The sequence below is a fragment of the Schistocerca americana genome, chromosome 6, assembly GCF_021461395.2.
Source record: "Schistocerca americana isolate TAMUIC-IGC-003095 chromosome 6, iqSchAmer2.1, whole genome shotgun sequence".
Lineage (NCBI taxonomy): Eukaryota > Metazoa > Arthropoda > Insecta > Orthoptera > Acrididae > Schistocerca > Schistocerca americana.
Genome location: NC_060124.1, coordinates 204,593,138 through 204,665,226, shown reverse-complemented (window position 1 = coordinate 204,665,226; position 72,089 = coordinate 204,593,138). Strand labels below are relative to the sequence as shown.

At 40.9% G+C, this 72,089-nt stretch overlaps 1 protein-coding gene across 1 annotated transcript; it reads left to right on the top strand.

Moving 5' to 3' along the window:
* The first annotated feature begins 22,051 nt into the window (after positions 1–22,051).
* LOC124619307 (sphingosine-1-phosphate phosphatase 2-like) lies at positions 22,052–47,638 on the top strand. The gene is made up of 5 exons (XM_047145607.1): positions 22,052–22,814; positions 22,889–23,049; positions 23,127–23,216; positions 23,330–23,502; positions 44,961–47,638. Exons 1-5 carry the CDS (start codon positions 22,343–22,345, stop codon positions 45,376–45,378), a joined length of 1,314 nt encoding a protein of 437 aa, XP_047001563.1. The 5' UTR covers positions 22,052–22,342; the 3' UTR covers positions 45,379–47,638.
* Positions 47,639–72,089: the final 24,451 nt, after the last annotated feature.

The following is a 72,089-nucleotide window of genomic DNA, read 5'->3' as shown; positions in this document are numbered from 1 at the left end:
CATAATGCAAAATTATTTGTTGTATGGTATTTGATACTAATATGGTGCACCATCACCTAACTTATCTGCTCACAAACAGTGATTTGGAGCCTGACAACTACACAGTATGTAACCACATTAATTATAATGGACCATTCATGGAATAACTTGTAATGCTTCGATATTACTCGATCCAGTTATGATTTCCTTATTTAATTTCTGTGGTGGTCACAGTGATTTATCCTGATTTCTGAACAATTAAGGTATGGAAGAATGCTAAACCAGCAATTTTCTCAATCCTTAAAAAAAATTGAGAAACAGTTCAGCTTCTCTATCTCTGTTTTTATTGGGTGAGTTACAGTACACATTATTGCCAACTAACATAACTGGAAAGAAATTTTTAACATGCTCAATAATTTTTTAAATAAATCATATCGATATGAACGATTCTATCGATATTTGTGCAAATGGGGCAGAGGCAATGATTAGTAAAACACCAGGAGCAGTACCATTAAAAAATGTAAAGCACTAAACTGCATTTCCAGCCCTTGTGTCTTGCACAGCCAAGCAGTCACATAAAGAAGATACTGCCCAATCTAAAACTGGTTCTTGACGAAGCAGTAAAAATAGTGAATTACGTTAAATCAGCTCCTCTTCAGTGCCAGTTGTTTTCGATAATGTGTGAAGATTATTGGTAGAAGACATAAAACACCACTGCTCCACCCTGAGGCTAGATGGGTATCTCAGGGTAAGATGATGACAAGATTATTCGAACTAAGAGGTGAATTACGTTTTTATGGCTCACATTTCTTTTAAAATACTGTTAAAGCAATGTGACTTGGTTATTCAGACTAACTTTTTTGGCTGATATACTCGGAAAAATTAATGAAGCAAATCTGTTTTTACAAGGAAAACAGACAAAAAATTTCAGTACTAATAACAAAATAATCAATTTCAAAAAATTAGTTTTTTGGGTTGTTTGTGATGGCAAGAGATAACTAGAAACACTAAACATGTTCATTAATGAGACAGAAGAATTACCAAATGAAATGTTTGAGGGATTAGTCCAGTTTCTCCAAGATATGCATGTATCTTTTGAGGCATATTTTCATGAATAGCAGAATACAAAACTGAAAATGAATTCTTGGGTTCAGAATCCTTTTGTGCCGAATTTGAAGAAGCCAGAAAATGTGTCAAACGAAACCTATGAAGCCGTTTTAGAAGTGATATCAGATTCAAGCAAAGCATCATTGTTCAAAACATACCACTTGAGGGTGAGGGCTTGTACTGAATCATATTATTTTTTCGTTCTTTTCTTTTCGTATATATAAGCTATATCTAAACTGAATGACTTATAGACACCGCCAAATGTATATTAACGAGTTGTTTTCTGTCAAGGATAATGTTTTGATACATCATTAAATATCTGTGTGAAACAAAGTAATAAACACGCTCTTCAATTTATTAACTCATGTATCTTTATCCTTTTGTTTCGGGATCTGGTAGCATATGGATGTATGTTTGGATCCATTGTACCAGCATTGCTAAAAATGTGTATTTTAACCATTCATTAAAAGTATTATAAAAAGTTATTAGAAAATGAATATTTATTTGCACAGTTATAAGGTCAACTCCTATCTGTTCATCATTTCACTCAGTGCTGAGATCCTGCATCAAGAGGTTCGGTGCACACAAGAATAATTTACGCGGTATCCAGAGGAGCATTCCTGCATTGACATGGTCACAATCAAGACTAGACATAATGGAATTACTGTGAAGGTAATGACTCAGACTTGATAGGCACCTATTGAAACTGGTTAAATTATACCAAAAATATTGTTCTTCAGATGATGGATCGACAATTTCAATGGTTGCGATGATTATTTGGTGCTGCACACTAGTGGAAGCAGCAGTATGTAATGTAAATTATGTTCATTGACCTTGAATGTAATGATATTAAAGGTTTTTTTGATACTGGTATCGGTTAAAGTTCAACCAAGATTGTGCACAGATTCATATATTACCTTCAAAATTTTTTTTCAACTATTCTTTCCAATCCATTTTTCCAATTATTCAAGCAATTAGTAATCCATTGTCATTTCCACGTTCGTATTCGACAGCGGCCGTTCAAAGGATGGCATCAAGCAAAATATGAACAGACCTTTCAATTGTTGAGATAAAAATTTTTGACATAGATTATTCATATTATTGTCACAAGGAACTAATGAAACTTTAACTGTATTTGTTACATGTCCATGAGATTGGGAATGACAAAAACATTGAAGGAGCAAATTAAAATTAAATTCTGCCTACAAACGAGACGAGCCTGAATGCTGATTTCAGAGGTAAAGGTAGGAAGGCTACAGTGTATGATTATGCGGCCGTGCTTGGTGCCATCTCTCTGGCAGTAGATAATCTATTTTTCTTCCAATTAATACCCTTTATGGAATGTGCATTTCTATAGAAAAGACGAAAATTTCTACAAAGTTATCATTAAAGTGCAAGATAAGTCATTTTAATTCTATAAGACTGTGTCAGATAACAATTAGTTTCATTAGTGAATACACAACTAAACCTACTTTAATTGAAAAGTACTGATACAGACAAAATTTCTTTTTTGAAAAAATTTTGTTCATAATTTTGTTAAAAAATATTTACAATGGAGGGAAAGGAAATGGCCATTGTTGAAAATTAATTTTAAGATGCAATGTGCCAATATGTCGGAAATCCGAGCCTGGCAACAGTTGAAGATAATGCGCCAACTCGTGAACTGGCAGATAGAAACCATAACAACGAGGTTGGCATCCCACTATCAATAACTGATGACACTGGCAATATCACTAATCATATGTTACTTTTATTATGCTTGATGAGACAATTTCTCAGTTATCACTGTGAAACATTTATTTTTAAATAGTGAAACTGAAGTGCACGGCAGCGAAAGTTCCTTTGATTTCTGGCTGACGACATCGCGAACGCAAGAAGAGGAAAATGTTCGTAAAAACAATGTAAATGCTAGTGAGACACACAATTTGACACAACTCATGCAACAAATAACACAACAACTTAAGGGTATGACACAGCAGTTCACAAAACATCAGTAAAATATAGGACAACAGTTTACACAGCAAATCAGGCACTTCACGATTTCAAGAATAGTGTTAGACAACAGTTCAGTGAGCTGAGCAAAACTATATGCACTGAATTATCTGGCGAACTGGGGGGAAGTTGACAGAGCTAGGTAAACAACTAAAATAAGAAATAATTACCGGCATATACTGCAGTATAAATACTTCAATGGAAAGAGTATCATCCGTAGATGATAAACAGGAACAACTTGCAGGTGAGTTACAAAACCTTAGTGACGTGTATTCTCAAATTCAGGAGACGCAATGCCAGGTGGATGCGTCAGTAAAATATTTGACGGACGCAGTCAGAGAGCTGCAAGACATATGGAAAAACTTACCTACAAAAGTACAAATGTTAAGTCTAAGAGTGGTCCAGTTATGTTTAGAGCCAAATTTGGCAAAAAAAAGAGAGATAAGATATGTGCAGATGTAAAGGAAATAACTGAAGAAGCTGAAGCCAGGATGCTGGATAAGAGCAGCACTCTGTAAAAGTAGTGTCAGAGTGCAAAATTTATTTAGATACAGTAGAAGAAGCTCTAAAAGAGAAAGAAAGTCAATTTCTTGCTAAAATAGATTCAGATTTAAAGGAAACAGAGGAAAGGATACGAGGCAGTACTGTTAAAACTACTGACATTCCAAAAAACATTTGACAGAAAAGAAATCCATACTTTTAGAGAAGTTAGATATTTTCAATGTTTACCCACAATACGTGGCTAATCCGTCGAAGGAAAATAGCGAAGGTTGCAGAATGCAACAACACTTGCCGGCAGCTGCAAGTGTTGAGCAAGCACAGTCGCCATGCGCTGCACCACAAGCGAACATAAACACGCCTCTCACTGATGGCGCAGAGTGTTTGTCAACACTACTTGCAGATGAAGGATTACTTAAGCATCGACAATTTCCGGTATTTACCTCTGAAGGGAAAAGAACAAATCCAGGGGTTTTATCAGAGCATTTGCTTTGTACCTGGACTGAAGCCCAAAAAACTAGATTCGTATTCGGATACATACAGGATGATGTTCTACTATGGGCTATGGAGATGGCAAAACGTTGCCACTTCTATGTACAGTTTGAGAGAGCCTTTCTGGATAAATATTGGTCTGAGGCCGGGCAAGAGAGGTTCAGACGGCGAAGTATTCAAGCCAGCTCCATCCTCAAGTAAATGTGCTGAAAATGTGAAAGAGCCATCCATCTACCCGCCCACACTAGGGAAAAACTCGTTACCATTCCGGAACACGAGACCGAATACTTTCTATCTGTATTGGACTCAACAGATTTGATATAAGAAGAGAGACCAGTACAACACAAACACGTTTATATGAAGATAGTGACACAGCGATTTAGAGACCAACAAGTGAACAATGGATGCATAGTACAACAGGGATGGCAACCTAACCCCAAACAGACCTATAGTAATGGCAACGGTAATCACAATAGCAATGACAAAAGCCATAAATTCATGGGCAGATATAAAAGAAATGGGCAAAAATTTTACAGAAACATCTACAACAGGCAAGCTGCGTATGGCCAGCCTGTACAATATGTACATGCACAAGTTACTGGCAACAGTCAGCCGATCGCTTGGCAAACACAAAACAATACCAGACAGCCAAATAATCAACAGACAGCGGAATTCGGCCATAAAAGTAACGCACATACGCCGAATAACACGCAAAGGCAAAGAGAATTTCAGTCGAGAACCTCACAGGTACTAACTGGCGTAATCAAACACCAACAGTGCATATAGAGACCGATGCCGCTATGACGCCGAAGAACTTGAACCAGTCTCAGTAGGCCCTCATTCTGTGACCTGGGAGGAGAGTGGGGGCACGAGTTTGATCGACGCTTCCTTTATCAGATACGATCAAGGTAGTGATATGAAAGATTATGTGCATCACAGCAGTGACGATACACAGGAAAACTTGACTGAGGGCAAGGTACAAGCTACTATTTAAGTCAAAATATTTGACCTTGGTGTACCCACTGTGCTTGACACAGTTGCTATGACTAATTAGATGTCACAGGAATTCTTTCAAGAACTGAAGAAATGTGGACGTATACCAACACTGACGATGCAAAATTGCAAGGTACAAACTTCGACTGGCCAGAAATCGAAAGGAGTCAAAATAAAAGCTTTAATTCGCACCCAATTAGGACAGTTTTCTGTAGGATGCAGGGTAGAGAAATTAATAGACGATTATTTAATTGATATCGATATATTTAGGACATACCAATTATAAATTGACATAGGCAAGGGCCAATGCATTTCACTGTAATTAACCAAGGTTTTGCAGTAGACATGATCAGGGAAAGTTACTCACGACTTTGAGGTTCAATTGGTAAATCCCATAGCAATGTTTGTTAACAAATACAACAACAAACAGAAGGCAGCAGAAGAGGTAAACGTCGACACAATAAACATGATGGTAAGGGAATCAAAGTGCTTGTCTCAAGAACAGCAAGGTAGGGAACTGATACTTGCTTATATACATGTATTTGAAAAAAGACCAGGTATCATTAAGGATTTTGTGTACAAAATGGAAGTATATCCTCACGAAACTTTTTGTTCTTCCTCATACCCTATACCATGGACAAAGATGGAAGCAGTAAGAAAAGAGATTAGTAGGATGCATGAATGGGTCATAATACAACCCTCATTTTCACCTTATTGTAGTCCTATTTTGGCCATGAGTAAGCTAGATGCCAAGGTGCGCTTGGGCCTTGATGCACGTAACATTAATAAGATTGTTGTACCAGTATGAACACATCGAGACAATTTAGAGGAGCAGCTTATGAAATTACTCAATGCTAAATTTCTTACTATGATGTCCAGTCCTCATATTGGCAAATAAAACTACATGAAGAAAGGTGTAAGTACACCACTTTTGTATGTGGGGCAGGAGATTCGAATTTCAAGTATTACCATTTCGACTTGACTGCAAGTGGCAACTACTATACCCAGGAGCATACTGATTGGTACACATAAACACGGGTAAATACAAGGACCTTTATCCACACAAAGACTTGAGAACATTTATATATGTTGTTAGTTGTTAAAGAAAATTTGTGTGTGTGTGTGTTTTTATATGTCAAATGTGTAAACAATAAGATGAGTGGTTGTAACAAGGAAGAATTTCACTTTTATGTGTCTAGAGACGACGATACGCTAAATACACGTAGCCCAGTTGTAAACAAATAAATGAACTTGTGAAATGCGCGGCAGTGTGCAGTGCAATACACAACTCACTGTGACGTAAGTGGTATCAGAGCTATGCATCGTACATGCATTGGGGAGCAAACTAGTCAACAAACCACAAGTGCATCTGCACCAGACAGCCACAGCTGGAAGTTGTAATTTTTCCTCCTATCTATGTAATTATGTAGTTCTCAATTCATAATAGGAAACACAGTCATAGCACAGTCACTCAAAATGATTCAGAAATTTTACTTGTTAGAATTAAATCAGGTGATGATTCTTCTTCTCTGCAGGCTTGTGCTTTGTGGCAGTCTGCTAAACTGTACAAATCAAATGCCTCGTATTTTTGGGAGCATTGTATAATCAGTCGGGAAAACTCAGATCAAGAGGATGTTTGGCTTTGATAAAGTTTAACCTTCCGAAGGAGTAATGGAGCTCTTGGATTATTAAATGCAGGTTCGTATCCAGTCTTTCGGAAGTTCCCTTCTGATTAACAACTACGCAATATATCGATGAATATCATTAATTCTCAACTGTCAAATAATGTAAATTGTTACCGACCTTTTGTATGAAGGAGCGCTATATACAGGGTGTTACAAAAACATACAGCCAAACTTTCAGGAAACATTCCTCACACACAAATAAATAAATGATGTTATGTTGACATGTGTCCGGAAACGCTTAATTTCCATGTTAGAGCTCATTTTAGTTTCGTCAGTATGTACTGTACGTCCTCGATTCACCGCCGGTTGGCCCAATTGAAGGAAGGTAATGTTGACTTCGGTGCTTGTGTTGACATGCGACTCATTGCTCTACAGTACTAGCATCAAGCACGTCAGTACGTAGCATCAACAGCTTAGTGTTCATCACGAACGTGGTTTTGCAGTCAGTGCAATGTTTACAAATGCAGAGTTTGCAGATGCCCATTTGATGTATGGATTAGCACAGGGCAATAGCCGTGGCGCAGTACGTTTGTATCGAGGCAGATTTCCAGAACGAAGGTGTCCCGACAAGAAGACGTTCGAAGCAATTGATCGGCGTCTTAGGGAGCACGGAACATTCCAGCCTATGATTCGCGACTGGGGAAGACCTAGAACGACGAGGGCACCTGTAATTCTTCGTGCAGTTGACAATAACCCTAATGTCAGCGTCAGAGACGTTGCTGCTGTACAAGGTAACGTTGACCACGTCACTGTATGGAGAGTGCTACGGGAGAACCAGTTGTTTCCGTACCATGTACAGCGTGTGCAGGCACTATCAGCAGCTGATTGGACTCCAACGGGTACACTTCTGCTAATGGTTCATCCAACAATGTGTCAATCCTCGTTTCAGTGCAAATGTTCTCTTTACGGATGAGGCTTCATTCCAACGTGATCAAACTGTAAATTTTCACAATCAACATGTGTGGGCTGACGAGAATCCGCACGCAATTGTGCAATCACGTCATCAACACAGATTTTCTGTGAACGTTTGGGCAGGCATTGTTGGTGATGTCTTGATTGGGCCCCATGTTCTTCCACCTACGCTCAATGGAGCACGTTATCATGATTTCATATGGGATACTCTAGCTGTGCTGCTAGAACAGGTGCCTTTACAAGTATGGCACAATATGTGGTTCATGTACAATGGAGCTCCTGCACATTTCAGTCGAGGTGTTCGTGCGCTTCTCAACAACAGATTCGGTGACCGATGGATTGGTAGAGGCAGACCAATTCCATGGCCTCCACGCTCTCCTGACCTCAACCCTCTTGACTTTCATTTATGGGGGCATTTGAAAGCTCTTGTCTACGCAACCCCGGTACCAAATGTAGAGACTCTTCGTGCTCGTATTGTGGACAGCTGTGATACAATACGCCAATCTCCATGGCTGCAACAGTGCATGAGGGATTCCATGCGACGGAGGGTGGATGCATGTATCCTCGCTAACGGAGGACATTTTGAACATTTCCTGTAGCAAAGTGTTTAAAGTGACGCTGGTACGTTCTCTTGCTGTGTGTTTCCATTCCATGATTAATGTGATTTGAAGAGAAGTAATAAAATGACCTCTAACATGGAAAGTAAGGGTTTCCGGACACATATCCACATAACATATTTTCTTTCTTTGTGCGTGAGGAATGTTTCCTGAAAGTTTGGCCGTACCTTTGTTAACACCCTGTATATATTTTCCTTTTAATCACACAACTTCGTATCAGCTATCTTTTTTCATAAATCTCAATATTCAGATTACAATTCTTCAAACAAAGCTCAGGCTAATCGGCATGAAGACAATCTCGGAAGCTTTTTTTCTAACAACCACCAGAGAGAGTACTACAAAGAATAATTATGCGCTCATGGCATATCTATTGTATGAAACTACTTTGCGCATGGATTCTGCGAGCATGAAGATAGGAAATTAGAAACGTCATTCAAGGGTAGAATTGTATCAGAATAATTCATCGAATATAAAGAGATATTACAAAGTATTGGAGCTTACAAAACAAACAAACCTGATGAGCTACAGTCTGCACTGGCATTCGTCAAGCCGATTGAATAAACAGAAACATAACAGATTAAGAGAGAGTCTATACTACAACTATGACTATCTTCGCATTACACAGACACACACACACACACACACACACACACACACACACACACACACACACACACACAAAGATAAGCTAAGGAATTATATACACAGGAATGGGGCATTAACAATAAGATATTTACTTTTCTGCTATACACATTATATCTATAAATGTACAACATTTACACAATTGCAACTGCACACACTAATCATAGATGAGAAAAGTCTTCCTGAAGGTAAACAAGCGAGTACAGTATAAGTGGCAAACTGAACAAGAGGTCACACCACATCTCTAATATCCTTTATGTTTCAGATTTATACATACATGACATGAAATAAGTTTTGTGATAAATATGGGAAGAAAGTATTAGTAGCCATCGAGCCACTGTACACTTATCTATGAAGAATATGTTTTTTAAGTTAGTATTAAGTTTTTTCTTCAAGGGAACGATGCATCAACATGTCCTAAAGTGAAGAAAGATAAATGCTTGTAGAGTGTTAGGTACCATATAAACATAAGAAGGACTGCACTGCAAGTAAAGATAGTTGTAAGTTTATGATATGTATGAGTTTGATAGTGTGAAAGTATGTGAAGAAGAAAATAGTTGCAGTACATCACATATCACGATACTAAACTGAGGTTGAGTACTACCAAATAATCAAGGGGTCGAAACCTACCTACTGTGAGCATCGACTAACCATGAAAGCGTCAAGCACCTGAATTACATCGAAATTTTTATGCACATTTGTTACTTATGTAAACATTGTTTTATGCTCATTATACATGACATATCGTTCTGATGATACAGCTCTGTAAACCTGAGCACATGAAATGGTTATCCTTTATACAATGAACATAACAGGTAAATACAGAGCTGCACTTTTAAACACTTCATAAGTATTTGATACGATTGGTATCATCAGATTTGAGTTGTGCTCAGAAACAACAAACTACGAGGGCCGTTCAGAAAGTAACCTCCAGTTGATTTAAAAAAATACACCAAGTTAAATAAAAATATTTTAATATATACATTTTACAACTACATGTTTGCACTATTTTTCTACATAGTCTCCATAGCGATTGAGGCACTTATCGTATCTCTTCACAAGCTTTGAAATTCCTTCTGCATAAAAATCACCCGCTTGTGCCTGGAGCCAGCCTGTGACCGCATCTTTGAGCTCTTCGTCGTCATCAAACCGCTGTGACCCGAGCCATTTCTTCAAATGCATGAAGAGGTGATAATCACTTGGCGCCAGGTCTGGGCTGTAAGGTGGATGGTTGATAACGTCCCACTTGAAGGACTCAAGAAGGGCCGTTGTTCTGCGAGCAGAGTGAGGACGGGCGTTATCGTGCAAAAAAACGATACCGGAAGTCAGCATACCACGGCGTTTGTTCTGTATAGCCCGTCGTAACTTTTTTATTGTTTCACAGTACACGTCTTGATTAATGGTCGTACCACGTTCCATGAATTCAACCAACAACACCCCTTTGGCATCCCAAAACACCGTTGCCATCAGTTTTCTGGCAGAAAAATCTTGCGAGGCTTTTCTTGGTTTGGTAGGCGAATTTGAATGTGCCCACATCTTTGATTGTTCTTTTGTCTCAGGGTTCACGTACTTAATCCAGGTTTCGTCACCGGTCACGATTCTGTTTAACAATGGTTCTCCTTCGTCCTCATAACGTGACAGAAAGTCTAATGCCGAGGCCATTCTTTGAGTTTTGTGGTGGTCGGTAAGAATTTTGGGCACCCATCGTGCACAGAACTTACGGTAACCCAATCTTGCTGTCACTATCTCGTACAAGAGAGTCTTAGAAATCTGTGGAAAACCAGTAGACAACTCCGACATTGAGAAACGTCGATTTTCACGAACTTTTGCATCAACTGTCTGAACGAGTTCGTCAGTCACCAATGATGGTCTACCACTCCTCTCTTCATCATGAACGTTTTCTCGTCCACTTTTAAATAAACGTACCCATTCACGGACAACTCCTTCACTCATAACTCTTGGTCCGTACACGGCACAAAGCTCACGATGAATAGCTGCTGCAGAATATCCTTTGGCTGTAAAAAACCTTATGACAGCACGCACTTCACATTTGGCGGGGTTTTTTATTGCAGCACACATTTCAAACTGCCACAAAAACTAAACTAGCGCAGGTACGACGTTCACTCGACCACGGCTTGATGCCGACTGACCTGTTGAGTGCGTGAACGCACAGATGGCGTCGCTACTCCCCCCACAACCCGCACTGTGACCAATCGGAGGTTACTTTCTGAACCGCCCTCGTATTTTGTTCTTGGGATCACAGTTGAGTCCATTAACGATTCGTAACTGAGTACATGAATGCCTTTCCTTGGAATTCTCACAAGCCTGTAGTGTGTAGATCCTCTATGGAGAATGCTAGAGAGACGAGACCATGTGTAGTTATCTAAGTGGCACGTAGTATCTATTGTGGCGATTATTGTTTACTTCTTTGGTTCTTTTTGAAGAGATAAATATGAAGTCATTGTAAACTGAAATGAAATTATGTCAATTTATGCTATAAAAGAAAATAGAATTCATTATTGTATGAATGTTATATGAAGCATGTATAACCAAACGAGAGTAAAATATGTACTTACATAAAAGGAATCGAATAATGTAACGAAAATGGATCTGACAAAATGTACTAAAACCAAATGACAAGTAACAGAATGTAGACAGAATATTTTACAGACTACAACGTATATGAGCGACGATAGTGGCATATCAGCAAATTAATAGGATAAGTGCATTTTGTAATTGTTTTTGTGTTTTATTATGTTATGTGTACAGTATGTGGGAAGAACACGACAGCAACTTTATGTAATGCAACTGTATGAAACACGCTCAAAAACAAAACGCAAAACATACGACACCTGGCTGCAAAGTGTTAAATGTGCGTGCATTAAAACTGTACATGGGTGTGGATGTGGCAAACTAAAAATGGCAATACTTCATGCAACATCAATTTTCTGCGTTAGACAACGTCGCAAAACCAGCAAGAAACTTATCTTGTCGACAGTTGTCACAGGTATGGCTGGTCTCCCCACTGAATAAGCGAGAGCAACGAGTGGAAATATATTCCTCGGGTCGCTGATATGGAAACCAAAGGATCACATCGCTGAACACGAGCTTCACGAATTTGTGCAGTGAAAGCCACTATAAACGGACGACACAGACACTCTAGCTTCGTTCTGGACATCTGAGAGCGAACTGTGACGATAACGGACGTTGGGCTGTGTGTGCGTACTTTCCGAGCAAAACACTGTGCAGATGCTGACCGACAGTTATCAGACTATATGGTTACAGCATGTACTTTGTTAGGAGAGAAAACTTATAAATGTATGTGTTAAAAGAAGCTGACATGCCCATATAAATTGATAACCATTCAGGATAACCGAAAATAAATGCCGTGCCCATAGCAGCCATGATTATCAAACCACAAAAAGGGAAAAAATTCAGACCCTGTGGACCTCCATATGATGTCAGTGAATCATATTATTTTTTCGTACTTTTCTTATGTATAAGCTATATCTAAATTGAATGAGTTGTAGACACCGCCAAAGATATATTAACAAGTTGTTTTCTGGCAAGGATAATGTTTTGATACATCATTAAATATCTGTAAGAAACAAAGTAAGAAACATGCTGTTCAGTTTATTAATTCATGTATCTTTACCCTTTTGTTTTGGGAAGTGATAGCGTATGGACATACTATATGCCTGGATCTGTCATACGAGCTTCGTTGAAAATTTGTATTTTAACCATTCATTAAGAGTATAATAAAAAGTTATTAGAAAAGAAATATTTATTTGCACAGTTATAAGTTCAACTCTCATCTGTTCACCATTTCACTCGGTGCCGAGATCCTGCATCAAGAGGTTTTGGTGCAGAAAGAATAGTTTATATAGTATCTGGAGGAGCGTTCCTGCATTGACAATGTCACAATCAAGACTAAACACCAAGGAATTAATGTGCTTCGTGTGACAGATCGGCAGTTTCAATGGTTGCAGTGATTATTAGGTACTACTGGAAGAAGCAGTATGTAATGTAAACTATGTTTATTGGCTTAGAATTTAATGTTATTAAAGTTTTGTTGATATTGGAAGCAGTCAAATTTTAACCAAGATTGTGCACAGATTCATATGTTACCATCAAAATATTGTTCAACTACTCTTTCTAATCCATTTTTATTTTATTTATTTATTTATGCATTTATTTTACCTGGCAAGATTAGGGCCTTCCGGCCCTCTCTTACACCTAGCCAGGCACACTCAGATTGAACGAATTACCGTTTCTACAGAACATTAAGGACATATAACGTGTTCAGTATTAATGTTGAAGAAAAAAACAGAGATTATAACAGTAGTACAATGATAACTATAACAATCAAAAATATAATTATAGCGATCAAGAATAATAATAATCATAATAATAATAGTAATAATAATAATGACTATGTATATGAAAGTAAACATATTTTTCTTTTATGAATGTCAGTCCTATTGCTAGTTGGGAATTTTCTCGTTATGTTCTTGCAGCTTGTGAGTTATTCTCATCGAGCAGAGACATAAGACGATAGAATGGGGTGAAAGAGATATAGAAGAGGTAGCTAGGTTAGAGGAAGAGAAATAGAATGGTAAAATTCGAAGCTGTGATGGAGAGGAGAAAGAAAGAGATGAGAGGGGTACAACAATGGTGGCTATACCGTCCCTAACATGTAAGTTTTGAGTTCCCTCTTGAATGTTGAGTGGTTCTGGATAAGACGCAGATCACAGGGGAGCGCGTTCCATAGTCGTATGGCTGAGTTGGAGAATGACACAGAGAAAGATTTTGTGTTATGTAAAGGTACAGCCAAGATGCTAGATGTATCCGATCTGGTATTGCAGTTGTGGAATGATGATAGGTGTTTAATGTGAGAAGATAAGTATTGGGGGCACCAGTGGCTAAGAAAACAATGAAGTAAGCACATCGTGTAGAAATCACGTGCCTTATGTGGGCGTATCCAACCTAGCTGGGAGTATGAAGGACTGATATGATCATACAACCGTATATTGCACACGTATCTAACGCAAGCATTCATCACTAGCTCGAGGCATCTCGAATTTTCACCATTTGTGCTGTGTTGAACTACATCACAGTAGTAAAGATTAGGCACGACTAGTGTTTGGACTAATTTTTGTTTAACATGGGTTGGAAATATTTTTCTAAATTTTTGAATTGCATGTAGGGAGGAGAGTGATTTCCGGCAAGCTGTGACTGTTTGTTCCTCCCAGTTAAGGTGTTCGTCCAAGATTATTCCAAGGTCTTTTACTGTTTTTTGGTATGGTAGTTGGGTACCATTGAGGAGTATTTGAGGGACTGTTTCGCGAAAGTACCAGCTGATTAACTTTGGATGAGATATAAGTATGACCTGGGATTTCTTGGGGTTTAGTTTCAGACCTAGGTTCTAATTATTTAAGGAATTATTAATCCATTCCCATTTCCACATCCCTGTTCAGACTTCATGATGAATGACCACAACTTTCCACACAGGCTCTGACTGTTCTTCTCCCATTTCGAACAACATACTTTTGTGAAATGGGATTTTCAGCATATGTGGCTACAAAGAAACAATATTGCAATAGACTGGATCCTGAACCTGTCATGCAACTCCCTTCTACCTTACGTAAAAAAGTTGGTCAGAAATGAAAAACAACTATACACCTGCCATTAAAGGAAACACTTTTATCTTTGTTGGTTTTTCTGCACACTGTAAAAGTCAGTAGTTTATAATGTATCCATTTTTGTATGATTTTCGTTCAATGATTATAATTAAAGAATGAACATAAACCAGGTTTCGCTTATTTTACGGCTCGGTAAAATATTTAATATTTTAAAAGAGTTTCGTCGTCAAGAAAGTTCACGAATCGCTGGTTTAGACACTGCTGTTTACAGTTTCATAGCTGTTGTTGTTGTTGTTGTGGTCTTCAGTCCTGAGACTGGTGTGATGCAGCTCTCCATGCTACTCTATCCTGTGCAAGCTTTTTCATCTCCCAGTACTTACTGCAACCTACATCCTTCTGAATCTGCTTAGTGTATTCATCTCTTGGTCTCCCTCTACGATTTTTACCCTCCACGCTGCCCTCCAATGCTAAATTTGTGATCCCTTGATGCCTCAGAATATGTCCTACAAACCGATCCCTTCTTTTTGTCAAGTTTCAAGTTGTGCCACAAGCTCCTATTCTCCCACATTCTATTCAATACCTCCTCATTATTTATGTGATCTACCCGTCTAATCTTCATCATTCTTCTGTAGCAACACATTTCGAAAGCTTCCATTCTCTTCTTGTCCACACTATTTATCGTCCATGTTTCACTTCCATATATGGCTACACTCCTTGCAAATACTTTCAGAAACGACTTCCTGACACTTAAATCTATACTCGATGTTAACAAATTTTTCTTCTTCAGAAACGCTTTCCTTGCCATTGCCAGTCTACATTTTATATCCTCTCTACTTCAGCCATCATCAGTTATTTTGCTCCCCAAATATCAAAACTCCTTTACTACTTTAAGTGTCTCATTTCCGAATCTAATTCCCTCAGCATCACCCAACTTAATTCGACTACATTCCATTATCCTCGTTTTGCTTTTGTTGATATTCATCTCATACTCTCCTTTCAAGACACTGTCCATTCCGTTCAACTGCTCTTCCAAGTCTTTTACTGTCTCTGACAGAATTACAATGTCATCGGCGAACCTCAAAGTTTTTATTTCTTCTCCATGGATTTTAATACCTACTTCGAACTTTTCTTTTGTTTCCTTTACTTCTTGCTGAATGTACAGTTTGAATAGCATCGGGGTGAGGCTACAACCCTGTCTCACTCACTTCCCAACCACTGCTTCCCTTTCATGTCCCTTGACTCTTATAACTGCCATCTGTTTTCTGGCAAATTGTAAATAGCCTTTCGCTTCCTGTATTTTACCCCTGCCACCTTCAGAATTTGCAAGAGAGTGATCCAGTCAACATTGTCAAAAGCTTTCTCTAAGTCTACAAATGCTGGAAACGTGAGTTTGCCTTTCCTTTAATCTTCCTTCTAAGATAAGTCGTAGGGTCAGTATTGCCTCACATGCTCCAACATTTCTACGGAATCCAAACTGATCTTCCACGAGGTCGGCTTCTACCCGTTTCTCCATTCATCTGTAAAGAATTCGCGTTAGTATTTTGCTGCTGTGACTTATTAAACTTATAGTTCGGTAATTTTCACATCTGTCAACACCTGCTTTCTTTGGTATTGGAATTATTATATTCTTCTTGAAGTCTGAGGGTATTTCGCCTGTCTCATACATCCTGCTCACCAGATGGTAGAGTTTTGTCAGGACTGGCTCTCCCAAGGCTGTCAGTAGTTCTAATGGAATGTTGTCTACTCCTGGGGCCTTGTTTCGAATTAGGTCTTTCAGTGCTCTATCAAACTCTTCACACAGTATCATATCTCCCATTTCATCTACATCCTCTTCCAATTCCATAATATTGTCCTCAAGTACATCGCCCTTGTATAGACCCCCTATATATACCTTCCATCTTTCTGCTTTCCCTTCTTTGCTTAGAACTGGGTTTCCATCTGAGCTCTTGATATTCATACAAGTCATTCTCTATTCTCCAAAGGTCTCTTTAATTTTCCTGTAGGCAGTATCTATCTTCCCCTTAGTGAGATAAGCCTCTACATCCTTACATTTGTCCTGCTTAGCCATTTTGCACTTCCTGTCGATCTCATTTTTGAGACATTTGTATTCCTTTTTGCCTGCTTCATTTACTGCATTTTTATATTTTCTCCTTTCATCAATTAAATTCAATATTTCTTCTATTACCCAAGGATTTCTACAAGCTCTCATCTTTTTACCTACTTGATCCTCTGCTGCCTTCAGTACTTCATCCCTCGGAGCTACCCATTCTTCTATTGTATTTCTTTCCCTCATTCCTGTCAATTGTTTCCTTATGCTCTCCCTGAAACTCTGTACAACCTCTGGTTTAGTCAGTTTATCCAGGTCCCATCTCCTTAAATTCCCACCTTTTTGTAGTTTCTTCAGTTTTAAACTACAGTTCATAAGCAATAGATTGTGGTCAGAGTCCAATCTGCCCCTGGAAATGTCTTACAATTTAAAATCTGGTTCCTAAATCACTGTCCTACCATTATATAATCTATCTGAAACCTTTTAGTATCTCCAGGGTTCTTCCATGTATACAACCTTCTTTCATAATTCTTGAATTAAGTGTTAGCTATGATTAAGTTATGCTCTGTGCAAAATTCTACCAGGCGGCTTCCTCTTTCATTTCTTAGCCCCTATCCATATTCACCTACTATGTTTCCTTCTCTTCCTTTTCCTACTGTCGAATTCCAGTCACTCATGACTATTAAATTTACGTCTCCCTTCACTACCTGAATAATTTCTTTTATCTCATCATACATTTCATCAATTTTTCATCATCTGCAGAGCTAGTTGGCATTTAAACTTGTACTACTGTAGTAGGTGTGGGCTTCGTTTCTATCTTGGCCACAATAACGCATTCACTATGCTGTTTGTAGTAGCTTACGCACACTCCTATTTCTTTATTCATTATTAAATCTACTCCTGCATTACCGCTATTTGATTTTGTATTTATAACCCTGTATTCACCTGACCAAAAGTCTTGTTCCTCCTGCCACCGAACTTAACTATTTCCCACTATATCTAACTTTAACCTATCCATTTCCCTTTTTAAATTTTCTAACCTACTTGCCCGATTAAGTGATCTGACATTCCATGCTCCGATCCATAGAACGCCAGTTTCCTTCCTCCATATAGCAACGTCCTCCTGAGTAGTCCCCACCTGGAGATCCAAATGGTGGACCATTTTACCTCTGGAATATTTTACCCAAGGAGACGCCATCATCATTTAATCATACAGTAAAGCTATAGGTATTTAAATGTACTGTATTTGCATCTCTAGCAGTATTACCGTATCTGAACCTAATATATAATGCTGTCTGGAAGAACTGTCGATTCACTCTTTAAGTCAGGCATGAGTCCTTAAAATGAGTTCGTTACAATGTCTTTCGGTTGAATGCTCGATTTGGTTGTGGTGACAGACTGATCTGAAGCTCGAGGACTAGGTTAGGCACGAAGGAGAAAATTTGGTTGTGAGTTGGAAGCCAACGAATACGAATACCAACCGAAGGTTTTGGTCACAATGTAACATAACAGTCGCGACACTCGCTGTTGTAAAACTTGTTACTGTTTAACAGCTGGAGCTACACTAGCGCTCCAAGCGGCGAGAAAGAAAAACTTCAGATGCGACGTCAGCATAATGTTTGTTTCGAATCCCTTTCCTACCTGATTTACGATATAGCTGAATGATTTTTTTGCCTCCAAGACTTGTGTAATACCAGAAGACATAGAAGTTCTAAGAGTGATTCTACACAACTGGCCATTAAAATTGCTAACCCAAGAAGAAATGCAGACGATAAACAGGTATTCATTGGCCAAATATATTGCACTAGAACTGACATGTGATTACATTTTCACCCAGTTTGGGTGCATGGATCCTGAGAAATCAGTACCCAGAACAACTACCTCTGGCCGTAATAATGGCCTTGATACGCCTTGGCATTGAGTCAAACAGAGCTTGGATGGCGTGTAGAGGCACAGCTGCCCATGCAGTTTCAACACGATACCACAGTCCATCAAGAGTAGTGACTGGCGCATTGTGATGGGCCATTTGCTCGGCCACCATTGACCAGACGTTTTCAGTTGGTGAGAGATCTGGAGAATGTGCTGGACAGGGCAGCAGTCGAACATTTTCTGTATCCAGAAAGGCCCGTACAGGACCTGCAACATGCGGTCGCGCATTATCCTGCTGAAATGTAGGGTTTCGCAGGGATCGAATGAAGGGTAGAGCCACAGGTCGTAACACATCTGAAATGTAACGTCCACTGTTCAAAGTGCAGTCAGTGCGAACAAGAGGTGACCGAGACGTGTAACCAATGGCACCCCATATCATCACACCGGGTGATACGTCAGTATGGCGATGACGAATACACGCTTCCAATGTGCGTTCACCGTGATGTCGACAAACACGGATGTGACCATCATGATGCTGTAAATAGAACCTAGATTCATCCGAAAAAATGACGTTTTGCCATTCGTGCAACCACGTTCATCGTTGAGTACACCATCGCAGGCGCCCCTGTCTGTGATACAGCGTCAGGGGTAACCACAGCCATGGTGCCCGAGCTGATAGTCCATGCTGCTGCAGATATCGTCGAACTGTTCGTGCAGATAGTTGTTGTCTTGCAAACGTCCCTATCCGTTGACTCGGGGATCGAGACATGGCTGCACGATCCGTTACAGCCATGCGGATAAGATGCTTGTCCTCTCGACTGCTAGTGATACGAGGCCGTTGGGATCCAGCACGGCATTCCGTATTACCCTCCTGAGCCCACTGATTCCATATTCTGCTAACATCATTGGATCTCGACCAACAGGGTCAGCAATGTCGCGATATGATAAACCGCAATCGCGATAGGCTACAATCCGACCTTTATCAAAGTCGGATACGTGATGGTACGCATTTCTTCTCCTTACACGAGGCATCACAGCAACGTTTCACCACGCAGCGCTGGTCAACTGCTGTTTGTGTATGAGAAATCGGTTGGAAACTTTCCTCATGTCAGCACGTTGTAGGTGTCGCCACCGGCGCCAACGGTGTGTGAATGCTCTGAAAAGCTAATCATTTGCATATCACAGCATCTTCTCCCTGTCGGTTAAATTCCGTGTATATAGCACATCATCTTCGTGGTGTAGCAATTTTAGTGGCCAGTAGTGTACAATAAGCGCAAGTAGAGGTAAAAATCATAGGTCCAATGGCAAGCTACAACACATTCGTGAAGAAACACTTGTGACATTGGATAGAACTGCAGGTTACCACGTTGATATCAAATGAATATCAACACGCAGATTCACACTTAACATGCACAGACGTGTATTACACGCGTAAAGAAAGTTGATACTCGGCGCAGTGGCTGATGGGAGCGACCATAAAGGCATTTCCCACTTACAGCCGCTCCCATCTGCCACCCCACCGAGTGTCAACTTTATTTGAGCGAGTAATATCTCTATTTGCAAAAGGGATCGGCACCTCATTTGTTGTTCCTTAGGTCTACTGTGTTTTAGTCATTGTCGCCTGTTGCCACAAGTACGATCTTCATCTTTATATTATTATAAGTGGGACAAGCAACTGGCAGATAGTGGGAGAAATATGCTGTGCGTGTAAACCACAAGTCCTCAAAGGCAATAACAAGGTCAGAAGTGCTGTCATATGTTAAAAGTGCCATTAGAGACTTTTTTATCCAATGACATATTCTCTAGTTTGTCAGTATCGGAGAAATGGTATACCTTCTGCTCTAAAGGTGGAATATGTTGTCACTTATCCAACATTTTATTCATATGACTTCCACATACCTCTGTAATGTATGCACTGATGGAAACATAAAACATCTTGACAAACCCAGTATGTCTGAATTCTGTAATATAGTAAACACCTTGGTTTCATCTTTCCACCTTGCAGGACGTTTCTGCTTCAATGGCATGCTAATCTAAATAATTATGAAAAATCTGCCTCGATTGCATAAACTACCTGGTGTTTACCTAGATTTCAGCGTGGGTAACCACGCCTTCTTCAGAACAAATATAAATCAGCTTGCGTAAATTGGCATAGTCAAAGGCTAAAATCAACACCTACAGCGGCAAGGCCCCATAATTTTTTTTAAAAAATACGCGGTACGTATGTACCAAGTCAATAATATTACTTATCTCAACCCTGTGTATACTGCCTCGCCCCAGCCAACATAGGATGGTCACAGGCTCTCCACCGAACTGAGGCACTGCAGGCTGCTCACATGCGCGGCTATCGATATCACTGCGCATGCGCATGGCCAGGAAACGCTGAAACCTAGGTAAACACCAGGTAGTTTATGCAATCGAGGCGGATTTTTCATAATTATTTCGATACTTACGATTGCTGACGCGCTGCAATGCTGAAAGTTCTTAAATTCTTACCAGCATGCTAATCTGCTTAACAACAAGTCAAGGATATCCTTTCTTTAAATATCGGAATCCTATAATCTTCAAAATCTGTTTGTTGTTCTTCACTTGATGCTTCTGATACAGTTTCTGTTACTGCCTGTACTTAGTTAGAATGAAAGTCACTTTCCTTGTCCTGTAACAGTTTATCACGATGTCTAGCGATCTGCACACGCCTTTGCAAGACACGAATAACTACACTTAATCTAATCACTTCATCGTCAAAGCAGGTCTCTGTTGACGATTCAGATAAACCTGGGACTGGAGCGTTGTTCTGGCTGCTTCTGTGCCACGGGAGTGTTTTACAGCTTTAGACGGATTGTCGAAACTTTGTGGGAGTTTTCTCATCATCGTCCGTCCAGGTGGCTTATTAGCAATGTCAAACAGTGTGGGTACTACATTCCACACGAGTTTATTACTGTCTGCATTCATGAACTGGTTTTGTTCGAAGTGTAGCGAACAAAACTTAACATTATTATAAAGGTAAATTCGGGTATTTTTTCATAAGATCTTCTCGTCTGCTGTTCACTAACCATTTTCTGCTCCTAAAACGAAACATTAATCATTAATACACATGTAGTTTGCAAGCGAATCCTGGCGACACACTTTAGTAACATTACGTTATATACCTCTCACGGTCTATAGGAAACCTAAGAACGGCCGATGTGATATCTTATTCTTGTTGTTGCTGCAATTTATTGCACTACAGACGGTCTTGTTTGTAAAAGAACCATTGTACAAACCAAAATAAACAACTACTATTCCCTTTCGCTTTCACGATCGCGCCGCATTCAGCAGCAATACTTACTAGCCGCTTGGCACGCTGCTGGCGCCGTAGGCAACAAAACCGAGGCGAAGTGTCGCGACTGTTATGTTAGACTGTGGTTTTGGTGACATATTGACTTGTAGCCTAGTCCACTTTTTTACATTCGTGCCATAATTTAATTGGTCGATTTCAGCCGAACGCCAGTTGGAGTGTACTCAGTTTAGTTGCACATGTACCTGACCGTAAATAGGTATATCTTTCTTGTGACTTAACCCACCTTTGACAGCTAGAGAGCCTTCAGCCTCTCAATCAGTGTGTTCGGCAGGAAGGAGTGGAGATGTGGAAGTTGCGTGTGTATGTGATTTGTAAATGGAAACTTCGACAGAATCATGCATTGTAAACATTTTTGTTTAAAACGGACCGAAGGCGATGAAAACATTGTGTATTTAAAGAGTATACTTCACAATGTTCATTGTCGCTCTTAATCTGGAAGAAATCCGGTGTGCAACAAGTAAAACAATATTTCCTTTCTTTACACTTAATGTTTGAGAAGGGTAAGAGTTTACACTGAAACCTACAGGATGGATGGTATTGTGGAATACCTAAAAAGTCCAAGCTTGGTAGCAAAAATTCAGTTGTATTTTGGCGTGTTTCCGAAGAAAGTACTCTATGACAAATGCGAATTAAACGGACTGACGAAGTCACTTAACACCTTGCAGTCAAAAAGTGCATGTAATATTCATAACAGAGTGGGAAACCAATGTTCTGGTGTTGTTAGTAACGGCCGCTCTGATTCAGAAGGCCTAATAGGTACAGAAAGTAAACAAGACTGTCCGGAAACAGACGTGGATGATGAAACAGTTTCTTCGGAATCTGAAACCGAAGCTAGTGATTATGTCGTTACTAAGTTGTTCTGGCATTATTTGTTCATTGTTGGGACGGCATTAGGTGACGAAATATTTTATGCCTCCTTTATTCCCTTTTGGTTTTGGAACATTGATGGTGCTGTCGGGAGACGAGTTGTTTTAGTGTGGGCGATTATAATGTATATTGGTGAGTGTTTCGGGCCTAATGATATGCATGTTATAGAAAATGTGTAAATTCGTTTGATACATCCTAATTTTCAGGCCAAAGTATTAAGGATGTTGTTCGCTGGCCTCGTCCATCATACCCGGCCATCAGATTGCAAAAAAAGTGGGCGCAAGAATATGGAATGCCATCGACTCACGCAATGGTTGGTGTTTCCATACCATTTTCTGTTATCCTGTACACAATGAACCGGTATCAGGTATGATTGACATACTTCAGGCAAGTAATGTAACTAAATTTGAAGCGATAATTTACAACATATACTTTTCTTTCCAGTATTCAGTCAGTCTAGGACTCATAGTTGCTGTCGTCTGGTGTACAGTTATATGTGTTAGCCGGCTGTACCTGGGAATGCACTCCGTTCTAGTAAGAGACTATTACACTTTATTTCAGACGCATTTTGTGAGAATTAAGTATTAACAAAAATAAACTGGGAGATTCTCTCAGCAACATCTCATAGCATTATATTCCTATTTCAGGATATTGTTGTCGGTCTTATGTTAGCCATAGCCTTGATGTTTCCCGTAGTTCCCATTGTGGACACGTTAGACCATCATCTTCTTACAAATAAATGGTCACCTGGATTTGTCATGCTGGTGTCCATATTGGTGATGGTGTTTTATCCAAGCAGTGACAGATGGACACCAACTCGGTAAGTACATAACAAATGTTTAATACGTAGACACACATCAGCCATATAACTTAAATCATTCTTATTGGAGTCTGATCAGTTTTTTCATGTTGAAAAGTTTGGCTGCCTTGTTATTTAAATATAGTGTGTTATATTTTGATTTCTGAATAACATCCAAATCTAATAAAGTCCTGTATGTTCTCTACAGTATAAAAAAAAATTAAATTATAATTTAGAAAATTAAGATGGCCTGGCTTTCATACTCTTGAGTTCTTTGGTGCCATTCATCATTACATAGTAATTTCCATTCCCTTTAATGCTAAACTCTTAACACACAAGCACGGTAGAGTTTTGGGTGCAAGTGAAATTGTCAGATTGCCAGTACCTTTGTATGTATTATGCCTTTGGTAGTAGGAGCTGTATTTCTATAGAAGCTACAACTCCTGCATAATAGTTGTAAAACAAAGCTTAGTGCTATAGACAGAGATAGTTAATTATATCTTAGGCTGTCCAAAGGATAATGGTGAAGCACTAGACTGCTGTGGTAGGATCTTATCAAAAGATATCGGCATTACAGAAGCGTCGGATTCCACCCGTCTGCTCTGACCCATGATATCATCAGTATGGCAGAAGTGCCTACTTCCAGCATATACAAAATTATGATGTTGTCACTGCATACAAATGCCAACAAATGCAAACAATCATAAAAACTACCCAAGAATGTCTCGCTCCAACAATAAAATGAAACTGATGGGACAGCTGCGGGAAATAGAGGGTTTAGGGTGGGGCAATCTAAATGTATGACAGTACAAAACATCACACCATCCCAAACAAGTATCATTAAAAAAAAAACGCAACTTATGACATAACAGTACAGCCCCAAAACCAACAGGAATTGTACACTTCACTCAACCTATACCGCTCAAACAAAGTCCACAATACCAAAAAACCAACATCTGCCATTCTGAAAAGGGGAATTGGACGTCCCTTAGACCAGTATAGCTCAAATGAAGCCCTCATTGGCAACAAACCAACACCCTCATCTATGAAAAGTGGAATCGGACATTTCCCTTGACCTATGAAGTTGAAATGCAGCTTTCTCTACCTACTGACAAAAAAAAACCTACAAACTTCATACACCTATGTAACACAAAACACCACCAAAACCCCCATAGTCACTAGATCGATTAAAACACAACATAAATTCTGTAACTATAAATGTCAGTTACCATAGAAAAAAACACACACACACACACACACACACACGAAAAGAAAATACATGATGACAAACACCAAACTGACCAGGCCTAACAAAAATTCCAAACGCATAAATAAAAGAAGCAGAAGAAAAAAAAACAACTTGCTGAAAAACAGTGCAAACACTTCCATATCCACATTACAGCAGTGACTGTCCTGACTCAACCCTTCATTATTGCAGTGATAAACAAGACTTAAATGAACCCAATACCACACTTTAACTCAACACATCAATATCCACCACCAGAGTCCACCGTCAAATACAACAACCCGACTAATCAAAATCACTGCACCGTAGTGCCGTCACACACACCACCATTACGTCATTGGTCAAAGCAGGCGGGTGGAATAACAGGCTTCCAATGATCCAAGATATCTCTTAAAACAAAAATAAATTCTCATTGTATCTTAAGGGTTTCAGTGTCGGAAAGTTAGTGCCCAAACATTTGTGGACCATACAAGAACTGAAATTGGGGGTAGCAAAGTGAAAGCAGAGTGTTGCAAAGGAAGCCCTGGAAGTACTGTCCAAGTTTAATTCTTGCGCAAGTGCAGATATATGTGACTGTGGCATTGAGAAACAGCTGAAATCACTAAAATTGAACAAGGCACCAGAGCCTGATGGAGTCCTTGTGAGATTGTGTGCAGAATTTGCAACTGGGTTACAGCCTCACTTAATTGTAATGTACTACTTTGGGAGGGAACAGGTATCTAGTTGCAGTTATCTGTACTGTAGTGCAGTCTAAAAAAGGCTACACAAGTATCCAGTCAAATCTTAATTGATTTCAAATTCATAAATAGCCTGGCAACTTCCTTTAAATGTTCACAAATGTAAAACTAGACGCTTCACAAAGTACAGAAATGTAATGTTCTGAGACTACAGTGAATGAGTCAGAGTTGGAATTGTGCAAATACGTGGGTCTGCTGATTTGTGGGGAAGTGAAAGCGAATAATCACAGTAGGTTGTCACAGGTGGCAGACTTCAGTTCATTGGTAATGGAAATACAGTAAGCCGATATTGATTCCTTACAGACCATTGATCAACTGTTTTAGACTAGTTCTCTGGTTTGTCAGATGTATACTAGACAGGAATTAGATAAAACATTGAAAACACAAAAAGGACAGGACGAATAGTTGCTGCTTGGTTTGACTCATAAGGGACCATCACAGAAATCCTGAAAAACCTGAATCCCCTGTGTATCACTCCCTCAGGGAACACAAGGACACCAAGCGTGGTGGCGCAGTGGTTAGCACACTAGACTCGCATTCAGGACAGTGGTTCAATCCCGCGTCTGCCCATCCTGATTTAGGTTTTCTGTGATTTCCCTAAATCTTTCCAGGCAAATATCAGGAGGGTTCCTTCGAAAGGGCACAGCAGACTTTTTTCCCCGTCCTTCCCTAATCCGATGAGATCAATAGCCTCGCTGTTTGGTCTCCTTCCCCCCCCCCCCCCCCCCAAGCAACCCAACCACAAGGACAAAATTAGACTAATTGCTGTGTTCACAGAGGTGTTTCAGCAGTCATTCTTTTTGCACTCCATATGTGAATGGAAAAGGAAGAAACCCTTCATGCACTTTATAGGGGTTTGCAGTGGGTGTAAATGTTTTGTTCTGGATGCATTCACAGGTTTCCATTTTAATGTGCGGTATTGAGTTCGCTTTGCAGGATAGTAATAACAAAGTCCTGTCTTACACACTTGAGCTGCTTGCATTGTAGAGTCTGTTTCATAAAATGTGATGCACAGAGGAATAAAGCACACAGTGACAACAAATCACATTAGTTGTGATATCAGCCACAAGTACCGTCCACAGCCGACTGTTGTAACCAGCATTTCTAGCAGTCTCATAACAGTGAACAGAAGGCTCAACCAACCACATTCTCTGGTTGTGAGTACGGTAGATTTCCTATAAATAATTAGCGGTCAACCACTTTATTCTGATCTAAGTATGTGCAGCACTTATATTTGACATGCTTCCCATGTGTCAGAGTAAAATAGCTATAGTGTTTTTGTTTTCAAGCCACAGACAGAATTTTTCCCTAGCGGTCTGTATATGTTGTCTGGCAGAGGATGTGACCAATGTTGCTACCGACCAGTATGGCAGTATGACATATTATCATGCGTATTTTTACTATTGAAGTATCAACATGCCTGGTGAGCAGTGGTCATTTTTGGGTCGGAATGCTAATGTTTTAATACCTACAAAGATATTAAAAAATGTGAGAGTATAAGACTATGGCACCTTTTTGGTTATCGACTTTACAGTCTCTAACCCCCAAATTGTGAGTTTGCTACAATGGTCAGTGTGACAGTATTTGTCATTGACCACTATCCAGTGGTCACTTCAATTTGACCACTGACAAACAATGTATGATGTTGGGCTCTTCGAAGAGCCAACTGGTAGTTGTGTACCTTTGCTTCCATCTTTGTCTCCTCTGTCACACTGCATTGATGAGATTGTGGGGATATCTCTGATGTGATCACTCACACCTCATTTCCGTGAGCCCATTCTGCAGCCAGCCGGTTCTGTAGAGGACCAGAGACATCGCAACAGCTATTCATTATCATTGGACGGCCTGGAAACATCTTAAATGGCTTCTTTACAGACAATCCTCATCACCTTCAAGTTCGTCAGTGTTAAGGCTAATTATTAAATTAATTGCAGTAAGAAGAAAGTCTGGTAGCACTATGCCTCTCCTTGGGAACATATGTCTCTTCATCACAGGTATGGGCAAAGCTCTGTAGTCTGATGGGTCATTAAAGATTAATTGTCCCATGTTGCCTCTTTCACGGTGATACATCTACTGACGTGTAAATTTTTGCCGAACATCTTGCTGCCTGTTTTGCAACTGCACTGGTGTCCTCTTCTTACACACCTACCTTTCACACACATAAGAACGCCAACTTAAAGACTCCATCGAATCAGTGTTGTCAGCTGTATTTGACTTAAAGATATTTTTCCTCCACAATGGTGAGATAGTATCATTGTTCCAGTCTTTAAACTATGCAAAAACCCGGTGTCCATAGACAGCTGCTGACTGATTAGCCTCACCGACGTGCTCTGCAATCTGTTTCAAAGGGTGGTAACTGGCCCTTGCCGATAGAAGTGCATGACACATGACTTTGCGGCTGAAAACTGGAAGCCTTGGGTTAGAGACCATGACTGCGCCTTGTGGATGGCTCCCTGGAGGCACCACTCAGCAACAACAGTACTGGAGCAGCAGTACGAAATGCAGAAGTCGACTGCATACAGAGAAGGTGAGACAGAGGGCCGGACAGCTACTGCTAGGCCGTTAATGGCCACTAAAAATAGAGAGACACTCAATACAGAGCCCTGCGGGACTCCATTCTCCTGGATATGGATGGAACTATGGGAGTCACCAACTTGGACACGGCAAGTACAGAGTGGCAGGAAGTTTTGGGTAAAAATGGGGAGTGATCCCCAGAGACCCCACTCATACAGTGTGGCAAGTCGTGTCGTATGCTTTATGCAACTCAAAAACGACGGCAATCAGGTGGCGTTGCCGTCTAGAAAAGGCTGTTTGGATGGCATACTCGATGGACACAAGGTTATCAGTAGTAGAGCGACTCTGACAGAAGCCGTTCCGACATGGGGCCAGCAAGCCACGTGACTCCAGGACCCAACCCAACTGCCGACATACCATACGTTCCAGCAGCTTACAAAGAATGTTGGTGAGGCTGATGGGCCAATAGCTATCCACATCAAGCGGGTTTTTACCGGGTTTGAGCACTGGAATGATGGTGCTCTCCTGCCATTGCGATGGAAAGACGCCATCGCACCAGAGCCGGTTGAAGATGACAAGATGATGTCGCTTGTAGTCAGATGAGATATGTTTAATCATCTGGCTGTGGATGTGATCTGGCCCAGGGGCTGTGTCGGGGCAATGTGCAAGGGCACTGAGGAGCTCCAATTCTGTAAATGGGGAGTTATAGGATTCACTGCGGCATGTAGTGAATGAGAGGACCCCTTCCAGCCGCCGTTTGAGTGTGCGAAAAGTTGGGGGGTAATTCTCCGACGCAGGGTCTCCAGCAAAGTGCTCAGCAATCGCATTTGTGTCGGTACATAACTCGCCATTTATGTTAAGACCGGGGACAGCTGTTGGAGCCTGGTACCCAAAAAGACGTTTGATCTTTGCCCAGACTTAGGAAGCTGACGTGTGGCACCCAATGGTGGAGACTTATCTCTCCCAACACTCCTTCTTCCATTGTTTGATATGGTAGCAAACACGGGCACGGAGCCGTTTAAAGGCTATGAGGTTCTCCAGGGAAGGGTGCCGCTGTAGAGCTGGCTGACGCTCCGTAATTGCTTCAGTAACTTCCAGCGACCACCGAGGGACTGCCTTACTTCTCGGGCACCCTAAAGACCGAGGGATCACGTTTTCTGCAACAGAAACAATTGTGCTAGTCACTTGCTCAACCATCACATTGATGTTACCGTGTGGGGGAGATTCAGCGGTGACAGTGGAGGTGAAAGTCCCCCACTCCACCTTGTTCAAAGCCCATCTGGGTAGGTGTCCGTGTGCCTGATGCTGGGGCAGTGACAGGAAGAGGGGGAAGTGGTCACTACCACACAGATTGTCATGTACTCTCCAGTGGATAGATGGGAGAAGTCCTGGGCTGCAAATTGATAAATCAATGGCCGAGTCACTACCATGAGCCACACTGAAATGTGTGGCAGCCCCAGTATTTAAGAAGCAGATGTCGAATTGCGACAGTAAAGTTTTGACATCTATGCCTCGGCCAGTAAGCATGGTACAACCCCACAAGTGGTTATTGGCATTTAATCTCCCAGAAGTAGGAAAGGTTTAGGGAGTTGATCAAATAGTGCAGCTAATACATTCAGGGGTACTGCACCATCTGAGGGAAGATATACACTGCAGACAGTTATTTCCTGCGTCGTCCTTATTCTGACAGCCACAGCTTCAAGAGGGGTTTGAAGGGGCACACGTTCACTACAGACAGAGTTTAGGACATAAACGCAAACACCACCTGACATTGGATTATAGTCGCTACGGTTCCTGTGATATCCCTTACAGCCGCGGAGGGCAGAGGTCTGCCTTGCTGGGAACCAGGTTTTCTGGAGGGCAATGCAGATAGCAGGTATAAAGCTTGACAGATGCCATAGCTCAGCCAAGCAGTGGAAAAAACAACCACAGTTCCACTGGAGGATGACATTGTGAGACTGGGAAGGAATGGAACATTCAATGAGGCAGTTTACACCTCGGTCACCTGCTGACACTGATTTATTGCCTGATCAGTCTGTATCCATTGTTTCTGAGGGTCTGGTGAGATCTAGGTCCTCAGTGGACACCAAAATCTCCACCCCATCCTCAGCTGCAGAGCTTGTAGGTAGCGGTGGCGTGGGTGCCACCGCAATTTCCTTGGTCTTAGGGGTTTTCTTTTTGGATTTCTCTCACTGCTTCTTGGGTTTCCCTGGCTGGGAGGACTTCACTGGCTCAGTCTCCGGGACTGAGGAGGAGCATGAAGCCCTACGACCAGCTGCTTTCGGGCTCTTCAGTCACTGGAGGGGGTCGTCTTTCCCACTAGAAGAAACCTGGGAAGGGAGTGACCCAAGGGACCCCTTCCTTGCGAGAGAAGCCAAAGAAGACTTACACTTCTCCGGCTTAGAATTGGGAACGAATGTCCCCAATGGTAGGGGGGTGTTGCTCCTGAAGTACGTGGTGCAAGAGTAACAGGGAGGGAAATGCGCCCCCCCCCCCTCCCGCCATCAAGGGGGCAGGTGTAGTCTTCCAGTTCTGAGAGGTGACCTAGGTTGGCGGAGCTGATTATGCCAGAACTGTTGGAGCGGCGGTGTAAGACAATGTCATACGCACAGGATGCAGGTGTTCAAGTTTTCTCTTAGCCTCAGTGTAGGTCAGTTGGTCCAGGGTCTTGTACTCCATGATTTTCCTTTCTTTCTGGAGAATCCTGCAGTCAGGCGAGCAAGGCAAGTGGTGCTCTCCGCAGTTGACACAGATGGGAGTCGGGGCACATGGAGTATTGGGATGTGATGGGTGTCCGCAATCTCGGCATGTGACGCTGGAAATACAGCGAGAAGACATATGGCCGAACTTCCAGCACTTAAAGCACAGCGTCGGGGGAGGGATATGGGGCTTTACATCATACTGGTAGACCATCACCTTGACCTTCTCGGGCAATTTATCAATGCACCGGTGGCAACCTGATTATCCTTCGGACCTCTGTGGACGTGCTGGACGAAATGTACACCTCGCCGCTCTATATTAGCGTGCAGCTCATCGTTGGACTGCAAAAATGGTCTCTGTGAAATATGATACCCTGGACCATATTTAATCTTTTATGTGGCGTGATCGTTACAGAAACATCCCCCAGCTTGTCATAAGTGAGTAATGCCCGTGAATGGGCGGAAGATGCTGTTTTGATCAAGACTGACCCATATTTCATTTTGGACAAGCCCTCCACCTCCCCGAACTTGTCCTCTAAATGCTCAAAAAAAAATAAATAAGGCTTAATCGTCATGAAAGATTCCCCATCAGCTCTCGAACATACAAGGTACCGGAGCGAATAAGATCCACTGCCATCCTTAGCCTGACGTTCCTCCCATGGTGTGGCCAGGGACGGGAACGATTTGGGGTCGTACTTCTGTGTGTTGAATTGAGCTCGTGTTCGCTTAGAGACTGCTGGTGTTTCATTACTAGCAAGAGATGATGAACTACGCTTCATCGCGTTTCATCCGCCCTGATGCCGCCGACTCCAACCAGGGGCCCTCCTCACGGGTGCCACCCAGCTGCTGCAAAGGCCACCTGGCAGGATGGCCATTGCCAGGAGTCCTGATGCCCCAGGGTGATGGGCATCTACCTCTTGGCATACGTGGAGAGTTAACGGCGCAGGCATCAGCAGAGTGATCCCTGTGTGGTCAGGGGGCTACAACCAACAGGGTACACGGCGGCCCCACCACAACGGACTGGCTACCGTGCTGGATATCAGGTGCAAAGAAGTCCATGGTCATTCTCGACGCAGAAATCGACACTGCATAGTGCATGGTGGAAAATGCATCCAGGGAGGTGTTCTCGCCCAAGAGATGGAGAATAGGCAGGACTGCAATGCGATGACGAGAAAGTGGGCTAAAGATCTCAATGCACGAAGGACACGATGCACCTTGTAAGGCGCCCTTCCCCAATTGGCTCGCCCTTCAGGAACATTTTGAAGAATGGAGGTCAAACCCTACAGGGGACCGTTACATCTTCTTCTTCTTCAGTAGCTCTACAGCCCTTGGTGAGCCTTGGCTTCTTCAACAATCTTCCTCCACACTTCTCAGTTATTTGCTGCTCTTTTCCACCCCAGGACTCCCATATTGGTGATATCCATTATTACCTCATCGATCCATCTTCTTCTAGGTCTCCCTTTTCGCCTAACTGAATGGATCATACCTTTCATCATTTTCTTTGGAATTCTATCCTCTGCCATTCTCTCAAAGTGTCCTAGCCATCGTATTCGCTGTGATTTCACAAATTTTACTATGTCCCTGCCTTGTATTAACTCTTGTAATTCGGCATTGTAGCGTATTCTCCAGCCTTCTTCCTCCCTTATTGGCCCATAGATTTTGCGTAGTATTTTCCGCTCAATGCTTCTTAGAGCATTTTTATCGTGTTCTGTCAACATCCATACCTCTGAGCCGTATGTGATAACTGGGCGGACTAGGGAATTATATATTAGCAGTTTAGTTTTTCTTGTAACAAGGCTATTTTTGAAAAGCTGCATATTTGCAAAGTAAGCTCTGTTTCCTGCTTGTATTCTTTCTCTTATAGCCTTTCCAATACTGTTATCATTTGTTATTAGGGCTCCCAAGTAATTAAAAGAGGACACTCCATTGAAGCATTTCCCATTGATGTTTAGGTTTTTAGGGGTTCTTCTGGCCTCAGATTGTGACATTACCATATATTTTGTTTTGTTTTCATTTACTATGAGGCCAATTTTTAAGGCTTCTGTTTCCATTGCCCGGTATGTCTCTAGGAGTGTATTGGTATTTCTTCCTACTATAGCAATGTCATCAGCGTATGCACATATCTGGCTAGTTTTCATAAATATGGTGCCTCTTTTGTTGATTTTATTTACTGCACTATGCAGGGCTATGTTGAGGACAGTGGAGAGACTATCCCCTTGCTTCACACCTTTATTAAAGTCAAAGCTATCACTTGTTCTGCTAAGGACCTTTACTTTTGCTCTTGTCTCTGTCATTGTCATTCTGATTAGTCTTATTAATTTAGCACATATTCCAACTTCTTTTAGTACTCTGTATAGTTCTTGCCGATTTATGCTGTCAAAGGCTTGTTTGAAATCGATGAATAAGAAATGCAGATCTATATCATATTCATAGAACTTTTCCATCATTTGCCTTATCACAAATATTTGATCAGTTGTTCCTCTGCCTGGTCGAAAGCCACACTGATATTCCCCTAGTATGCCTTCTGCACACTTCCGTATCCTTTCGTTTAATATACTTGTGAAGATCTTATAAGCTGTACTTAGGAGTGTTACACCTCTATAGTTTTCACATGCTGTTCTGTCCCCTTTCTTATAAATGGGGACTATTATTCCAATTTTCCAATTATCTGGCATAGTTTCTGTTTCCCATATATCTGATATTAGTGTGTGCAGTTCCTTTATTACAGCCGCACCACCAGTTCTTATTAATTCAGCAATTATGCTGTCTTCCCCAGGGGCTCGATTGTTTTTTGACTTGTGCACAGTCTGGGAGACCTCTTGTAGTGTTGGCTTTCTTGCCTCATTGGTTTCATTGTCTACTTCCAGCTCCACTCTTCCCTCCTGTGCAGAGGTCTCTTCATCTTCTAGGCTGGTGCTTAGTGTATCTTTGACCGTCACATAAAGGCTGAAAAATGGTCAGTTGGAGACCACCTGTCCGGTAAGCCGTACTGGTAAGAAGACAAAAGGTCCTGAGATTCAAGGACTCAAATATCTTGGAGCCAAATCAATTAACACCTGGAGGAGATAGTGGTGTTATGGGCAACTGAAGTGTTGAAGCAATTGGTTAGGGGTGGAATCGGGGCCAGGAGGTGAATCACGGGAAGAAAAGATGGCCAGAAGAAGCTCCCATTCAGTAAAAGGCTCATTGTAGGATTTCACCTCACAAGGGGTGAAACATAAGTGGGAAGCTTCAGCCCTTTGTTTCTGGAGGAAGTGGAAGGCAGATGAGTAAGAAGGTGACACAAATGCTTTTGTAAAATACGTTGCAAGGTGTTCCACAAGAACTGATGGATCTGGCCATCTGGAAGGGCAGAATGGAAGACTGCTGCTGACAGCCTTGGAGGGTATGGAGTGTAGCCTACATCTGTGACGAAGGGACAGAAGAACCTATAGAGGAGACAGAGTTCCCAATACACCTGTTTGCTCTATTTTATTAAGTAATGGACTTTGGTGCAAAGATGTTTGAAGGTAATAAGACTGGTGTAGGACGGGTGCCACTTACGATGTTGTAAGGTGTGACGATCATGGGTAGCGGTGGCAATGGGATGCTCCACCAAGGAACTGGCCGACGGTGAACTGGGCCTGTCAAGTGGGGAATGGCAATGCCAGCAGTGCGGATTATCTTACTGGACACATCACAGACAACTTCATCAATATGACCTGCAAAGAAGGTGGAAGGTATATGGAGGCCAATGAGCATGATGGAAGGCCCAGTGGGGTAACATGGTCAGCAGGAAGCATGAAGGGAACAAGAGAATCAACGAGAAGTGGTCACTAATTCATCGCATGCAGTCAGGGTAAGGGATGAAGAAGGGGAGGGGAGGAGTGATAGACCAATGGCAGAAAAGTGCCTTATAAAACACTAAAATGAGTAGGGAAACCATCATTAGAAAGGCATAGGTCGTGGTCCGCAAGAAAGTGGCCAATGAGGAGCCGCCCAATTAGATGAAGAAGCACTGCCCCCACAAAGGGTGATGGGCATTAAAATCTCCAAGGGAGAGGAAAGGAGGGGAGAGCTTTTGGAGGAGGACAGGTAGGGCAGCAGATGTAGATGTCCTGCCAGGAGGGAGACAGAGATTGCAAAATGTGTCGGCAGAGTCCAAGTGGAATCCGTATACTAACAATATGTGTATGGAGTAATATGCAAACGCCACCAGAAGCTCTCAAAGGGCTGACCCAGTTCTGACAGCAAGCAAGACACCCAAGAAGGGTCACTGAGTGAGCCATCACCAAAATGAGATTCCTGGAGAATGAGAAGTTGCCGAGTATAGGCAATAAGGGATTGATTGCAACTCTGAGAGGTGATAGTAGTATCCACTGAGTAATCACAGGTTGCAGCCAATCATGACACTGGTTCACCATCTGTCACAAATGATGATGGGGTGACATCCATAAATAAGATTGTCAGACTCAGAAGGCAGAGATGGCATCTCTGGCGGCACTGGGGAGAGCCTTGTCCTGGGATTTACGTTTCTTCTACTTCTCTTCCATAGGTTGAGGAGGGCAGGGCACAAATGGACAGCAGGCTTCTGCAAGCTCCAGAGTCTAAAGAGAGCAGGCGACTTTGGGGCGCACAGACTGTATCCACAGCAAACAAAGGCTTTGTGGGGGTGAATGTGTCCCCAGTCCATCCTAATGCAGACTAGGAATCAGGAAAGGTGTTTCACCCAAGCTAGTGAGCCTGGCCCTCCTCTCAGGGTTCAGCCTGGGAAGGGAAGGCTGAAGGGTCAACAGTCAATGATTTGTTTACCAGTCGGAGAGAGAGTTGTAGGAGAACAGCCAGATTTTTTGAGCTTGTTATGCTTCATGCACAGAGCATCTGCCCCAATATCAGCCACTCGATTCAGAAGGTCTTACCGTGGGCTCCACCCAGCTACAGCAAGCTTCGTACTTATTAATAGCTTTTGATAATTGATAATTGCATGTGAGGCATAAATGGTACGTTCCACACATTAAGCAACAAGCTGTATCTGTTACGTATTCTCGCCGACATTGAGTCGCATCAGTTTACTTAACTTCAGTTTAGTTTACTTGAAAGATTTATAAAGGTAGTTATTTTCCCTTTCCGTTTTTAGGGATAGGTATCTTAAAGTTCATAAAGGAAATATGAATTATTTTCCCAGCTAGCAAACAGTTACGTGAAACCAGCAATTTTAACTAGACATTGCTTGGAGTTCCCTCAAACAATTCACTATTAGATAGTAAAAACTGTTTGAAAACTCTGATAGGTAAAGCTGAAAATAGTCACTTTAACTTCATGCTATGTTATTTTCTTTTATCTATCACTGGTTCTATGTTTCTCTATCCAGTCTACAAAGCACTGCTTGGTATTCTTTATTTAATTTCAGTTTGTAGGGGAAGAGCTTATCTTATGGGAATGAAGTTTCCGTCTTATGTCTGCATCTACGTCTCTTCTCTACGTGGCGGAGGGTATATCCCAATGTACCAGTTATTAGGGTTTCTTCCCATTCCATTCATGTCTGCAGCGCTAGAAGAATGGTTGTTTGAATTGTAATCTTATCCATATTAGTCTTAGCGGTGTATTTCACTTTCATAAATGATCGGGCACACAGTTTAAATTAATCTGGTATATGTTGTTAAACACTTCTTTTTACACACAAATCACATAAGCAATCACCTACAGAGCTTATTCAGATTAGAGTTGGTCTAATACTGAACAGAACTGGACAAAATAGAGCTTACAATGATTGTCCTTGGCTTATGGTATATGCTATGAAAAAATCTAAGGTAGGAAGCTATAGCTTTCTAAACTTTGCAGTTTTTGCCGTTTTCTTCTCCTTTGTATTAAACTTATATTGAAAATTTCCAAATATTTTCTCAAAAGAACCAACTAACCTAAGCTTTATTTAACTTACAAAAAATGAGTGAGTGGTTACAGTATGTTCCACCCTTGGAGCAAAAGTCATTGAAGACCACTGCGAAACCCACTTCTGGAAAGTCACTTGTTTCGGCAATGAAGCTATCTGTTCTGAAGACCAGTGTAGCTTTAAGCCATAAACTGTTACTGAAAATGCAAAAACATGTACCTTGACAAACAATTTTTTATCTGTGCTACAGAGCACACAATCATAGATGGCTAGAATGTAACTGTCAGTGAGAGTAGAATGTAATGTTAACAAAAGTAACATTTCCTTGTCAAGCAGACAAAAAGAATAAAATCATTTTGCACCTGATTATAGTCTCACTTCTGTGTCCAAAGGCAACTCATGGTATAAAGAATAGCAAGAAATCTCACAGATCCGTATAACTGTAGCAATCAATATAACCTCGATTTTTATCTGAGGGATCTGATAAATGTTATACACATAGTATGGATGTCAACTTCCCCTTGAGGGAACCACCAAAAGCTTAAAGTAAAGGTTGAGGGGAGAACCTGTTACATCATGCCCTCAGAATAAATCCTCCCCCCAGGGGGCTTGCAGTTCTTTTGTGAGTTCATGCATGGTGCACCCGGGGCCCAATCTGTTGTGGCCTATTCTTCCTTCCTGGTCTGCATTTCCTTCACCATGCCACTGCCTTCCCATCCTCACTCCTTCCCACCTGCCCCCTCCTTCCCCTCTCTTGGTGTTCTGATTTCTGCAACCTGGCTATCTGCCTGGTTCCTCCTTGGGGTCTAACTTCCACTTCTAAATTTTATGTCTTTAGTGTGAGCCGTTTGGGGAAGAACTCCCTCTCTGGTGTCTATGGTGTGAATTCCTCTCCCCCCCCCCTTCCCCTTCCTTCCCCTGTTCCTTCCTAGCCGTAGCCCCCTTCTGTCCCACTAGGTCACAAATATGTGTAGCCAGTCCATGTGGTGTGGCTGATATGTACCCATCTGGCAGAGTTCCATGACAACACAGGGCTCACACAAGATACCTGATTTGTTGCACCTCCCCATGTAGGCCAAGGAGTCGTTGCTTATTCTGGAGCATTGAAAGTTGCGGCAATGGCTGCCATGCCAGATGGCCCTTGCTGTGGGTGGATGGCTCCTATGGGGAAAGCCCCTGGTTGGAGAAGGTGGTATCAGGGTGGATGCTTAGCGCATGATGCATATCAAGCTGCAAGAATCTGGCCATTCTCAAATGGCTCTCTCTTCAAGTGGTAAAGGATCATTGACTGGTGCTTCGTATGATCCTGCCATCTGCTATCTGCCCTCTCCATGGGAGAGTGGGGAGATGGACCATTCTGGTCCCTGGGATAGCATCTGGAGGTGTCTGCACTTTGTTTTGCATCAGTGTTATTGGTGACTGGATCCCCCCTTTGTACCGCCCTGGAAGTACCCACATTGGGCATTCCGCAGAGCCAGTTTCTTTATGTGTGTCTGCTGTGCACTTCTGCACCTCCCTTGGATTGCGTTGATGTGGTTGTGCAAGATGTCTTTGACACTATTCTTCACACTGCTGGCACTGCTGTCACCCTATCCACAGGTCCCCCACATTGTTGACCGAAACCATGGTGGACTGAGGACATAGCAGTCACTATCCAGAACCGCTGACAGACACTACAACAATTTAAATGACGCCTTTCACAGACTAATCTTATCACTTTTAAGCATCTCCATGCTAAGTCTCACTACCTTATTGAGCAGAGTAAAAAGGAATATTGGGAGTGCTACGTTTCCTCCCTGGGGATGTATGCCACTTCATCATAGGTTTCATCCAGACTCCGTAGTCATCTGGTCTGCCAGCGACAATCAACTGTCCAGGGTCTTCTCCTACAGGGTGCTCTGTGTACTGATCCATTAGTCCTTGCTGAACACTTCGCAGCAGCATTGGTGTCCCCTCCTGTTCTGCTACCTTTCCCCGGCAGTATCGACTAGTTGAAACTCCCCTATGTTTCAGTCCTCACCAAGCTGAAGCCTACAATGAACCCTTCACTGAATGGGAATTCTTGCAGGCTCTTACCTCTTCACATGACTCAGCCCCAGGCTCAGATTCCATCCACAACCAGATGATCCAACACTTGGACATTACCCAGAGGCAACATTTACTGAGGGTCTTCAACCACGTTTGGCTCATTGGGTGTCTTCCCCTCGTAATGGTGAGACAGCATAGGGATACAGAGCAACATCTCTTGACAGCTACTGACTGATTAGCCTCACCGACTTACTTTGTAAACTGCGTGAGAAGATGGTTAGCTTCTCATTATGTTGGGTACTCGAATCTCAGGGCCTGTTGTCTCCATATCAGTGTGGCTTCCAGGAAGGACGATCTACAACGGACCATTTTCTTAGTTTGGAAACAGAAATCTGACGGGTCTTTGTAAACTCAGATACCTTGTCACAGTCTTCTTTGACCTACATAAGGTATACGACATGGCTTGGTGCCATCACATTTTCGTTACAATTCATGACTGGGCCTTTCATGGCTCCCTTCAGATTTTTATCCTCGAGTTTTTACCCCACCGGCGCTTCCAGGTTAGAGTTGGCACTTCACTTAGCACCCCTCGTATCCAGGAAAACAGTATCCCACAGGATTCTGTATTAAGTGGCACTTTCACCAACAGTGAGCTTGTAACTTCTGTTGGACCTCTGGTTACCCCAGCATTGTGTGACGACAGATTTTTGCATCTGGTGCAGCTCTTACTTGGTGGTATCCGCTGAATGCCAGCTCCAAGACACCATCTGGCAGCCCTCTGTGTGGGCAATTTCCATGGCTTCCAGTTTTCTCCCTGAAACCCCCAGTACACCCTAATTAATGCTCTCTGTCTCCTGGCCCACGTATCTTGGGGTGCAGACCGTGCTATTCTTCTCCATCTTTACTGTGCTTTGGTTTTGTCCACACTATATTATGGATGTCAGGCTTATGGCTAAACAGCTCTTCTCACACTGGAACTACTTGACTGTCTTCATCATTATGGGGTGTATCTGGCAATCGGTACATTTCACACTATTCCCACTGCAGAAGCAGAGATTCCCCCTCTACAAATACGATGGAGCCCACTCCTGGTTTCTTAGACAATTGCCATTTGATGATTTCCTGACCATCCCTTGTACCCCTTCCTCTTTGCAAGCAAGGGATGTCTCCTCCCTGATATCTGCCGTTGGGTGGGATTGCTGGCTGGAATGCGTCTCACTTCCCTCTGTCGGGATCATTTCCAATCACTGGAATGTGCTCCATATATTTCCTCCCGCACCCCTCCCCCCTCCCACCCATGGATGTTGCCTAGATTAGGACCAACCTGTTCCAGTATTCTAATGTCTCTGTCACCGCTATGATATTCAAGTGTCTTGTATATTCCATCCTCGAAGAGTTCCAGGGTGGTACCATCTTCTACACTGATGGTGCTAAACTATAGGAAAGACAGGATATGCTGTTACATCTCCTGCTGGCATGGAACACCATTTACAGCCAGGGTCATGTATGTTCACAGCAGAGTTGCTAGCCACTAACAGAAGTCTCCATTTTGTTACTCAGCCCTACCTTCACAGTGTTTTAATAAGTACTGACTCCGTGAGCAGCCTGCAGGCTATAGACCAATGCTACTCGCGTCACCCTTTGGTCTGTGCTATCCATAACCTCTCTGCCCTTAGCTGTGCCACCTGCTCAGTTGTCTTTCTCTGGGTCTCAAGTCATGTGGGCATCCCAGGGAATGAAGTGAAGTGGCTGGTCATTTGGCTAGTGGTGCAGATACTTGAGCCCCATTTCCTTTCATGATTCCAGGTGCAGATATAGGGATAGAAATTAAATCTCACTTTGCACAAAAGTGGAATGACATCTGGTGTGCTACTGCTCTTAGTAGTAAACTCCACACAATTGAAGTGACTACTGCAGGTTGGCACTCATCCTTCCACTCATCTTGGAAGGAGCCCACTGTCTTATGCCATCTATGCATCAGTCATATGGATGCACTCATTGTTTTCCCTTGTGTAACAAGCCACCCTCACAATGTGACTGTGGAGTCACTCACGGTATCCCATATATTGGTGAAATGTCCCCTTCTTTTGGCACTTCGTACTAAGTATAGCATTCCAGATTTCTTGTCTGTAATATTAGCAGACGATTCACAGATGGTTGAACTGCTCTTCAGTTTCCTATTTAAAAGTGGTTTTTATTTTCAGTTATAAGGTTTTGCTTTACTCCTGGAGCAGAGCAGGATGGTTATGGTTGGGGCTTCTGTTCCAGTTTTTATGCCGTTTAAGCATTGGTCATACCTGACTCACCCATTGTTTCCTCCTATGTAATGACCCATCCTCACAATGTGGTTTTGGAGCCGGACTGACAATATCCCAGATACTGGTGGAACGTCCCCTTCTTTCGGCCCTCCGTGTTAAGTATAGTCTTCCCGATTCCTTAAATTTAATGTTGGCAGACGATCCACGGATGCTTGAACTGGTTCTCAGTTTCATCTGTGAAAGTGGTTTATATTTCCAGATATAAAGTTCTACTTTAGTCGTGGAGCAGGGGCAGGTTGGTTGTGGTTGGGACTTCTTTTCCAGTCTTCTTGGTCTGTAACCTCATAACCACCCCCATTTTTCCAGTTTTTAGATTTGGTCTTACTTTTTATGCCTTTTACTGTGTGTGTTTAATGTTTATTATTATATAATGTGACTCCTCTGATTGGATCTGTCCACTTTTAGCGGACTGTCTTTCTTCTGTGACTAATTTCAGAATTGTGGGACTGATGACCTCACCGTTTGGTCCCATAACCCCTCTCAATTAATCAACCAGTCAGTCCTGTGCCATAAGTTCGCCTCATTTAATAGTGGTACTGAATTGTCTTTAATGAAACAATTATCTGGTTGGTCCAATTCATAGATGCCATTATCAAGTGTGCTTTTGCAAATAGATTCTTTCGTACTGTAAATATGACAGCCTCATTTATCACAAATTTTCTGTGCTGTGTCATTATTCATGAAGTGGTAATGCTTTTCATCCTTCACTTCTTAAAGCAATTTTGTTTAATAGTCTCCAGTTATTGGCATATTGGAATTCTTGAAGCACATAATCATTGATTTGTAGTGATCCAGTAATCCATCCCATAGAATGCACCCTACCCACTCATTTTTCACTTTGAAATTCAAAGTATTTAACTTATTGGAAGTGAAAATTATTTTGGATGCATATTGTTTTCACTTTGAAATTCAAAGTATTTAACTTATTGGAATGAAAATTATTTTGGATGCATATTGTTCCACTAATTTGCAGTTCTCCATTCAAGTTTTAAGGAGTGCATCCAGCAAACCAGTTCTTAAGTAAAGTCCAGAATCTTCATGTACCTGTTTTAATTTTCCCCTTATGCTGTTGTTGTGTTCTGCAGGTGCATGTAAATTGCTGACTCAACTGATGTTATTTCCACTCTAATATCACACACTTTTGACTCGCCCTTTATTTCACCTGAGATGCGGTCCCATAGCTTCACATGCTGAAGATATGATTTGATAGCAGTTTGCCTTGTATTGTAATTCTCTCTTCCTTTCAGTTTCTTTGTTAACTGTTATGAATTCAGTCCCGTAGTTCCAGTTTTAAATAGATCACTGATCTTCATTTTGTTTTGTGATTTTATCAAACTGCATCTACTGTGTATGCTGGGCTCATAACCTGTGTGTTTTTTTGCTTCGATACTCAGTAAAGCAATTAAAGAAAGTGATAAAAGTTTAAAGAAAAACATAAGAACCATTTTATTGTAAAAAAAAAAATAAAAAAAAAATGTGCACACAGTATTCAGAATGAACAGATAACCTAGAATAAAAAGCTTACATGAAAAAATTAACAGCTAAGAGCATATACGAGGGTTGGAAATTTAATAGTGGCAACTATTTATTTACAGCTCATACAAAATAGATACATGTTTCAAAGTTTTACTGACCTTCAAAGTAGTCACCATCATTGTGTATAATCCATTGCCAGTGCTGTGAAAGTCGTAGGATGTTCGTAGCAGTGCCAGTTGTGTTGACAGTTCGAGCGGCGTGGGCTATTGCCCGACGAATTTGTAACAGTTCTGAAGCGAATGCCGTGAAGTTTTTCCTTCAGTTTAGAAATCTAGTTGAACTTACGAGGGCTTAAGTCAGGGGAGTGCAGTAGGTGGTATAGCACTTAGCAGCCCCATCAGTCAAACAAATCAGTAACAGCTTACACTGTACATGCTTGAGCATTGTCCTGCAAAATGATGGTTGGGTCCTGCAGAAAGTGTCCTCACTTCTGTCTCTATGCTGTTCATTTTTGGAACGCAACCTACAACCACCTTTATTGATAGTAACAAATTTCTTTTTATACATTTCAGTGTGAAATATAATACACTGTGTACAAAATCAAATGAAAGCCTTTTAGTGAAATAGCTGAGATAATTTTAATGTATGTGAGATTCTAAACATTTTTTTGGTATCAGCTATTTCTATAAGGAAAGGTAATGTCAGAGGAGGGTGTCCCATTACAATATCCCCCTCACAAAATTTGAAAACAGTGTGTTTACAATATTTTGTGAGACTATAAGGTTTGTCAAACAGTGTACAAATTGATGCCAAAAGGTAGATTATAGATGTATAGAAGTATCCGATACGTAATATATTATGGAAAACATAAGAAAAATATCTAGTCAAGTCATAATGTATACATATATCAGGATATGGCATTCAGATCTGGATCTGTGGAGCATACTGTCACAAGACAAATAACACCAGGTCAAAACTACAACATTGCAACACAAAACTATAGAAATAAATACAGAGATAATGTGAATTACTAGAATTACAATTTGCAAGTTTACATACATAAAATCACTCGTTCAAAATCTTCAAAAGAGAAGAGAAAAATTTCAGAGCCTAAGTGTATGACGAGTGAGCAGACTTGAAAACTCATGACGACGGGTACAGACCAGAAGAATATACCCACAGTCTTGAGTAGGAATCAATCAGCCACATAAACCATAGTATTTAAGGATATGTTGATTCATTAAAGGACAAAATAATGAAAAAATATTAGGGCCTAAGTTTGGGGATCAACCCATGAAACCAAACTACACCGGGTACAAACCAGTAAAACATGTTTCGACACAACAAACTGAATAAAGCTCATAATCAATCAGTAAGTTCAATTATGTGATGTATCTAGCCTCAGTCAATGGTTGTAAGCTCTACTATACTAGTGACACACACACACACACACACACACACACACACACACACACACACACACACACAAAAAAATCGCAATGACCAGGGGTACCCAAAACAGAGTTAAGCATAAACCTGCCCACAACTCAAGTTCCAATCAGATGCAATATTGTAATACTCAGGATAAATACAGGCAAACAGAGTCATAGTTAGCTTTGAATGATGACATAATTGAGTAGCCTGAGGACCAAACTCAGTGTATGAAAGCAGACATGTACACATCTTGTTATATTGTCTATACTAGTAAATGTCTTCCACACTATTTGCTAATTGTCCATACAAACTAACCTACATACATAAAAGCCTAGAAGGTTCATTTACAATTGATAAAAAATAAAATACATGCTGATTTAAAGTTACATGATGTATTGGAAAGTCAATTACCCTACTTGAAAAAACATGCATTAACGCAGAATAACACTGTTTTTGGCAGTCTTGGCTAATAATTCACAAATATCAGTCACAGTATGTTGTTAAAGATGCTTGAGTACATTACCCAGCACCTATGATCTCTTGTAAGTGGACTGGTACAGCCATTCAGCACTGTGGGGAGAGGATCTGCCCACATCTCTCATTTTCCACCTCAGAGTTCTCATCACATGCTCCAATGGATAAGCAACTTCCTGCCTAGCATTCACATCAAATTCTGAAACGTGTTTTGTGTACTAAATACACTATTCAATACCTTCTTCACATCACACAAGGTATGCTCTCCCTCTCCCTAGTCCTTTTTCAAGTAGATCTTCTTTTGCAGGGTTCAGGCCTTTTGCTATGTGTAAGGCTTGAGGGCATATCTCTGTCTGATAATGTCTTACTTTCGTAGTGGTTGAAAGATTCTTTGTGTTTTGGATGGTTGTAGTGAGTGAGTGAGTGCGCGCGCTATATTAGTGTTGTTTATTTGTGCTCCCATAGCTGCTGCGTCTGTCAGACCAGGTTTTACCGTTTAAGTTTAATATCTCTGCCTTCTGATGTCATCCCGCTAGAAGCTGTTTTTGTTATTTTGTTTTCTCAATTCCCTTTGTGCACAAAATTAAATACACAATGTTTTGGTTGTGGTAATTTGTGTAAATTGCTTTTAAAAATCTTTTAGAGTATGTGTAATTACTGACTGGTTGACATTTTCTTTTCCAGTGGTGATACAACTATTGTCGTAAGTGTTTCTACTGGAATTCTGATTGGAGCATGGTTAAATTATCAGCTTGGCAATCTGTATGAATCATCTTTGTCACCTCCATACACCATCATTTGGCCTTCATATGAGATGTTGGGATTGGCAACACTGAGAACTGCTATTGGGTTTTGTTGCTTGATAGCTACAAGAGCTGTGGGGAAATCTGCTTCATATGCCACGGTCTGTGCCTTACTTCGCCTCAGTTCTAAAGAAATCAGAGAATCGCAGTACAGCATTGAAAATAAGCAGAAGATTATTGTCGAAATAAGTTATAAATATATCACTTACTTTTTGATGGGAATTAACACAGCATATTTGTTACCAAATGTTTTTCGCTTGATAGGAATAGAAAGGCCGACATTTTATACAGAAATATAGATTTTTCATGTTCCTTTGTGTACATCACAGATCTCAAAAATAATCTTTTATGCATATGATAATGTTTTGTTGTCTCTATCATTTCTGTAACAAGATACATAAAATTCAGATATATTTTTAATCCTCGGATTCTCTTTGAATAATAGTAATCATACTTGTTTTTGCCTTAAAAATTTGCATAGAAGACTGTAGAAACAATTTTCTGTGATTGGCACAGTTAGATCTTCACCATGTTTGTGAAAGGCTTTCCTTCTTTTAGTCTTTATTGGCAGTTAGGAACCGTAATCCTAGTCATTAAATTATAGACATAATGTAGCTCCAAAAAATTCAAATTTCTGTTAACATACTGCCTGTATGCCTGCTGTTTAATCAACTGCTTATTTATTGGTGCATTTATCTGCCATTGGTAATGTTTTTTTTTTTTTTTTTGAAGCATGTATTTACAGAACAAAAATTGCCTCAGTTCACAAGTAACAAGTTGATTATTTGTACTAATCTGTATGAAGGAATATTAACATCTTATTTGATGAACAATGAGTATTAAAGCTAGGTTAAATATTAAATGTTATAGACTATAATGACATGATGAATCACTGATTTTTCTTTATACGTAGTCCAGTTTTTTTTTGTAATTATTTGCAACCATTTGACACAGATGGTGTATTTAGATTAATTTGTCAGAATCTTGCCTCAGGAGCTATAGCTGATTGTTAAAACTGTGATGCTAATGCATTTAAATATGTTGTATAGATTTTGCTGTAATGATTAAGTTATTTATTTTTTACCTTGTAAGTTATTGGTGCAATGTGATCTTATTTAAGGTGCCAACATGAACAGTGTGGGGGATGGCTTCTTTTTGTCAGCCTTTTGCTTTTTGACAGCAACCTGTTCAGTTAGTCCAGCTTCTGTCGTAGATTACAGCTCATTCTCCAGAGAAGACACCTGTTCCTCTAGTTCAGTTTGTATGACCTGCGATGCTTCCAATCCAGATTTCAGGAGCATGACCACTTATGAGGATCAAATGAGGATGTCCGTATAGAACTGAATTCTTCTTCTTCTGCATTTCTTTCAGTGGGGAATTTTCTGCTATTAAACAGAGTAACTGCTTTTCTAATTTAAAAATGTTTTACTTTAATGAAATGTACCATGGCTTTTTTTAAAAAAAAATGTGAAACTGTAACAGGGAATTCCAAAACACAGCCAGTGACGGTTGCTGTTATTATCATACACAAAGCATTATCAGATAATACTTCATACGTCTTTCCAGTTCCGTCACTTCTGTGAATGTCTTGTGCACTGTCCTCAGACATAGTATTCTCCTGTAGTTTTGTTTCTCTTGGTAGCAGGCCAGACTATCCACCAGTTTATCCTAGTTAGACAGGCAGATGATTAAGACATCCCAGTGAAGTCACTTCCAATTGACTCACAAACATCTGACTTGTGACCAATCTGATCTGGGTCAACTGCCACATGATATACTACCTCTTCCAGTGATTGGTCCCTATCCCAGGTAGAAGGTACTTGCACAATATCTTCAGAACCCAATTTCTCTTTGTTTTGCATTTCTTCCCCTTCAAACTATTTTCTTTGAGAAACACAATCAGTTTCTCCTTCTGTGATTGAAGAAGCAAAACCAAGATTGGATGTGTTATTAAGTGTTGAAAGAACTGATTCTGATAGCTTTGCAAAGAAACCATCTTTTGTCTCTTGCCTTAAGTCCCTCTTTTGATGCCAAAGTTTCTTGAAACTGAATACCTTGACTTTCTGCACATCAGTTGAGTGAAGTTCTAAGCTAATGCTTATTTCTGTTACTCATTTAACCTGAACTGATTGTTATCTTTTCCACTAGGAAAATCTACATGATACTGTTCAATAGCCATAGGTAACTTTGCTATATCACCTTTTGGTAAATATCCTTCTTTTAATCAAAAAATATTTTCTTCATTGTAATTGTCAGAGTTGCCACTGCATCTGAATCAAATTCTCCAGCAATGTTTGAGATAGTAACATTCTTTGAATCTTCAGTTCTGTCAACTTCCAGTAGTTCTTAGGAACTTTCTTATCTTTTAAAATATAGAAAATTTCATATATAAAACTTTTATTATATATTACTATATGTATCAATGAAAAATATTGTGAATTATATTCATGGCATTTGAAAGAAGTACCTGATACTTTAAAGTTTGTATTTATCATTTCGCATGTGGTTGTGTGGTGTATCAATGATTTACAGGCTTTAAACATTTTATACAATAAAATATTTATGGTGATTATGTTGCAATTGTTAGTTTTATTGATGACAACCTGCAAAATTGACCATCATAATCATGCAAAGTTAGTAACATGTGAACCTTTAGAAGCTACATATGAAATATTAAGATATGGCTGATTTACACCAGTTACACATTAGAATGTACACTTCAGTACACAGAATTGTACATTCCTGTTGTGTCAAGAGTGATGTGGGCATGGAGTAGCATATGCCTAATTGCAGTCTGCTCACAGTCCCATGATTTGAAAGTATAGTGGAAGATGTCTTGTGTGTTAGCAGTACTAAAAGACAACTGAACAAGTAAGAGGCTGTTTTATAAATATGGTTAAAAATCAAATTATGTTTAAAAAAACACATTTTTCCTCAGAAGTCCCCATTACTCTACATTTCAAGCACTTTATTTTCAACTTCTTCATTCTGTCAGAATGTGTGATGCCTGGCTTTTACTACTGAAGCAGGTCCATATTTCCCATTTTCACATCTAGTGTGTGTAAAATACACTAGTTTGCAAGATTCATAGTACTGAATATCTTTAATATGCATTAGGACTTTTGTCTTAGTCAGGCAGAGTTTACATTTTGCATTATACAGTGTCAAAGAACCATTCTTCACTCGGCAGAAAGAGTGGAGGGTAAAATATTGATAAAAATGGGTTATCAGTTGTCTGGCTTTTCTAAAAGTGTTACATCTACGTTATGTGCAAAAGGTAATTACATGCAAAATGTAATGTCCTGTATTCAGGCTATGTCCAACACATACGTTTGATCTGTCAGTAACTTTTACGACGGTGCATGTTCTTCTGTATAGTGAAAGATTAGTTCTAATAAATGTGGAACATGAGTCACATTATAAAAAGTACGAATTTCAGATGGACAGTAACTTAAGCTGAATCTAATTTCAGTGAATTCTGCTGAAGTGCCAAGATTTTAAGAGTTTGTGGATTGTTGTCTAATGTATGTACCACTTTTACTAGCAAAAAAAGTAAAATGACAGCTGGTTAGTGAGACATTGCAGTAATGGTTTCCGTTCTTTGTGCCATTAGTCATATAATATTAACAAATAACAGTTGCTGTCTCTCTCATATAAAGAGAAAATGGAGCAGTGTAAGAGTGAAATACTAATAACTAGTAATATAGTGTCTAATGTTATTAGATTTTAGGATCTAATAAGCAAAGCATTGTAACACAACATAGGTCAGTTGTTGGCACCATCTCCACATCCATAATTTGCGTTCCTCTTTGACCTCGTACAGTGGAAGAATGGGATAGTGACAATATTACAAAAATGCTACTCATCATATCGAAGAGATGTTGAATCGCAGGGAGGCACAACAAAAGACTGCTAAACACGTGAGCTTTTGGCCAAAAGGCCTTGTAAAATACACAAGCACAACTCACACTCACATGCCCAATGTCTCAGGACTGTGAGTCAGGCCTCAGTGGTTGTGTGTGTGTGTGTGTGTGTGTGTGTGTGTGTGTGTGTGTGTGTGTGTGTGTGTGTGTGTGTGTGTGTGTTTTGTCTACTCTAGGAGGAGGTGTTTTGATCGAAAGCTCACATGTTTAGCAACCTTTTTGTTGTGCCTGTCTTCGACTCATCACTGCCTTACATGAAGAGGATGATAATTTTAAAGTGCTACCTGATATCCCCCCTCATCCCCACCCCCTGAGGCTTCTCTCTCCTTTACAAGTAAGGATGCATACCATAATCAGTTGTTGCGAGATTATTAACTTTGCAAAATACAAGAAGGAAGGAACACACACAAAACCCTTATTGTAACATTGCACAAAAAAAATTAAGGTATTAGAAACTACCTAAAGGAATAATGTGATGATACAAATAGATGATTATGTACAACATTCTTGGAATATTTGAAACCAGTGAAGAGACTAGAAAGTAGCTACCCCTATAAGTTGAGAACGGCAGATGAATGGTCAGAATTCAAGAAAACTGTTGCACACTGTTGCAGTTATTCTATGTGAAAAAAAGAATCACCATGGTTCAACAGATTTAAGCTAGAGGGAAAGGAGTTGAAATGTGTGTTACAGGAAAGGGGAAAGGTTTAAGAAGAAATGAGGTAACCTGCAGATCTTTCTATCTTTACAAACTGCAGGATATTAACACTCCTGGTAAAGAAAACTAGTTAGATTTTATCCAGAAATAGTAATAGTTATGTCAATTGGTAATGAGTACTGAAATAAACTTTACATCTCTGAGAAAAAAGGTTTAAACATAAATTTTGAAGTCGGAGGGTTGTAGTGTGAGGTGGAATAAAGAGTTTGTGCAGTGAAAGCTGCTTGAATGAACCCAATGGCAGCAAGTAACAGGAAAAACTTCTTAAAGATGTAGAGCCCCACCTAAATGGAAACAAGTTTAAAAACCCCTACAGAACAGACACAGATTTTGTTTCAGGACTATGATGGCAGCTGAAATCTGAGGACATGTCCATTTAGCAACAACAGCTGGACATGATTTATTTTGTCTTCTATTGCATTGTGCACATATTATGTGCCCATATGGCTAAACTATCCAGGCAAATATATCCTGTGGTAATCTAATAGTGTAAGTATGAGAATGTGTATAAAGTGTATGTTTATATCTTAAGAATAGGAAATTCCAGGTAGGAATATGAACAGTGTAGGAAAAGATAGTGCTAGTTACCATCAAGGTGACACATTAGGTTGCACACGAGCACAATTAAGACTTCCCAAAGTTTTCGGCCACAGCCTTCATCAACAAAAGAGAAACACACGCCATTCATACACATAAGCAGTCACATCTCACATACACGACTGGCAGCTCAAGTCTGAATACAATTATGTGGGGTGGAAGCAGCAGTCTGGAGCGTAAGGGAAAGGGGTAATATTTTACAGGGTGAGAGGGAAGAGGAACCCTGTCTGCTGGAGTGTGCAGGGCTACAATGCCAACACTTGTAGTGTCAGGAGGTTGTAGGGTGGGGGGGGGGGGGGGGGGGGGGGAATGAGCAAAAAGAGAGGAATGGGAAAGGTGGGCAGGTGTGTTGGCAGAGGATGACAGATGTTGGGAGATGAGAATGGAGAGGAGATGATAAAGCAGAGAGGGTGGAAACTGTTCAGTGGAGGGTGTGGGGACAGTGTTACCATAGGTTGAGGCTGGGATAATTACGGGAGTGGACAAAATGTTTTAAGGATAGCTCCCATTTGTGCACTTCAGAAAAGCTGGTGGTGGAGAGGACGATCCAGATGGCTTGGGTAGTGAAACAGCCATCGAAATCAAGCAAGTTATGATCAGCTCTATGTTATGCCACAGGATGGTCCACTTTGCTCTTGGCCACAATGTAGCAGTGGCCGTTCATCGTGGTGGACACGTGGTTGGTAGTCGTACAAATATAAAGAGCTGTGCAATGATTGCAGCAGAGCTGGTAAATTATATAACTACTTTCACAGGTGGCCTGGCCCCTGATGAGGTACGTAGGATAAACCTATGACAATAGAAAATGTTGTGTGGGTAGATTGGGCAGTCTTGTACCCGGGTCTTCCACAGGGATATGATCCTTATGGCAAGGGGTTGGGAATGGGAGTGGCATAGGTATGGACTAGGATGTTCTGGAGGTTGGGAGGGCAATGGAACACCACTTTAGTAGGGCTGGGAAGGGCCTCGGATAGTGTCCCTCATTTTAGGGCATAATGGTAGGCAATCAGAGACACGGTTTAGTATAAAACTACATTGTAATTAACATTATCTAGTGTCATAACAGTTTCCAAATTGACACCAGCTCATGTCTGCTGTAGTCTCCTTGGTATCAGAAGCAAGATGTGTTCCTTTTATAAGCAAGGAGCATATGTAACCCATAGGTTGTGAAACAACTGCAATGGAGGACTACAATTTAATGAACATCAGATTGCTGAAAATGGTAAAATGGAATGAAGCTCTTGGAGGTGTGATAACGAGATTCATTTGTGAAAAACTGCATTGAAAATCACCAGTGGATATGGGAGTACATTTCACTGGATTAAGAGGATGAAGGAGATGCTGGCGTATTCAAAACAATTAAATGTATCACTTTTCCCACCACAGACTGCATTGGCATCATTCATACTGAGATTACCAACATGCAAAAAAATGAAACAAATGTGATTTATGTCCATGAAATAAATCATTGGCAAACTTTTAAGTTCTCCAACATTGTAAAGGACTTAACCAAATTGGAATCCAATAGATGTCTGTGTGCACAGCGACCGTTGAATATTCAAATTTAAAGGAAGACAGCAGTCAGTCATAAAAATCTGTAATTTTTAGCAGGTCTAGATTCAGACTATAACATAATCATCGGTGCATTACCAGAAGAGTCATATAAGTACCAACATGTCAAAATTTTATGCTCTGACATATTGATACCGATATGATTCTTCTGGTAATGCACCAATGGTGACTAAGTTGTAGCCAAAATCTAGATCTGCAATAAATTATGGATTTTTGTAACTGACTCCTGTCCTCCTTTAAATTCGTAGAGAAGTTACTTTATGTACAGAAAAGTGTAGGGGTATGTGTCCCCCAGTGTTCCTCCAGGAAAAGAGAGGTGCATGAAAAAATGGAAAGCAGTGAGTTGGTCTTCAGATCCAACAATTGTGAGTCATAAGCTGCAGTTTCTCCATGTGGGAGCTGAATTTGGCACTGTCCAAGGTGCGTGATACTGCTCCCAGTCACAAAAAAAATCCCATGCACCATGCTGCAAAACGTGCAGATAATATTAAAGGAAATCCCCCCCAAAGGTTTTAGTTAAATATGGCTGACAAGACAGTTTCCCAGCTCATGGAGAGAGGCAACTTCAACACCGGGTCTTGAACCGGTAAAGGTCCAAATGTGTCCCAGTAGTTACCAGTGTGTTGCCTTAACAAGCAACAATACAGTATGCACATGAGAAGTCTGCCATCACCTGGTCTGGACATCGGAGACCGGGAAGCTCCGTAGCCACTCTGTGTAGATTCAGGTGACATCGATCCACTGTTGACAACCTGACCTTGCTAGAGGCATTTATCTGGTAGGCTTTCCTACATAAAACATCATTGTATAGGGATGATTTTTGTCATTGGTAAGGTATAAGACACTACTTGGAGGTATAACATTATAAGACCGCTACACCAATGGACCATTTGTAGCCACCTCCCCATATTCCTTCGGTCCTTTCATATTAATGCTTTTTTAGGTACCAACTTTGTGACATGCTGTTGAAAGATTTTGAGCAGGAGAATGGTGTTCCCCAGGAAAATATCGCCCTCATTGCCATAGCAATAAACAGCATAACATCTATGTAAGGAGGCCTGTGCAGGGCTCCTTATTTGTGGAAAATTTTGGAATTTCTGTTCCTCCTCCAATACCACAACAGTGACCTCTGTGTGTGTGTGTGTGTGTGTGTGTGTGTGTGTGTGTGTGTGACTTGCATATGAGGAATGCCATTCTACATTAGAGTCAGTGACATTTGTAGGCCTTACATTTGATTCAAACAGTGGTGGTCACCACACCTACAGAAGCTGAAGCCAAGGATACAGAAAGTACTTAATATCTTTAAGTGCCTTTGCCACAGGTCTTGGGGAGAGGGCAAGGGGTGCCTGTTCCAGTTCTTCAGAGCTGTTGTGAAACTGCAGCTTGACAATGGATCAGTGTGTAAATAAGTGAGACCTTTTCGCCTGAAAATCTTTGACACTGTGCACCATGAGGTATCAGGCTGGCCACAGGTGCTGAGAGGAGCAGCAGCATACCCAGTCTCTGTGCTGGCTAACCATCACTCACCATCCAGTGGCAACTCCTCATGTGCATACTGCATTGTTGCTCAGCTATGGAATGCCTTTTCTCAAATCTTTCACAAGTTAAAAGTCAGTCTGGGATCTGTGTGAAGTGCGAACTGGTGTCACAAGGTGTGGTGCAAGTACAAACCCAAATCCAGGATTGCTACCAACTGCTTCCCGGATTATTAGAGAGGGACAGAGTAATTTTAGATTTACTGGCATACAGAAGAGGCTTCACTCGTGCCTATGTTTTTGGTACAGTATTTTACTTCATTTTAAATAAGCATGTCAACTAGGTAGCTATATTCACAGGTGGGTCTAAACAGGGGGCACGTGGGGATTAAGAGGAATGAAATGACAGATGTAGGGGCCGAGGAGGTGTGGTGCAATAATGATAGTTCAGTATGCTATGCCATACATGATATCACCTCACTGTTGAGGTATAGTCATGCATAGAAGAGAAAGAGGGGTGACTGGCAGTGACAAACAATGAACTGCATTTATTAAACTCAGCTGCATACCTCTTCCCAGCCACACAGCCAGGATGAGGTTCTTCTCACTCGTCTTTGTGTAGGACAAGCCATATAATGCATGGCTTTTTGCTCTGATAGGAAGACCCTCCAATTTGTGGTGCTTGAGGTGTACAGATCATAAGGCACCACATTTTAACTGACTGTGTTTTATATTCAGACAAGAGGAGAGCAGCTAATTTACATACAGGTTTGTCCTCTATTTTAACTGACAATGACACAAATGTGGTTTGATTTCAAGGTTCTGTGAAATAACCGACTCATTTCCTAAAATTTTAGGGAAAAGTTTTTTTTAGTATTATCTGGGTGACTGGCTCAGCCAAGCTTTTTTATAAGTAATTAGCCAGCCACATTTCCCTGTGTAATTATTTTAGCTTTGCTCTTGTATTACTTGAGTTGTAATTGACAATTGTAGAGTATCAGACTATTTTTTGCTATCTTACAGGATGTGAGATAGTGTGATCGTGTGGGTGAAATTGGGAGAGCAAGTACAATTTTATTTCAGATTGTCTCTTACTTGTTTTATAACATTTTCGACATTTTAACCATATTTGTTTCTATTAATTTTCATAAAGCTACTGATAGCATTGCTGTTGAGCATCGCTAAATGCACCCCCCCCCCCCCCCCACACACACACACACATGCACACAGAGGTCACTCCCAGTGACAGTGGCAAGAGGGGGGGGGGGACACTATAGCCCCCCACCCCCCAATGGAGTATCATATTACACTGGATAAAATGACTTCAGAAATCAGCTAATATATTACTTCAAGAGATTCAATCTTCTTTTTTTTATATAATTATGTAGCAATATAGGATGCACTGTATTTCAAACACATTTTAACAAAAAAAAGTGGCAAATAGCTTACTGTGTAAACCAATAAATATCATTTAACTTAAAATGGGCATCTCATTATTTATTAATATATCTTGGATGTATATTAATGTACCACTCACTATAATCAAGAAAGCTAAATAGGCTCTTGCAAATATCCATAAAGAAAGAGATATGGACATTGAAAATATCATTGACATATTCAGTAAAAAGAAACAGAGACGAATGAGCATGATAAATTGGGCAGAAGACGGAAATATCCAGTGAATTTTGTTACAGAATTTTTTTGTATTCATGTCAAGTTCATGTTTTTACATTCATGTCATCTTCTGTATCCAGAAAATTAATGAAAACTTATTTGTTGTAAGTTGACCTTTTTATGGTTTATGTAATTTATAAAATCTGCCATGTTAAAGTAAGGGTTTTTTTTTTCCCTGAACTCCAAAACAGTTACCAAAAGATACTTTAAGCAACACCAAATTTTACCGATTTGTCAGTGGAGGACCCCAACTCCTTTTTCTTAAAGTGATATTCCATTCCCCCAACCTGCCCCCCCCCCCTCCCCCCCCCCCCCTCCGACTGACTTCTAGAATCACCCCAGGTCACTCCTGAATCTTAGCAGGGGTGTTACTGAGGCAAGTAGATCCTAATCATTTGTGTGTAATCATTTGTTTGTTTGTTTTGCGAGGGGGGGGGGCAGGGGTGCGCGTGTATGCTGGTTTTAATGATTGTTGTGTTGTTCATTAGTGTTGGTTTTAGTGTGTGTTTTAATTCACCTATTTGCTTGTAAACATTTGAAAAGAGCTCATTCAGTAGATATTCTGCAGTGCTTCTCTGGCCCTGTGTCATTGTTCCATTTGCTTGCCAGTTTGGACAAAGTCTGTGGAGATTTCAATCTTTTTTAGTTAGGTGCTTGTGAGCCACATCATGTGTTGTCCCAGTATCTTTCAGTCTCCAACAATGCTGTCCTAAAAACTACTTCAGTCTGGTTGATGTCCATAGCTGTTCTAGTTTTTTGGTAAAGTTTAGATTTGTCTCATTTGCTGGTTTAGTCTGCACTCCACAGTGCACTATGTATCACTTGTGTTCAGTACAATAATCATTAGCATGTGTGCTCTGTAATCTGTACTGCGATGTGTTGTACATCTCATTTAGTCCCAGCCAACTTTTTGTAATAGAAGTAGTGTTTCTCCTGTATGATGACTGAATCCTATGTAGTGCTATTTCCGATGATTGATATTATGATCAGTGGTTTTAAGAGCAGGTTACTGACTCATCTATGATGTGCTGTAATACACGTATCTACAGAAGTTATAGAGATGTTGCCTTCAACACTGACCTGACCTGACCGCTGCAGGTTGTTACTTTCCGATTCACAACACAGAGGTTTTGATGTTGGAAGATAGCAATATGGCTATACCGTATGTGTGTGTTGTACGTAAATAGATGCTTCTATGTGTAAATCATTGAACCAACGTAGTTAAACAGTTACAACATATTGGTCACACAATTTATTAGTTTTCTGCTCTATTCTTAATTATTATTCCTGCTACAGGAAGGTGCTGACCTACTATAAACTTCTCACATTTCTTAAGCTTAATGCAATTACAGAATATTTTTCATCACACACATCTCACTTTTATTTCTAAATCATCTTCTGTGATCATTGTGGAAATATGGATACATAATATACAGTATGTCTGTAAACAATGGAAAATTGTGGATGGAATAATGACAGTAGTATGAAAAGGCTTGTTGCTATTTACCATATAGCAGAGATGATGAGTCACAGGTGGTCACGAAAAAAAGACTGTAAAACAAAGCTTTCGACCAAACAGGCATTCTTCAGAATAGACAACATACACACATTCATGCAAACGTAATTCACACATTTAGTCCCAGTCACCTTTTTGTAATAGAAGTATTGTTTCTCCTGTATGATGATTGAATCCTATGTAGTGCTAGTTCCGATGACTGATATTATGATCAGTCTCAGGCTGCTAAGGGCTGGGCAATCAGTGACTGTGGTCGTGTGTGTGTGAGCTGCGTGTGTGTATGTTGTCTATTCTGATGAAGGCCTGGTTGACCGAAAGCTTTGTTCATCATTCTTTTTATTGAGCCTCTCTGTGACTCAGCATCTCCACTATATGAGTAGCAACTGTCCTTTTCATAACATTGGCAGTACGTCTACATTTTGGTTAGGATAGGTTAGGTAAAGCTTAAGACAGAAAAGCCAATAATATGTACTTTATATACAGACCAAGTCTTTGTTTAACATTGTTACCAAGAATCTCAAAAAGTTCTTGACCAGTTTACTGCAAATTCATGCACAGAGCTCTAACAAACATTCAGACAGACATGGACAATATATTTTTAATACTACCTCAACAGTGTTGTTTCCCTTCCCGTTACCTCTGCAGCTCCCTAAACAGCCACACCACCAGCCACCACTCCTCTTCTACAAACCGAGTGTGGCCACCAGTCACAACAGTAATGTGTTCTCAACCTGTTGTCTAAAGCCCTTTCTCTTCCTGAATTATCTGTATTATCCAACGATCTCACTTTCAGCCCTAAACCTCCAGTTAACCATGCTGCTTTGGTGAAGGACCTACTTTTCTCCACATATAATGTCAGCTGGAAATATCACTTTGCAACCCCGTCCCAAAACCTTCCAGCAGTAAAACCTGACATTGAACCCTGCCTTGAACAGTTCCGACCATGATCCTAAGTTGATCCACCACCAATACCTCGAAATCATCCCTTACAGCCTTCCAAGAATTCCTCCCAACACTTCCTCAGGTCCCTACAACACGACCCTAACCTGTCCTCTGTAGAACTCCAGGCTCTTTGTTCCCTAAAAGCTGATGACTCCATCATTATCCTCCCAGCAGATAAGGGATTTACCACTGTGGTACTTGAAGGATACGAGTATGTAAATGAAGGTCTGCTCCAGCTGCCTGACACCTCTACATAGAGTATCTGCTATCAACATCCCATCCCTGTGATTCAAACTGACCTGCAGTCCCTCCTTAAAACCTCAGGCTCCTCATAAGGACTTAACACCTAAGCCCATAGACCTTCTTACCCCACCGAAACCATGCACATCCACCTTTTATCTTCTTCCTGAAAGCCACAAACCTTATCATACTGGCCCTTCCATAGTTGCTGGCTTCAAAGCACCCACCAAATGTATATCTGCCTTAGTTTATCAACATCAGCAACCCATAGTACAATAATTTCCCTCCTATATTAAAGACACCAACCATTTCCTAGACCATATGAAATCTGTTCCCGTCCCACTCCCACCACACACCTTGCTTATCACCACTGATTCCACCTGCCTATATACCAACACCCCCAAGAACATGGTCTGTCAGCTGCAGAACATTTCCTCAGTTGGCACCCACCTGATTCCAAACCTGTGACAGCCTTCCTGCTCACCTTAATCGACTTCATACTTACTAATAACTACTTCACCTTTGAGGTGCAAACAAACAAACGCATCAGGGATATGGCCATTGGACCCAGGATGGCTCCTTCCTGTGCTAACCTTTTCATGCGTTGCTTTGAGCGGGCTTTCCTGGGATCCCTAAGCCTTCAGCTCCTGGTTTGGTTTAGATACATTGATGACATCTTTGCCATATGGACTCATGGTTAGGCTGACTTGTCAAAATTCATGGAATATCTAAATACCTTCTCCCAATTAAATTTCACATGGTCCTATTCCAAATCCCATGCCACTTTCTCTGATGTAGATCTCATCCTCATCGAAGGCCAGCTACACGCTTCCTTCCACATCAAACTTACTAACAAACAAAATTACTTAATTTTGACAGTTGCCTTTCTTCCCATGTCAAATGTTCCCTCCCATACAGCCTCAATATTAGAGGCCTTCACTGGACGTAATTACCCCACCAGCCTAGTTTGGAAGCAGATTTCCTGGGCCATCACATCCAATCCTGCTGATCCCTCCAAAAACATTTTAGGACTACACCAAAAAGGGCATGGCATGACATCATAAAATCGTGCTCTGAAATGAGATCCATTCTGTCTGAGATTTTGCCTACCACACCTAGAATAGTGTTCCATTGCCCTCCCAATCTCTGCAATATCCATGCCAGACCCAACGCTCATCCTGCACCCATCTCCCTACACTATGGCTCCTACTCCTGTGACCACCCCACTGCAAGATCTGCCCTATGCATCCTCCTGCCACCACCTATACCAGCCCTGTAACGGGCAAAACATATACTACCAAGGGAAACGTTGCATGTCATGTACCAGCTGTTATGTGAATAATGTTCAGCCTTTTTCATCAGCATGACTACCACCAAGTTAGTTAGGATGAATGGGCATAGGCAGAGGGTGTACTGGCAACACACAGAATCCTGTTGCAGAGCATGCACTACAGCATAACAGTTATGACCTCGATGCCTATTTCACCACATGCACCATGTGGATTCTTCTCCCAGATGCCAGTTTCTCAGAACTCCACAGGTGGGAGCTGGTGTTACAACAAGTCTCAGATCTCGCCACCCATCTGGCCTTAATTCACATTAATTTCTTTGGTCTCAACATTTCTTGATAGTAACAATTCCTTTCTTCACTTCATTTTAGTTTTCATATGTCTTTCACTTTCTAACCTGTCTGTTTATCGCTGTCCTCTCTGTTGCATACAGTGCACTTAGCTTTTCACTCTTACTAATTCATGCATGATGTTTTAGCAGTAATCTCTGTTGTGCATATTACCCTGTCTTCCACCTTTAAGCTCTCAGTTTTTCAAATCTCGCCCGGTGTTGCCCCACAACAATCAGTCTTTCCTTCTCATCCCCTTCACAAGTCTCCCCTGACCCTGGGTTCTGGGTGAACTTTCCAGACTCTGCCCCTTTTCCTAAAACTCACAAGTTTGTTTCCTTCAGCCCTTTTGCCAGAAGGAGGCACTGGCTCCAAAAGCCTGCAAACATAATACTTCTTATATGTGTGTTTTCCTGCCACTGCTTTGTGAGTAGATTTTTTATCCGCCCAACTACATTGCATTATATTTTTAATATATGTAAAAGGGAATGGTTATCAGCAAAAATCTCAAAAAGTTCTTAACCCTTTTACTTCAAATTTTTACACATTACTCAATTAAACATCCAGATTGACTGGAACAGGAAAGGGAGGTAATGACAGTGGCACGTAAAGTGCCCTCCGCCACACACCGTTGGGTGACTTGCGGAGTATAAATGTAGATGTAGATGTAGACATAGGCTATATATTTTCAGTCCGTATAATATGTAAAGGGGAACAGTTGTTAGCAAAATTCTTGAGAAGTTTTTGACCAATTTACTGCAATTTTTATACTGTACGCTAATAAAGATATATAATTTTTAAACAACTATGTACAGGTTCCCTGTTAAAACCAAATAAAATGCTATTCTATGCTGTGAAAATGTGCGGCTTTGTTTTCTTTCACAGAGTCAGTTTTAACTACAAAAGCAGAGGATTACACAAATCATGCCTCCCATATATATTCTTCTTCCTTATATCAAACAATGGAACATAACAGTATTATGAGAAGGAAAGTTGCTACTCACCATATAGTGGAGATCCTGAGTCGCAGATAGGCACAACAAAAAGATTTTCACACTTAAAGCTTTCAGCCAATGGCCTTTGTCAACAACACACTCTCTCTCTCTCTCTCTCAAACGCAATTTGCACACACTTCCTCCTTATACATAATTTCAAACAAAAATTGTGTATACAACAGTATGCTGGTTTTTTTTCTTCCTCACAGATGGCTTTCACAGAAAAGACGAATGTTGTGTTTATGGCTAACTTTGTAATCCTACCCATACACAGCATAAAGCTATACAAGATATTCTCATTGAAGCTACTATCCTCACAGAGCCAGCAGCTGAAGAGGAAACCGTCATACTCCGTGACCAGTGATCCCAAACGATTTACCCATTCATTTAAGTTACTTCAAGTCCCAATCGAGGTTCCATTTGCAAAAACAATGAACAAGGTTCATGGTCACAGGGAAGGGAGAGGGGATGAGCAGAGAGGGGGATCGAAATGGATATAGAGAGGGGGAAGGACTGAAAGAGGGGGGAGGAAAGAGAGAGAGAGAGAGAGAGGGAAGGAGGAGATGGACAGAAATGGGGCGGGGGAGGAAGAGATGGTGATGGAGAAGGACAGAGATAGGAGGAGGAGATTAGGATGTACAGTATATCCAATTTCCACACATACTTATCTATTGCAAAGCACTGCCAGATTTGTAAGTAATTGATGTATAATAGCTGCTGCGGAATATGTCTGTGTAGAGAACAGTATTATTATCTTGTTCCGTATAAGTCTTACAGGCACATAACATCTGCACTTAGACCTTTCACGACTTTTAATTAAACATTAATTAGTCCACTACTCATCTAATCTAATTGAATTACCTTAAGGGATGCTTTACGAAAACCAAAAAGCTGATCGCTAACACTTATTAATGTGAACGGGACCGTACACCCATTCTAAGACTGTACATACTTTTTCTAGGTTAAAGTTATCAGATCTCCTTGTGCAGGATTTTCATAGAATGATGATGTATAAGGAAGTGTGTTTTTAGATACCTATATAAGTTGACGATTTTATTTTTCTTATCCATCATTTTCCCATGTCTCTTTGGCACCTTGTTAGAAAAAACTAACAGTAATAAAAATCAAAACTCTTTAAGCTCTTTGCTTTTGAAGAACACATGTGGAATTTATTTATTATCTCATGCTCTTTTATATCACAGCTCATACAAAATTGCTAGAGATCTTATTATTGATCAGTTTCTGTTTGTTTGACATATTGTACAAAGTAAACAGTTTCATTTAATAGATGACAGCAACGCTTGTCTGAAATGCATAAAACAGTTTTAAATTGTTAAGAATGGGTTTTTATAAAATTAAAGATCTACAGTTGGGCATTTATGTTTTTTCATTGTGATACACAATGTTATCAAAAGTATCTGGACACCTGGCTGAAAATGACTTACAAGTTCGTGGCCCCCTCCATCAGTAATGCTGGAATTCAGTATGGTGTTGGCCCACCCTTAGCCTTGATGACAGCTTCCACTCTCGCAGGCATACATTCAATCAGGTGCTGGAAGGTTCCTTGGGGAATGGCAGCCCATTCTTATGGAGTGCTGCACTGAGGACAGGTATCGATATCTGTCGGTGAAACCTGGCACAAAGTCGGTGTTCCAAAACATCCCAAAGGTGTTCTGTAGGATTCACATCAGGACTCCGTGCAGGCCAGTCCATTACAGGGATGTTATTGCTGTGTAACCACATCACCACAGGCTGTGCTTTATGAACAGGCGCTCGATCATGTTGAAAGATGCAATCACCATCCCCGAATTGCTCTTCAACAGTGGGAAGCAAGAAAGTGCTTAAAATATCAATGTAGGCCTGTGTTGTGATAGTGCCACCCATAACAACAAGGAGTGCAAGCCCCCCTCCATGAAAAACATGACCACACCATAACACCCCCACCTCAAAATTTCGCTGTTGGCACTACACACGCTGGCAGATGACGTTCACCAGGCATTCGCCATACCGACACCCTGCCATCGGTTCGCCACATTGTGTACTGTGATTTGTTACTCCACACAAAGTTTTTCCACTGTTCAGTCGTCCAGTGTTTACGCTCCTTATACCAAGTGAGGCGTCATTTGACATTTACCGGCATGATGTGTGGCTTATGAGCAGCCGCTCGACCATGAAATCCAAGTTTTCTCACCTCCAGCCTAACTGTCATAGTACCTGCGGTTGATCCTGATGCAGTTTGGAATTTCTGTGTGATGGTCTGGATAGATGTCTGTCTATTACACATTACGACCCTCTACACTGTCAGCGGTCTCTGTCAGTCAAAAGACGAGGTCGGCCTGTACACTTTTGTGACGTAAGTGTCCCTTCACATTTCCACTTCACTATCACACTGGAAGCAGTGGACCTAGGGATGTTGAGGAGTGTGGAAATCTCACTTACAGATGTGTGACACAAGTGACACCCAATCACCTGACCACATTTGAAGTCCGTGAGTTCCGCCGAGTGCCTCATTCTGCTCTCTCATGATGTTCAATGCACCTAATATGAAAAACATATGTTTTTGGGAGTGACCGGATACACGTAGTGTAGGTATGACTAGGGACAGCAAAATATCAGGAAATCAATAATGCAAAATTGACAGTTTTTAGGTATCCAATGCAACATTGACAGGTTTTATGAAATGGTACACATTCTTGCATTTTCTGCAAAATAATGTTATAAATTTGAGGATAGAAGTTACTTTATATTTGTTATTGATAGCCGCCGAAATTGGATTTTGACTTCTTTTTTCCTCAAAGGTGAGATTTGTGTATAACCTAAAAATGACCTTTCATTTCCTGCTTATTGAACTATGATGTGGCTTCAAACTAAAATACTCTACTTCTAACAGACCTCATTCCAGTAACAGTTTTAATCACTGACCTCACATTTCATGAGACTTTTGCACAACAAACCATACAGAAAATGACACATCTTATAGATAACTTTGACGTGGTGCATCAGTAACATTGCGTACACGAGTATAAATAAGAAAAACTTCCAAATACAGCACTTTAGTTTTGCAAACATGTAAACCAACATTGTATCTGTTTGGTTTGCTTGTACCAGCCTATTGATAACAGGATATAAGTGGTCACATGAACATCAGTCTTCAAATATGACCAACAAAAGATTTAAATCATGCTGCAGTATTAGTAGAATTGATCAGTTCATATGGAATCACATTGAATATCGAATAAATATTGAAATAAACATTCTCAGTGATCTGATTAACTGCCCAAAACACAACTGAATTATTTCACATGTCGTATAGTACTTTGCGGCATTGGCTCGAGCAGGCGTAGAGAGGTGGACAGCCAGTTACAAAATTGCAATGGCAAGCACTGTAATATTGCTACCTCAGCATCCTGTACTCCTGCAAACTGCCTAGAACAGGCCGGGTTGTTTCACACCCATTGCTGGCCAGAAATTTTCAGGTGTATGAGACAGCAAGCAGAGCTTTTTGTCACAACAACGCTGCTCGGACGAGTGTAGCTGTGCCTACAGCAATGCCAAAGATCACTTACACTGGGGGCTTGTCTCCCATCACCTGACATTATTAGGCCTGTCCTGTCCTCTCCTAATGTCAAACTGGCCTCCTGACATGACCACCACTGGCATCCTGCTGGTTTTAACTTCAACTGCAGCCTCAGCATTATCCAGTCACTGGTGTGATAGCACCAGCTAGCCTGATGCTCTTGGGCATCAAACTGGATTTACTGTGGCGGGGCCTTCAGCACACCACACCACAAGCACCTACTACTCCATCGTATCTGGAAATTCTGGCTTCGACCCAAGCTATGTTGAGTCCGACTTGCCATTCCTCCATGCCGAGGCTTTGCTGACAACTCCTACCTCACCAAGGCCACCCCAGTTGGCTGCTGCCACCACTACAGATGTCGTATTCCACCACTGCAGTCGGTCCCGGTTATGGGCAGTGGCTGACTTTGCCATATAGAATGAGCTACCAGTAAAAGCTGTTTAATCTTCCTGCCAGTATTTTTCTGCCATCAACACCATGGACCACTATTTTGGCATCAGAAGTGAGACTGATAAAAATGCTATGGTCATCGGCAGTGTGAGTAGAAGCATGTGCGTTTTATAACCGCTTGTCAGGTCCTAGTGTCTATTGTTCCTTGAATTTGACCTCCTGATGCCCTGTTTCTCAATGTGTCTGGCATAGACTTAGTTTTGGTATTTGGGAAGCCCAAGGAATGAGCCAGTGATGCCAGTTGCATATACACAGAGTAACGTACTGGGTCATGCAGCCCTCTGCACTGAATCTCGCAGTGTGGTATGTTGTGTACATCTGAAGAAAGGGAATTTCGCCATGTGTGATTGAGGCTGTGGGTGCCAAGGGAACACAACTCAGTGCTGATAGTAGACAGTTGTAAGTATATTCTTGTGAATAATGTTAATAATGTTGATAAGTAAATTAGGAATTTAGGAGTTCCCCAGGGGTCTTTGGTAGTAGATATGTGATCTGAAGTCCACAGAGTGCTTGAGTTGTGTGCAGAGCTTTCCTTTGCTTTTTCCATTCTTGTCTGCACTCCTATTACTTAGTCTATTTTGTAGTCAGGTAAGTGTAAACTGTAAGCACTGACAAATTGAAAAATAGATCTGTCTCGCAATAGTATCGTATGGTTTGGGTGGCTTTTTTTTTTAATTGGCTTAAAGCAGCATAGCGAGGTACAAGAATTCCGAGGAAGCCAGATGGTTATTAGCATGACATCTTTGTTACACCAGTCCAGGCCCTTGAGTACTGTAGTGCTCGAGAGCAGAAAATCCACCTAGAGTAACTCGCATGACCATTGCAGGGCATAGTGGGAGAACATATAAGGTTTTAGGGGGTTAAGATGAGGGAGAGTTATGGAGTATTGTTGAGTAGTACTAAGGGACACAGGTTGTAGCTGGGAAAGTGCCTGTGGGTAAATACATCAGTGGGATGGCAGGGCTCATGATATACAGGATGTGTGTCTCAGGATGAGAGGTAAAAATTATGGTTTATGTGACAGTTCTCCAGTTCTTATGGGCATTTTGACTATAGTCACTCTACCACAGATTACATTTGTTTTGTAAATAGTTCAGGTCATGCTCTTGTTTTCAAATTTCTGTGAAGACATGCTGAGATTCAAATAATGGAAGTTGAGTTTATGCAAGAAGCTTACATAGGAATTTAAAGGAGACATTTTGATGTTGTTGAAGTATGTAATGAGGTAATACATTAAAGGAACTTCTGGGTGAGATCTCTCCTTACAGCAATTGTGTAATGTTGTAATGCCTATGTTTAGTTTAGTCTGACAATGTTTTAATCATTTTGTGAAATGCAAAGGTTAAGATGACTAGGTTAAAGAAGATAACAGAACAATTTTAAGATTAAGTAAGGAGGAGTACAAAGCTTGCAAAGTCTTATAATGGGTAGGATTCCTCCCAGAACTCCACACTCCTATCCTTTTGAGATGGTTCGCATTGCTGCCAAATGAGCAGGTTGAAGAAAGAGACACTATGCTGTGAATGGTGACTGAGACCAAGAAGAATAAAAGACTGACTGTTCGTTAGAGTGTGAGCAGCACTCGCTGTCCATATTCGCTTCACTCCTGGTGCAGAAGAACATGCCCAGCAGTTTCCTCACTTGCCATCGTGTGGCCTCATGTGCACTGAGTGCAGGGCAACAGGCAAATGGCCCTGAGATGCAGCTAACAAAACGTGGACTCTATACAGCCTCATCACAACACCGGGGCACTAATAGGTCTGGCAAACATTGGAACGCATTTAGAATTATAATTTTTTTTGGCGGTCTATTTTATATGTTTTTTTTATATGAAGTGCATGCTATTTACCTGAAATCCATCAAGTATTACCACAACAACTGGGTATGATTACGTATATTGAAAATTCAAGTTATAAATGAATATTGCCTTTTATTGAAAGTCATTGATTTAGCTGTGAAACTGCAAATCCATGTGAATGAACAGCTAATGAAATAATGCTTGCATTCAGTCTGCAGCTAAAATTGCACTGACACATATTTTAGTTAGAACACATGAAAAATATTTATGTTGAGGAGTGTGACAACTATTTGTGATTGTCAATTTTTTTTAACAAAAAAGCCTCACTCAAGCTATACTGTAGGCTCTCATAAGTAAGTTGAGCATATGAACTATTAGGACTTGTTACAGTTGATAATATTAACTTCCGTGAGCACAAAGAGGGAAAAAGTGCAAGATAAGCAGAAATGGACATTATACAAACAAATTTCTATCTGGATAATTATTTGAATAAGTAGATCATTCAGGCAAACTGGTTCACAAGTATGTTATTTGTAGCTTAAATAATGAATAATGTGCAATGCCAATTGAATAAGTAGATCATTCAGGCAAACTGGTTCACAAGTATGTTATTTGTAGCTTAAATAATGAATAATGTGCAATGCCAAAGTATTTTATTTGTTTATATCTTATACAGTATTGTATAACTAGGGTTTGTTGCATGGGGTCAGTGCAGTTACTGGGTAATAAATAATTTATTAAAGATGTGTTCAGATATGTGCCTCAGTGGCTTAGTGAGTTGCTCAGACTACTAAGCTAAAGGTTTGGGATTCAATCCTCTGTAGGCCCTATAGAATTTTCTGTTGCCTTTGCTTATTTCATCTTTAATAATGAGAAAAATGCCAAGTCTAGTTCCACAGTGTTACGGAGTACATATTGAACTATGAATCACTTTGTACCTGGTTGTATAATTCAGTTTAGAGGTGGGAGGAAGTCAAGGGAACACCATCACACGCAGCAAAACACTGCAGTGTTTAATTAGGCAAACAGCTGATGGTTTTGGGTGAATGTCCGTCACCAATGCATTATGTTCGGCCTCTCATCCTTACCAAACCAAGGGTTGGAGCCAAAGAATTCAGCCATGTGGGACCACAGTAGGCTCTTGATAACTTGTTGATGTTTCCCCTGTTTTGTTATTGTTATAAAGTATGGTAACATTTTAATTACAATTTCACTAACCAATTTTAGGAGGGAAGAAGAGGATTTAGCGGTTGTCGCATTTGCAGCATATATTTCACTGCAAGACGCTGATTGTCAGAAAATGAACGAGCAATGCTGGTGGACAACCTCTCTTTTAAGAGGTGGATAGCAGTGTTGGGGAACAAAATTGTCTGATCTTAAAGCTGAATTGGAATATGCTTATCAGCTTTAATGCAGCTTCCACATTCCGCTACACACTCCAGTATTTTTAAGTGTAATAAACATACACCGGTTACACCCATGCACGCACACCCATGCACACACACACACACACACACACACACACACACACACACACACACACACACACAAACAAACAAAAACCACTACTGAACCAACAAACATTTGAGACCACGAGGGGTGTCCCAAGGCCAACCAACTGCCAACACTTAGATGTTACCACCAGCAAAGTGAACTGCAGCTGAAGCCAACCACTTCATTGGCTCAGATTTGCCACCCGTATGCACTAAGCAAATCTCAGTCAATAAAATGGTTCATTGTCATTTGTTGGCTGATTGTGTGGGCCTTAAACCAAACTTTGGGTTGCTGTACAGTGTAACAAATGAAACATAAAAATACTTCATAGGTGGACAGCCACAGCAGTTACATTACTGATGCGGCCCAGTCCAATGCCTCCTGCCTCTGTTCACATGTGGAAGTACTCTACATAAGTAGTCAAAGATAAGAATGCAGCCAAAAAAACTTAATCACAGCACCTTCCTGCATTGTACCAAGATCACTGACATTATCAGATATGGGTGTCACATTGATATAATTACGCACTTCATTCATGTATGTACTCTCCGCTTCCTTGTAGCTGAGTGGTCAGCGCGACAAAATGTCAATCCTCAGGGCCCGGGTTCGATTCCCGGCTGGGTTGAAGGTTTTCTCTGCTCAGGGACTGGATGTTGTGTTGTCCTAATCATCATCATTTCATCCCCATTGATGCACAACTCGCTGAAGTGGCATCAGATTGAAAGACTTGCACCTGGCAAATGGCCTCCCCAACAGGAGGCCCTAGTCACACGACATTTACATTTTATGTATGTACTGCTACAAAATGAGTGTACAAAGCAAGAACTCAGTAGCTGCTAATGACTAACATCAACATTCTTTAGGAGATTTGAACTCTCCTATAATATTTATGGAATGTTCTTGGATGTTTCCACGTCATATGAAAGCGTTTCGGGATTGACCCCAAATAAGCTTTCTGTTAGTGAATGAAGAGTTTTTCGATACAATGGACTTTGCAGCTACATAGGGCAATGAGATTGAAAACTTTCAGAAGGGACCCTGGGTTTGATTAGATAAGAGTTCATAATTTTTTTGTTTCTTAATTGAGTTGAGCCTCTATGGAGTGCGTGGTAACAACCGATTTCATTTTAGTGTCTAGGTCTTGTTCCTGTTCCAGCTGTGACTTCCTGCCAGTATCTTCTGAGCCCATCAAGAAGTGTCTGTTTATGCTCTTCGGACAAAGGTCCTTTCCATCTTTTGGACGTGGGTGCCATTTCAAAACCTTGGTAGTTGCTCACCAAGCCTCTAAATTTTTTCCTGTCAGGAATTTCTCTCTCTGATATACCAATCTGTCTAAGATCTTTTTCACATTCTTTGAACCATCTCTGCCTTGTTTTCTTAGACTGGATGAAACTCCATATTCTTTTTGTTAGTCAATCACCGTCCATCCTCATGAGATCACCGTAAAATAACAATTGTCTCTTCTTAATGGATGCTGTGATAGGTTCTGCCATGCTGTAAAAGTCCTCATTTGCTTTCATTCGCCATTTTCCATCAACCCATCTATTACCTAAGATTTTCCTTAATATCCTAAGCTCTCGCTTTTCCAGACACTCAGCTTGACCTTGTCTATTCATGATCATAGTTCCAGACGCATATAAGCCCTCAGGTTTTACAACTGTGTTATTATGTTGGAACTTGGCCCCTATACTCATAGACTTTTTGTTATAGGTATTCTTTGTCAGTTGGTATGCCTGTTCTAACACCCTCATCCTGACATTAATTGCTTATTTTTCTAATACATTCCCCTGGGTGACTTCACCAAGATACTTGAAATTCTTAACTTGTCCAATTTTTCCCAGATTGGTGATCATCAGTTCATGTCCATCACAGATGTTCGTCATATATTTTGTCTTTTGAATAGAGATCTGGAGTCCAGCTTTTTCAGCAAATTCTGACTGCCTATTGATCTTGTTGACTGCTGACTCTATGTAGGTAGCAAAACTGGGCAGATAATCCACTAAGGCCAAACAATCACTGTAGACCCCTTTGTTCTTAGAACAAAGTCTGAACCGCTCTTCATTTGTTTCTTCTTGGGCTAACAACTTTCTCCACTCTCGAATGACCTTTTCCAAGAAGCAGTTGAAAAATAGTGGGTATAGTCCATCTCCTTGTCTTACGCCTGTTTTGATTGTAAAGGATTCTGAAATCTCACCCATAAATTTTATTTTTGACACTGTGTTAGTGAGAGTTTGTTTGATCAGCTTTCTAGATTTATCATCCACCCCAAACTCTTCCAAAATATTCATTAATGCCTCATGGTTGATGGAGTCATATGCCTTCTGAAAATCAACGAATACGACTGCATAGTTATTTCTTCCAGTTTTTTTGTGCCTGATGATGTTCTTCAGGTTAAAGATCTGTTCTGAGCAAGAACGGCCCTTTCAGAAACCAGCTTGATATTCCCCAATCAGTTGGTCAAGGTGATCTTCTATCCTGTATTGCTTTGGAGAGAAACTTATATGGAACAGATACCAATGAGATGTCCCTGTAGTTACTGACATTCTTTTTATCACCTTTTTTGTGTAGAAGATGGATTAAAGCTGACTTCCATTCAGTTGGTATCATCCCAGTTCTCCAGATCTCCTAAAAAAGTTGGACTAGTACATCTAGAGTTTCATTATTTGCCAGCTTCAGTAGTTACACCGCTATTGAATCCTCTCCAGCTGCCTTTTTATTTTTAAGGCTGTTGATGATCTCTTTGAGCTCCTCTTTACCAGGTGGAGATTAAAACTGTGTGCCGGACCGAGACTCGAACTCGGGACCTTTGCCTTTCGCAGGGAAGTGCTCTACCAATCTGTCAGGAAGTTTCATATCAGCGCACACTCTGCTGCAGAGTGAAAATCTCATTCTGGAAACAACCCTCAGGCTATGGCTAAGCCATGTCTCCGGAATATCCTTTCTTTCAGGAGTGCTAGTTCTGCAAGGTTCGCAGGAGAGCTTCTGTTAAGTTTGTAAGCTGGAGACGAGGTACTGGCAGAGGTAAAGCTGTGAGGACGAGTCGTGAGTCATGCTTGGGTAGCTCAGTTGGTAGAGCACTTGCCCGTGAAAGGCAAAGGTCCCGAGTTCGAGTCTTGGTCCAGCACACAGTTTTAATCTGCCAGGAAGTTTCATATCAGCGCACACTCCGCTGCAGAGTGAAAATCTCATTCTGGAAACAACCCCCAGGCTGTGGCTAGGTGATGTCTCCGCAATATCCTTTCTTTCAGGAGTGCTAGTTCTGCAAGGTTCGCAGGAGAGCTTCTGTTATGTTTGGAAGGTAGGAGATGAGGTACTGGCAGAAGTAAAGCTGTGAGGACGGGTCGTGAGTCGTGCTTGGGTAGCTGAGTTGGTAGAGCACTTGCCCACGAAAGGCAAAGGTCAGGAGTTAGAGTCTTGGTCTGGCACACAGTTTTAATCTGCCAGGAAGTTTCAAATAAAAAATTTTATTGGTCATGAATAACGAATAACTATTTTATTCATTATTGTTCATTCAACTAAATTTTGCCCAACTTTTGTTGTAAGCATAGAGCATGTGCACTGCAAAATTGCAACCTGTGTACAAGTGTGTGTGAGTGCATGGCAGATGTATGGCCACGGGCAAGCACTCACTAGACCATGCCATGCGCATGGCTATGGACATGCACTCACTTTGCTGTCATTAAGCGAGGCAGCATCAGTCATCTTCTGTGACTTCTGCAAGCCTACAAGTAGTGTATTCGGTCACGCTCTGTTGCACATCACAGCTGCATGAAGACCACTCTGATGACCTACTTGTCTCCAGGGCTCTACTGTACATAATAGGTGTGGGAAGGCAGAGGTGTAGAAATGTAAATATGATGGACTCATGTCATAGTAAGTTCACCGATTCAGCAGCAGAATAGAATTCAGAGCAGCAAACTCACCCCAAGAGGGGAGTAATTGTTGTGGCAGCGGCTCGAGCTGGCCACAACAGGCCAGAAAATGGACCACCATTTACTAAAATCTAGTGGCAAGCATGTAATACTGCTATCTCAGCATCTTGGACAGATGTAAGTTACAACAAGTGGAGTTTTTTGTCACATTACCACCTCTCAGTATATTTAGACCTCCAGCCCAGCTGAAGATTACTTGCACTGTGGGCTTGCCTCTTGTCACCTCACATTAGTTAAGTCCTGTGCTGGTATTAGATTGAGGATTTCACGTGACCACTGCCAGCACTGTGCTGTGCTTCAGCTTCAGTCCCAACTTCGACTTCTGTCTCTGCACTGATGCAGTACCCACTCCAGTCAGCGGACTCCACCATTTTCGTTACGAAACAATTACCGATTTCAACTCGCTTAGGTTAATGGTAATTAATTCAAAAATGAAAAAATGAATTTTAAGGAAGCAGATACCAAAACAAGAGGAGAAGTAAAAAT

Bases quoted from the DNA above. Each gene is read 5' to 3' on its own strand.
- LOC124619307 (XM_047145607.1), top strand. From the start codon at position 22,343: ATGGATGGTATTGTGGAATACCTAAAAAGTCCAAGCTTGGTAGCAAAA. The intron at 23,050-23,126 runs GTATGATTGACA...TTTTCTTTCCAG, and splicing joins ACACAATGAACCGGTATCAG to TATTCAGTCAGTCTAGGACT. The intron at 23,217-23,329 runs GTAAGAGACTAT...TTCCTATTTCAG, and splicing joins TGGGAATGCACTCCGTTCTA to GATATTGTTGTCGGTCTTAT.